The sequence below is a fragment of the Pinus tabuliformis genome, chromosome Q (genome assembly GCF_031772625.1).
Source record: "Pinus tabuliformis cultivar Carrire ecotype Pingquan chromosome Q, CPIR1, whole genome shotgun sequence".
Lineage (NCBI taxonomy): Eukaryota > Viridiplantae > Streptophyta > Pinopsida > Pinales > Pinaceae > Pinus > Pinus tabuliformis.
Window position 1 is genome coordinate 1,231,869,558 of NC_142296.1, and position 72,089 is coordinate 1,231,941,646.

The 72,089-nt window shown below is 37.0% G+C and overlaps 1 pseudogene; it reads left to right on the top strand.

Moving 5' to 3' along the window:
- Positions 1-26,715: 26,715 nt before the first annotated feature.
- On the top strand, positions 26,716-35,434 carry LOC149224265 (pectinesterase pseudogene; annotated as a pseudogene).
- The last annotated feature ends 36,655 nt before the right edge of the window (positions 35,435-72,089 follow it).

Genomic DNA, 72,089 nt, shown 5'->3' on the forward strand with positions numbered 1-72,089 from the left:
AAAATCAAGGGTTGAAATGAGCACTTGGCAGCCAAATTCGCGGAGAGGATTTGTAGGTAGGTGTCCCCTTCATTTATGGGCCCTTACCTTGAATTCTCCACCATCAACTCGGAGTTCAAGGGCCACCAAATCAATTAACACAAGGGCAGCCAAGCAAGTCAAGTAGGACTGTTGTTAACTGCAAGTTTTGGGCAGCCGAGTCCCTAAAGTTTAGGAGGACTGTTGGGGTCCTCAATTTGTATAAATAAGAGGGCTTATGGCCTCATTTCAGTTAGTCACTTTATAGTCATTTTGTATTCATTTTTTAGTCATGGTGTAGGCAGAAGTTAGCTAGTTTGTAGTTCGATTTTTAGGCAGTAGATTAGCTTTGCTCTCAGCACATTTTCAAGTTCTCCTTGTGGACAGTTTTTGGAATGTAACATTTCTTGCTCAATAAAGATGAATCCAGCTTTTCACTAGCTCTAAATCTCTCTTAGGAGGTTGTAGCTCTTGGGGTTGGGCCCATCTCAAGTGCCCAATACCTCCTTTGTTTACTTTCATGTGTCTTTGCTGCATTCTTAGAATAAAATCTACTATTTAGATTTAAATCTTGTTTTGTTATTTAGGTTGTTTCTGATGAGTAAAATAAATTTTCATGCTCAGATTTAGTTGATCGGTTGCTAACAGAAAAAGCTTCAAGAAAAGGGCCAAAAAACATCTTTGGTTTCACCTCTCCCTCAGTGGGATTAGGAGCTGTGACTAGGATGACTTTACTGCCCACAAAAACACTGATTTTGCTTTGCCATGCAATCACTAGTGTTTGATCTTCATGTGTAGAAGTTGGTTACAAGTTCAGACTTTCATTTTCTTAGTTGCATGAGTTAAAATACATGGTTTCATTGCAGGTCACACTTCTGTTCATTCTCTTTATTGACAGCTAGCAAATTAGGTCAACGTAACTAGGTCTTTGAATTTACAAGTCTTTGTTGGTTCAGATTGGAAAACGACTTGCAGAGCACCTATACCACTCCTTCATCTGCTTATTCTCCATCAGCACCATCCACTCCACCCTCTACTTAGAATCCTTACCTCACGTTTGCCACATTTGCTCACATAACCCTAGTTTTTGTACATCATTGTTTTAGCCTTCTTTGAGCCAACTTAGCTATCTACACCTTCTCACCACTCCATCCACCAAAACCTGGGCCACTTCAGACCCCTATCCTACCTCCATATCCATTCATGCATCTTCCCTCACTCACCCATCCTCCAAAATCCAATTTTTAAACATCCTGTAGAAATTTCTGAACATCCTGTAGAAATTCCTGAAACATCGTGTAGAACCCCTGCAGACTTCCTGTAGAAGCTCACGAATGAGGTTTCTTGATAGCCAAACTCTGTGAAACTCTCTGGAAGGGTGTTAGGAACCCCTTAGGCCCTCTCTAAACCTTCCTGACCTCTTCCAAGCATTTCCTCTCGCCAATCCACCTCTGCACAGTCAAAAACAATTAAATTGTATGCATGATAATTGTGACAACTTATTCAAAAATACAAAAAGACGTTTTCTTCAAATAGTGATAACTTAGACACATGCATTTTACCTTCCTATAAGTCAATGGCATCTCTTTCAATAGCTTGCATCCTCTTTTTTGCATCAATAGGGCTAGCTGGTAAAATTAGGGTTTCCTAGGGTTTGCATTTCCTTTCCGCTTTCCAGTTTCTTTCTGCAAGTAAATTAGCCCCTTTGAGTTAGCTTTCATTCATCAGTTAAAAAGCTTCTTCTAAGAGCTCATAGAAGTTGGCTTAAGCTCCTAGCGGACTTGTGCCAGCTGACCAAGTGACAGCTGCGGCAAGAGCTAGTACTTGTGCATACAGCACTGTCGCTTCCAAGTTTGTTACGAACTACCGGGTTGATAAAATTAAAGAAGGGAGTTCCAGGAGTTGCAGCATTATTGCTGCAATACTGGGGCCCAGCAAAAATTAGCAAAGGCAATGGCTAAGACTTTGGAAGGGAAAAATGACATTTTGGCACAATTATTTATTAAAATAATGGAAATTATGAGAAAAAGGAGGTGAAAGGTCACAGGTTTCATGTGAGAGGGAAAATGAATGAAAACAATGGAAACTGAAGAAAATAGATGCCTGATTCATAAAAAGGCTTCTAAGGATCAGTTGGTAACCTTTTTTCAGTTCAGTGTTGGAGCACTCTCATTATTCTCTCTCTCTCACACTCTTGGGAACTTAGAGTTTTCTTGGAGCACTTCGGCATTGGAGCAAGAAAGGAAAAGAAGGAAATGGATGACAAAGATCAAGCAGGGAAAGGCAGGATCAAGCGGATACAACATGATTCATTGCAGGTATCGACTTTCATGTGTATTTTCCTTGCTAGATTTGGCATGCATTGGATTTCATGTGTTTCTTTTCTACCATGGCATGGGTTTTTCTAGGTGTGACAATATTTTCAGCCTAGCCTTCCCATTTCATGGTTTCTCATATTTGGTTTATGTGCGATGGACGCATTAGATTTGAAGTTGAGTGGGGTGGATCTTTGAATTGACAAACACATGGTGTAGTTGTCCCTAAACCAGACTGAGGATCATGAAGCCACTGGCCTAGTAACCCCTGAACCAAACTATGGGTTGCGATAAATCCATATTGTGTGCCTTGGTGGGCCTATGAATCCTTGTCGTGAATGACGGGATATACTGTAAATCCAAGAGGTGGATTTTCTCTCTGTTGGGCGTAGTGGTTCCAGGATAGTCGTTTCGAGATGGAATGCATGGTAAATCCTAGGGAGTATGTCTCGGTGTAAGGCCTAGTGATCCCTGGAACATACTATGGATGCACAGTAAAGCTTGAGAGATTAGGAGGCACTCAAATTTTTCATGGTGTAGGCAGAGAACTCTGGTGGCATCCACATTGATTGGTGTTTTTTTATATGTTCTATGAGTCCCACATTCATGCTTGGAATATGGTAGGGGGGTGATTGGATGAAGAGAGACTTGGCTCAACCAATCTATGGTCAAGTGAAATGTGGTAATCCCATCTCCAGTTTTTTCATTGCATTTATTAATGTGAAATTCATTGTCTTGATTTTCATGTGCAAATGTATTGATGTGTATATGAATTTTGATGGTTGATATGTTTATGGTATTTCTTGTTCCTATTATGTTGGTTATATGTATGTGTTGTGGCAGTAGATATGTATGGCTCTCAACATGTTTTTACTTGTTTATGAATGGATAATGTATTTGTGTCCTAATAAATGACAAGGAAATGGATGACATGAGGAAATAATGGTTCATGACTATTCCCAGATAAGTATGACATCCCTACACTTAATTCTGTTGTTTACACCTATAACTTACATGTTGATGATATGTTTGATGAAATGCTTGGCATGGCTAGTAGGGGTCTAGATATGGTCTTGTTCAGTTCATTTCTTTGGCATCATTGTTTATCTGTACTCTTACTGGTTTTAAGTTATCATCCAATTCTGGACAGTGTTCTGGGTGTGGGCCTGAAAAGGTGGCTCAAATCCCAGAATTTTGACCAAACAGTGCATTCTCCTAGAGACTAATGCATTTATCTCAGGGCTGGAGAGCATTTTAACTCGCTTGGGCTGTGTCTGGGGAGCGTTACTCTGGCCTAGGTTGGTCAAAACTTCAGTAGGACCTAGGGGCAAGTTATTTAAAGTGTTTGTTGGGTTCTTGTGGGTCTTGAGACTGGTGTTGAATGTTTGTGTGTTATAATTCTATTGATTCCACTTCTTTAAGGTCAACTAGGAGGTCAAATCCCATCATAGTAGCATCTCGTTGCATGTTTACCTTGGTTGGCTAGTTACTTGGGTAGATGTGGGAGGAGGGTGTTACACTTTTGTAACTATATTTCCTATGAATAATGTAAGGATGCCCATATACATTGTTAATTATAGAAATGTATGATGTACACTGAAAGGATTTAGTTGTCATTATTTAATTTATAATGGTGAATATTAACAAATATTTTAATAAAAATAATATGTTAAATTTAAATTTAAGTGTTTATTTTAAATTTATATAATTATTACTTATTAGTAATAAATTTTTAGTTTAAATTAGGATTTCTAAATTTCTTTGTTTTTGTAGTTATATAAATTGAATAGTTAGTAAAATGTTGATAGGTATCAATCTACAATAAACATCAAAAGACTTATCTTATGATACATCTCACATTACCAAGACTAAAAATATAATAAAAATTAAGAAAATTATAAACTTATTTTGCATTATTATTATGGTTAGTAATTATAAAAATAATTAATGTATGTGTCGAAGATATGTACATTTAAAAACACATGTAACAAGATTCATAACCATGGAGATTCACTCTCACTTTACCATGGAAGTTCTTAGCCTAACTTTATTATAATATCATGGTTTATCTGTACCACATACCCAAAAAATTATAACTCATTTCATAGTGTATATATATAAAATAAAAAAGTACATAACTACCTTTGGGATAGATTTCAACCATCTATATGTCATTATTACTAAAAATATTTCATGGATATTCTCTAAGGTTAAATGTTTACCATCCACTTATTAATTATTAATATTTAATTAGGATTCTGGAAACCTATTCCAAAATAGACATGCGTATGGGAAAAAATATAGATTTTGCAATTAAATTTATTATTTTATTTTTATTTTTTCTTAATAATTTTATACTAATATAGTAATAAATATACATCAATAATAATAATATATTAATATATTAATAACTATACATCAATAATAATAATAATACCATTTCCTTGAAGTGATTTTATTGCGAAATTCCATTACAGTATACATGCTCTACTCCTTTTGGATTTGAACTATGACTCTAAGGATGAAACACGTGTTCTAAATGGTTAATCTCAATCATACATTAATCTATACTTTAACACATTAATAAAAAAATATTAATACATAACTATATATAAATATAATTATACATAGAAATAACTATACATAAAATAATTATACATAGACATAACCATACATTAATGTATAGATATTTATGAATTTATAGACCTTAGTTAATTTACCAACATTAGCTAGTTTATCAACATTAGTAGACATTTATACAATCATTAGTAAACAAAGAGTTGAAATTAGAATGTGAAAATTTTTTGTCATCATAGAGTGATGAACAAAAAATGGTGTCACATTATGATGTTGCAATGTGGTGAATAAAAAATGATTTCACAATGTGAAGAATAACAAACAATGTTGCAATGTGAGGAACAAAAAATAATGTCATGACAAGAAAAAACAACAAACAATGTCACAATAGCAATAAAAACAGTGTTGCATTGTCTATATCAACAACCATAGTCAACTTGGGAATCATGTTCAACCTTAGTAAACATGAGAATCAGAGTCAACCATGGCCAACATGGGTGCCATGGTCAACCATAGTCACCATGGGCATCATGGTCAACCATGGTTGACTAAAATCATCTATGGGTAAATGTCGACAAAACAATCAACACCACAATGTCACAAATGAAATTGATATCACGGTGTGATGATCAACATAAAATAATACATTAATATGTATAAATTAATAGACTAATCTACATATTAACAATTTGATAACAATATTATAATACATTAATATATACAGTTATACATTAATGTAATCATTTATAAACAAAAAATTGAATTTGTCATAATCTAACAAACAAAATTATCATCGTAGTGTGATGAAAAATAAATGATTTTTCATACTCAACATGGTCAACCATAGTCACAAGTGCGTCATGGTAAATCACGGTCGACTCCAATCATCTAGAGATAGATGTTGACCAAAAGATCAATGTTGTAAAGTGAAAATCAAAATTGACATCACAATGTGATGAACAACAAAAAATATTATATTGTGATCTCGCAATGTGATGAACAACAAAAAATATTATATTGTGATCTTGCAATGTGATGAACAACAAAAGATATTGCAATGTGAAAAACAATAAGTGATGTTGCAAGTGGAAAATAAATGTGACAAAAATGATGTCTCAATGTAATGAACAAGAAATGATTTTGAAATGTGGCAAACAACAAGTGATGTTGTAGTGTGAGTAATGGCAAACAACATCATAATGTGATGAATAGTAAAATATATTCAAATATGACAAACAACAAATGCCATTCCAAAGTGAAAAACAATAAACAAAGTTGCATGTGATGAAAAACAAAATAACATCAAGATGCGACAAACAATAAGCATCATGGAGTGTGAGGAATAACAAATGAAATCGCAATGTGACAAACAACAAACATCATCACAATTGGGAAAAAATGATCCCACGATGTGATAAACAAAACCATTGTCAACCATGGGCAATAATTATCGACTCTTAGTTGTACGTGGTCAAACATGATTAACTGAGGTCATCCATAGGTAAGAACTTTCAACCATAGACACCATCTTCAACCATCATCAAAATAGTCAAACTGGGTCAAACCATGTTCATAATTGTCTACATGGTTGAACATGGTTATTTATGGCTAACCATGATCAACAAGGTCAAGATAGCCAATCGTTATTAACATGCACATCGTGGTCAACCATAATCATTTACAGGTAAACAATGATAACCTTGTTCTACCATGTTCATCCATGGACAACCATATATTGACCATAGTTAACCTTTGTCGTATAAGCTTAACCTTGCTCAAACATTGTCACCAAATTGAACTATAGTCGAACTTTCTCAACCATGTTAAAAAAAGATCAACCATGGTCATCATGTTTATCCACGATCAACATGATCAAACCATGGAAAACCATGGCCAACATGTATACCCATAGCAAAACTTGATCAATCATAGTAACCCATGATCAACCATAGTAAATGATGTTCAACTATACTGAACATGGAATACCATGGTAAATATGTAGTACCATGGTCACATATAGTCAACCAAGGTCAAACAGAGATCTATTATGGTTTGCAACATTAAAAAATTTCAAGTATTTTCGACATGCCCAAAAATGCTCAACTACGCTCCTATAATCAATCATAGTCAACTATAGTTAAACAACCGCAACCATTATCAACAATAACTTACCATATTTATAACCATAATGAGCTAAATTTTGATCCTAGTCAACCATGGGTGAACAAGCTCAACCAAAATCAAAGATCATCAAGCAACCTCAACCATAGTTGAACATGGTCCCCAAGTTCAACCATGTTCAAAATTGTTCACCATTAGTCAAAAAATCTCAACCATGGTCTACCATGTTCATCCATTGCATACCATAGTCTACCATGGACAACATGGTCAACAATGGTTTACCTTAGAAAAATATGGTCAACATGGACTAGCACGGTCATATATGATCAACCAATATGAAATGTGTTCAAGCTAAGGCAAACAATGGTTTGCATGGTTAACCATGTTCAACTACTATCAACCATAATGAATCATAATTAACTATAGTTAACAATTACAACCATGGTTAATCATAACCTACCCATATTTAACAATAGCCAACAAAGGTGAACAATGGAATCAATGGTCTGTGGTTCCAATGGCTGACCATTGTATACCATGGTCAACCATTTTTATCGATGCTCAACATGGTGAAGCATGGTAAACTATAATTAACCATAAGTAATTTGATCAACCATGGTCAACCATAGTAAACTATAATCTATCATAGACAACTTTAGTTTAACATGGATAACTATGAACACCCATAGTTAACCATTTATTGATCACAATCCACCCATTTTAACCATAACTTTACCATATTTAAATATACTAAACCAAGGTCAGATATAGTCTACCATTAACAACATGGTCAACCATGTTCAACAATGATCAACATGGTCAAACCATGGACTACCATTGTCACTTATGGCAACGAAGGTCAACCCAAGGTGAACCATGCTTTTCTTGGTCAAACATGGTCAATTAAGAACCGCACTTTGCTCACTCTCAGAGAATTGTACACATTGAATAATTTTGTAATAAGGCCTATGATGTATGAGTTGGATCACTATAGTTTCCCCATTAGTTTGAGCTTTATTTGAGTCAAAATACATCTAGATGACAAATAACTAAAGGGCCTTGAAAGCTTGAAGTAACAATAGTGATTTGCAAAAAAACTTGAATGTAATTAACTTAAACAAGAAATGCTCATTTAAAGGATTCTTGGAAATAAAATGAGCCTTGCTCAAACAATTAATCAAACATCTCAAATGTTAAAATCATGTATTGAAACTTTGAAACCTATATGTCAATGACAACATAACCCATGGGGGCTTCACTGGGGAAGCAATACCATACCATGTGCATTCATATTGGAGGATATATATTGAGGAAAAAAAGACATAATATATTGAGCATATATTGGGGGTAATTGGTTTTTATATTGGAAAGTATAAAAAAATGGAGCTCAAAGTTAAAGAAAAAATATAAATGGGTATAACAAATGTTAATGAAAAAATGGATACCTACAGTATCTAGTGAAAGTAGAGGTCTTTTAAATTGGGAAGGTATATTGGATTCATATTGGTAGGGGGTTAAATAATGTTTTTTTTATAGATATTTTCCAATATGTAGTCAAATTAGGGGTATTGTTTAATATGCCACAAACACACATGATATGTCAAAGGTTCATTGACTAGTGAAGCCCCGTGACATAACCAAAGGCCAAATTACCCATAAGTTATTCTTACAACTACCATTCATTTATCATCATTGGAAGGTTTGGAGTCCAATCATCATCATTTCTGACAATAAATTAAAGAAGCATACTACTATTGTTACAAATATTAGTTTAACGATATAGAAATAATTTTAGATTAATATTTATTGTTTTTATTAGATTATAATTACATTATTATTTACATTATTTTATTTTAAAGACATTTAATTAATCATTTCCAATAAGCCTCAAATTTTTGGGTAAAAATCCCATAGTGGTAATTGGACCCATTTAATCAGTCAAAATCATTATCCCAAATAGAAAAGAGTCTAATTGGGATCATGACTTTGTGATTTCATAAATATTTCTTAGTCAATTTTGGGATCACCATATTTTTATAAAAAATCCTAGGTATATTTGAGATTTATAGAACTTGACACTCTTTTTTCCTTAGGACATTTCAAACCCTAGCATTTATAGTGTAGATAGTTGAAAAAATAGTTATGTTGGAATATTAAGAATTTGTGAGTTATGTCAATGCATTAATATTGACATAGAACTAATATCTCTAAACATTCCTTCCTACACAATTGTGGATACCTATCTCAAAATACCCTTTATGTGACATTGATTACGATGTTATAGCTCATAAGTTGATCTGAAATCACTCGTGAATGATCTCAGTTAATTAATGAAGGTATTACAGACTTATGTGCTAGGGGGTGTCTATGTTATTTTATGCAATGGATCGATAAGATTGCAAAATACATAGACACTAAAACAGTAAGAGAACACAGTAGCAAACACATAGAACACAACAAAATTAATAAGGAGTTCACCCAATCCTCTTGGGCTATATCTCCTGGTCCAGCCTTCAGTGGTGGCCTTTTTATTGTGTCTTAAAAAGCAGATTTTTACAACAGTGAACTCAAATTGAGTCTCACTTAACAGATAATGATCAGTAGGACTATACTTGGATCCCCCAAGTCTCTAGAGTACACAGACTCCCCTTACTGAAACTCGAACTCAACCGGTCTCAGTTGTATGAGTCCAATTTGGTACTCAATACCTGACAGATATACACAGAGGAGTTGCTTGAACCTCTCAATCCTTCTTTGGAGTTCACAGACCCTCAGATTCTCTTTGTCTCTGTCTACTCGATGCTTCCTTTGCTCTGCAGGTTAGCTCGGATTCTCTGCTCTCTACAATTTTTGCTTCTCTCTCTCTTTGCTCTCCTTTTCTGCTTCCCCTGCTTTCTCTGTCTGTTCGTGGCTTAAAGCCAATCTGCTCCCTGATTGTTCGTTTCTGTTTCCCGGCTCTCTGGATCTCCTACCTCTATCCGCTAGAATTCCCCTTCTCTACGTCATCATCACTATAACACTTCACAGAGAGGTGGCCACCTGTTTCCTCATGAACTGAGTGTCAGTTCTCTTTGAACGATCTTTATTTTCGTTGCTCCAAGATTTCCCGCGAAACTGATTCTTATACCAACTCATCGGTCATGCCGGATCTCAAATCTTATGTGACTCAGCCTATTTCCCTGTCGAATCCAGTCACCCATTGGATTGCTTCTCTGCCATTGATCTGGAGCCTCCAGATCCTATGGTCTCTGTCCATATTGCGTGGGTAAGTAGCATGACCTTTACTCGCATGATGTGAGCAATTTTCTCTCTCATCCACTGGACACGTGTCACCTAGTGTATGGCATCGAGCGGGACTCGGTCGAACCTGCTTACCGCTTGAGGTCCTTCCGATATCCTGCCGGTTTTAGCACAGGGCCCGCCTTATGATGGAATCGGTGATTTCCATACGATTCTATTCTTTTCCCCATGACCGAGCGCTCGAGGCTTTCCTTCACTGAGGGGGATGCCCTTTAGCACTAAACACGTATCATAAACTGCCTTTGTTTTTGGATTTGACCTCTCGTTTGCCAATTTGCGCCAGCGACAGTTACCATGGGCCAATGGTCTGTGCGCTTTGACTGAGGGTCCTTGTTGCTCCATGCTGACCACAAATTGCCATTGTTTAGAGGTTACTTCTGATAAGATCGATATCCATAGCACTTTGAAACTTCTGTTATGAGTTTTACAGAGTTCAGGAAACTGTAAGAGTGTTTGAGGATCTAATTCGGATCACGGCCTTCCCAATGAAAAAGATTTTGGACCACCAAAAGTTGGTTTCAAGCATCGACTAAGTGAGGGTATAACTGTCTCACTTGCCCAATCTCTATCAATTTTTCATTGCTTGGCTTTGAACCCTTGAGTCCAATCCTGAGGTACTCAACATCTCCCTGGCGTGTCGTCCTCACCTTCCTGTCCAGGACTGTGTCTTCCTGTAATTCATTCAGATATTAAGGTAACAAATCATCAATAGAAGGCAATTGACTCTGCTCTTCGGGATCTTCAATTAATGAAGGTTCAAATAGTCTCAAGTTTTCTGCATTAACGACTGAGTAGATGTGCATGTAAGCTGGTAAATCAAGGTGAAAAGCATTCTCACCAATTTTCTCAAGTATCTTGAAAGGTCCATACCTTATTGGCTTTAGCTTTTTACCTTCACCTTGCATTCTGTCTTTGCTGATATACAGCCAGACTTGATCACCAACTTGGAAACTATGCTCCATCTGATGCTTGTCATGCCTTGCCTTGTATTTGGCTTGGCTCTTTTCCAGCTGTTCCTGTACTGCCTGGTGAATCTCTTGGATTTGTTCAATGAACTTGGTTGCCTTGTCCACATCATTGTGTCCATCAACTGTTATGTCTTTACCAAAGACAAAATCCAAGGGAGACCTTGGTGTGAAACCAAAACAGGTCTCAAAAGGAGATCTCTGTGTAGAAGAATGTTTTGCTCAGTTGTAAGCATGCTGCACATAACACAAATGTTCATCCCAAAGTTTGGGATGCTTGCTGCAATAGCCTCTGAGCAACTGGATCACTGTCCTGTTGACCACTTCTGTCTGGCCATCTGTTTGTGGATGAAAGGCTGTGCTTTTCTTCAGTTTGGTGTCCATCAATTCCCACAGACTCGACCAAAACTTCCCAACAAATCGGGTGTCTCGATCAGATACAATGGAAGTGGGTAATCCAAAATGAACCCATACATGTTGAAAGAACAACTTTGCAGTTTGTTCAGCTGTAATCTGTTTATTACAAGGTATCAAAATACACATTTTGCTGAACCTATCCACAACAACATATAAATAGTCATGACCTTTCCTAGATTTAGGCAGTCCTCCAACAAAGTCCATGGAAATACTTTCCCAAGGATGAGAAGGAACTGGTAGTGGAGTGTACAAGCCTAGTTTTCTATTGCTGGGCTTGATTTTAGCACACATGGTACACCCTCTTGCATATCTAGAAATTGTCTCATTCATTTTTTGCCAATAACAAAATCTTTGCAATTGTGCAACCGTTTTACTTACCCCAAAGTGACTTGATATTAGAGAAGTGTGTGCTTCTCGAATTATCTTTACTCTTTCAATTTATGGAATGCATAGCTTCCTAGAATGAAACAAGAGTTGGTCTTTAATGTGATAATCCAATTCTTCTACTCGTTTGCCTTGACATAAAGTTGCATATACATCTCTAAAATCTATATCTTGAGCATATTGTTCAATGTAGCTCTCATGCAATACTGAGTTATGCTTAAGTATCGTAGATGCATTTATAATTGGTCTGGATAACATATCTGCAACTTTATTGTGTATGCCCTTTTTATATCTGATGACTAAATGAAACTGTTGTAGAAAACCCATCCATCTATAGTTTCTTGATTGCTACAACTTAGTTTGGGAGTGTAGATATTGAAGTGGTTGATGATCAGTATGTATAACTATCTCTTTGCCCATTAAGTAATGTTTCCACTTTTTCACACTCTGTACTAATGCATACAATTCTTTATCATATGTGGGATAGTTAACTACTGCAGAATTAAATGTCTTAGAATGATAACATATGGGTTTACCATGTTGTATCAACACTGCTCCCATGGCATAGTCACTGGCATCCGTTTGGATCTCAAATGGTCTTTGAAGATCAGGTAGTGCTAGTACTGGTGTTGTATTAATCTTTTCTTTCAAGGTGTCGAAGGCTTTCTGCTGTTTGCCTCCCCACTAAAACACCTTGTTCAATCCTGTTAAAGCATGGAAGGGAGCTGCAATTAAGGAAAAGTTAGAAATGAACTTTCTCCAACATTGTGCTGCTCCTAAGAAGCTTCTAACTTCTGTAGTAGATTTGGGTTTAGGCCAATTTACAATGATTTCCACCTTAGAGGGATCCATCTTCAATTCACCACCCCTACTATATGACCCAAATAATTCAAAGATGTTTTGCCAAATTCGCATTTTGAGAGTTTAACATAAAGTTTTTCTCTTTTCAAAACATCTAGTGTCTGCTTAACATGCTTTAAATGTTCTTCCCATGTTTCTCTAAATATAATAATGTCATCCAAATATACCATAACAAAATCATCAAGAAAAGGTCTGAGTACATCATTCATTATTATCATGAAAGTAGCAAGAGCATTAGTTAAGCCAAAAGGCATAACCAACCACTCATACAATCCCTGCTTTGTTTTGAAAGAAGTCTTCCATGCATCTTGTTCTGAAACTCTAACATGATGATATCCACTATGCAAGTATAACTTGGAAAAATAAACAGTTTCTTTCAATTGATGTAATAGATCATCTATGCTAGGAAGGGGATAACGATTTTTTATCGTTATCTTATTCAGTGCTCGGTAATCAATGCACATTCTCCACGAGCCATATTTCTTTCTCACCAAAACGATTGGAGACCCACATGGTGATGTGCTAGGTCTGATGAACCCCTTCTCGAGCAATTCCTGCACCTGCTTCTTGAATTTTTCATTTTCTAAAGCGAACAACCTGTACATTCCAATGTTAGGCAATGGAGCATCTTGCTGCAAATTAATATCATGCACTATTTCCTTTTTGGGTGGCAGACCTTTAGGTTCTTGAAACAAGATATCATATTCTGAAACAAATTTTCTAAATCAGCTTGCTATTTAGCATCACAACCCTCAAATACATTGGTTTTATCAAGTTTCTTTTCCTTTACAACCATCAGTAAAAATTGTTTGCATGAATTTACAATTCGTTTCATCTGCCCTGAGTTTATGAGAGTATAATTATTCTTGAGCTTATGAGCCCTTACAAAGTATTCAATTCCATCTTTAACGAGTAGATACTTGTTCTTAGCTCTATAGAAAATAGCTTTTCTATCATACAAGTAGGGACTTCCCAAAACAATTCCACATATATCCAAAGGAACTATATCTAACTCAACCTCATCTACAAATGCTGACCCAAAAGAAAACTTAAGTTTACATTGTCTAGTCACTTGTAGTTGTGCTTTATCACTTAACCAACCTAATGGGTATGGTTTCTTGTGAGGTGTAGTCAGTAATCCCAACTTCTTTACAATTGCTTCAGAAATTAAATTTACTTGTGAGCCACTATCAAACAAAGTATCAATCTTTTTATGCTTGGAAATAACTAGAATATGGAAAAGCTCATGTCTTTTTCTCTCATTTTCTTCATTATTAGTAGATTGTGCAGAATTACTATTAGATGCTTTAGAATTTTTACCTTTTATACCTATGGCTGCAATGGTTATTTCATCTCCTGAGTCCGACCCCAAATCTTTCTGAATAGCTACAACATTCTTTTTCTTCTTGCCCTCGAACTTCTTAGGTCTCAGCTCCAGATGCAGAATCCAACAGTGCTCATCATCATGCCCATCCTTCTTACAGTGAGTGCATGAAGAATTGCTTTTTTGTGCATTTTTGGCCTTCCTCTCTTTCCATTTCTGTTTTCTTTTCTCTTAATTCTTGCTTGCAATGGGCTTGGATGATCCTCCAACTTCTGGGTTCCCATTCTTTCCTCTAGCTTCTAGATGTGTAGCTTGAACAGATACCTCATCTATACTAGTGGGATTAAACATGAGGATAGTGTGCCTCATGTAGCTGTGTAGACCACCTATGTACTTCAATAGAGTCTCAGGTGAGTCTAATGAAATTCCTAGAATCAAAGATCTTTTCCTAAATTCTTGGGTGTAACCTTGTACACTTTTCCCTTTCAATTGGCGAAGAGTTTGCCAGCTCATCATGGCTTGCTACATGTAAGCTAGTGGATAGAACTGCGTTTTGATTGCAGAAACAAATTCACTCCAGACAAAAATAATCTTACCATGTTTCTTCTTGTCAGCTTGTGTCCTGCCTTCCCACCATACCAAGGCAGTGCCTCCAAGGGGTAGGTTGGCCAGCTGAATCTTACTCTTGTCTAAGTCGATACTCTGCACTCTGCAATAAACATCAATTTGTCTGATCCAATTATCCAGCTTCTTTGCATTCAACTCTCCATCATATATTGGTAAATCAAATTTAACATCTAATTTAATCAAAGATGTCTTCTTTTTATATTCAGGGCTATTAGGAGGCGTGAGAAAGTTTTCTTCTTTCCCTTTTCCTTTTGAGTGGTCATGGAGGAGAGATTCTTCTTCTCCTTTTTCTTTGGAGTGTGATGAATCTTCATCTTTACCTTTCTTAAACTCCCTATACATTTCCTCTACCATGGACCTCATGGCCAGGAAACTATCTATGAATTGGGGGTCTAGTCCCAAGGGACTTTCTTCTGACATTTTCTTCTTAGGACAGACTCTTCCAATTTCCAGGTTAGTTTTGAGCAACTCTCCTTCTCCTAATTTAAGCTTTGATTTAGGTAGCATTCAACAACAAAATCCAACACAAGCTTGTCTAACCTTAACAACCTAGTTGCTATGATACCACTTGATCTAAAATCACTCGTGAATGATCTCAGTTAATTAATGAAGGTATTATAGACTTATGTGCTAGGGGGTGTCTATGTTATTTTATGCAATGGATCGATAAGATTGCGAAATACACAAACACTGAAATAGTAAGAGAACACAGTAGCAAACACATAAAACACAACAAACTTAATAAGGAGTTCACCCAATCCTCCTGGGCTATGTCTCCTGGTCCAGCCTTCAGTGGTGGCCTTTCTATTGTGTCTTAAAAGGAACAGTTTTACAACAGTGAGCTCAAATTGAGTCTCACTTAACAGATAATGATCAGTAGGACTGTACTTGGATCCCCCAAGTCTCTAGAGTACACAGACTCCCCTTACTGAAACTCGACCTCAACCGGTCTCAGTGGTATGAGTCCAATCTGGTACTAAATACCTAACAGGTATACACAGAGGAGTTGCTTGAACCTCTCAAGCCTTCTCTGGAGTTCACAGACCCTCGGACTCCCTCTGTCTTTGTCTGCTCAATGCTGCCTCTTCTCTGCAGGTCAGCTCAGCTTCTCTGTTCTCTGCAATTTTTGCTTCTCTCTCTCTTTGCTCTCTTTTTCTGCTTCCCCTGCTTTCTTTGTCTGTTTTTGGCTTAAAGCCAATTTTCTCCCGGACTGTTCGTTTCTATTTCCTGGCTCTTTGTATCTCCTACCTCTGTTTGCTGGAATTCCCCTGCTCTGCATCATCATCACTGTAACGCTTCACAGAGAGGTGGCCACCTATTTCCTCACAAACTGAGTGTCAGTTCTCTTTGAACGGTCTTTATTTCCATTGCTCCAAGATGGCCCGCGAAACTGATTCCTCTGCCAACTCATCGGTCATGCCGGATCTCAAATTTGAAGTGACTCAGCCTATTTCCCTGTCGAATCTGGTCACCCATCGGATTGCTTCTCTGCCGTTGATCTAGGGCCTCCAAATCCTATGGTCTCCGTCCATATCGCGAGGGTAAGTAGCATGACCTTTACTCGCGCGATGTGAGTGGTTTTCTCTCTCATCCGCTGGACGCGTGTCACCTAGTGTATGGCATCAGGCGGGACTCGGTCGAACCCGCTTACCACTTGAGGTCCTTCTGATATCCTATCGGTTTTAGCGCAAGGCCCGCCTTCCAACGGAATCGGCGATTTCCATACAGTTCTATGCTTTTCCTCGTGACCGAGCACTCGGGTCTTTCCTTCACTAAGGGGGACAACCAAACTGCCTTTGTTTTTGGATTTGGCCTTCCATTTTCCAATTTGCGCCGATGCGCGATTACCATGGGCCAATGGTCTACGGGCTTTGACCGAGGGTCCTCATTGCTCTGTGCTGACCACAAATTGCCATTGTTTAGAGGTTAGTTCTGATAAGCTCGATATCCATAGCACTTTGAAACTTCTGTTATGAGTTTTACAGAGTTCAGGAAACTATAAGAGTGTTTGAGGATCCAATTCAGATCATAAATAATCCTTTTTCTTATGGATTTGACATACTAATATAGGTAATATATCTTAGCAATGCCCTTGAAATGCATTGATTACATTGATATATTTCTCAAATAACCCTTTTGTTGGATCTTGAGGATGATGCAATCCTATAGGAACTCTACCATGGATAGAAATACCAATAATATGGAAACCACCATAAGGACATTGCCCACAAATGTGCACAAACATGAGGACCTCAACACCAAGTTCATCTTTGTCAATTTTAGGCTTGATTTTCAGTGTGATGACCTCATAACTAAGTTTCACTAATCAAACCAGCTCACTATGATTCTTAAGTCCAACTATATTCAATTAGATCTATAGGTAAGGGGTATTCTTCTAATGGGGTAGGGTATTACATAGGGTTACTCCTTTAGGATAACCAAAAAAAGTGTAGCATAGATTCCCAAAGTGAAACTACAAACGATTTATTTTAGTTCTAATTCCTTGGGTTACTTAAAAGGAACAATGTTCTGTCCCCAAGGAATTGCTAATAGCCTAACAAAACCTAGAGGTGGTGTGTTATTCTTGGATCATGATCATTAGTAATGGTTTTCATGGCATACAAAGTCATATGGGAGTTACATTTCTTAGAATGTGTTTCTGAAAGCAACTTATGGATGGTTTGAAACATATACACATTATTTGGGAAGGTTGGGCTAGTTGCACCAAATAGGCACAATTGCGGAATTTATAGAAGTCTTTGAGAAATTGGAAATCCACATAAAAGGAACGACCTATTCATTTTTTAAATAATGCTTTATTAGTGATAAAAGAAGGTATTTGAACATGTATATTGATGTACAACCCCACTACTTGATTTGATGCCTTCCAAAATGATAGAGATGCACAAATAGTGGAAAATGCATAAAATTAAAGGCTCGTTTCTATTCCTCAACCGTGGTTCCCTATAGAATTGACCACCACCCTCTCCTCCCCTTAAATCTTACAAGTTCATATTTAACCTAGGAAGAAGAAAATAAATAGCAAAGCTTCAAAATTTGTTGTGATTGAGATGAAACATATTTCAAATGGCATAGATATAAGGCACCAAATTATTTCAAATTGATGTGTCCTGATTTCACACCCTGGGGAAATTTTCTAGGACCCCACCCAAAGATAGAATCAATAGATCACACACATCTCATCAAGAAGAATCCACCCTAGAACTTTCTCAAGAGGAAGCATGAATTTCCCTCCATTCTTTATTAAGAATTTTAGAACCCTGAACCTTGATATTGACTAGATATATTAAAAATTAAGAGTTGATTTTCATAATTGATAGTGTCAAACCCCTAATTTTCTTCATTGGTGAGTAGTATAATACCTCTACTTTTAATTTAATTTGGTGCAGAATTTTAAATTATGTTAGTTGATAGTCGTATGATGAGATGTGATGGAAAATGTGAGAATGCAAAACTCCAAATGAGGAACTATTAATTCAAATCCCAAATTTTAAATAATAAAATGGGTGATTGTGTTTTCATGTTTTAAGTTAATTGTTGCAAAGATTTGACATGGTTACTATGTATTTCAAGGAATTGTGCTTGATATTTTATAATAATGGCCATCAATATTCTCTCAACAGGCTCAAGTATAACTCTTGGAAATTATCAACCCTCAGTGTATGGATAATATATTGAGGAAATGCCACTTTGGAATTATTTCCCAATTCAACATCATCAAAGTTTTGGTCATATCTCCGTAGGAAATCCACTTATATTTATGGTTGATCCCTATTAAGCATTAATATATATTTGAAGAAACCTGTGATTTATACTCCTCATGAAGTGAACATAAACTCAATCTTGATATTCCAATATTTATATGTATTCAACCACTTGTTGTGTCTCCTTATAGGAACCCTTTTCCAAAAATTAATGATTTTGAAAGGATTATTGAAGATGTATTTTAAGCTGGTGTCAAATTCCCTATACTATCCCTTACTCCCCCCTCATATTCACGGCATTAAAAAGGAAGGAAATTGTTCCATGTTTCATAAATTCCTTGCTCTCATTAAGTTGACTATTAAAGACAAATTTCCCATATTGGTTATTGATGATTTATTAGAAGAGTTTCATGGTACCAAGTTTCTTCATTAAACTCAATTTTTGCCTAAGATGCCACCAAATGCAGATAATGGAGGTGGAAATTCCTAGCATGAACTTCCTCACACATGAAATACATTAGGAGTTTGCAGTGATTCCTTTTAGGCATTGTAATGCCCCATCTACCTTTAATAGCCTCATGAATAATATTATTAAGCCCTTCCTGCATAATTTCATGTTAATTTTTTTTATGATGTCTTGATTTATGTTAAAACATAGGAAGTACATGCTAAGTATGTTGATAACTCCTTCTTATTGCTCTAAGATAACTAGTTGTTCCTAAAACATTTCATATTTTGTTTTGGCACTTGCAAAGTGGAATGCTTAGGTCTAATAGTCAATAATGATGGGTTGTGCATCGATCCCAAGAATATTTATGCATAGTTGATTACAACATATGACTCTAAAAATCTTACGATATTTCATAGGGATCATGGATCACTATAGGAAGTTTGTGAAGAAGTATGAGTAAATTTCAACCCCACTAACTACCTTTATAAAAAAATGTGAGTCTATGTTTGGAATGATGCCATCTCAAAGAATATTTCATCTTTAAAGGAAACCATGGGTACTACACTTATTTTAGCAAAACATAATTTTAGTAAGACATTCCTATTGCAATTTGATTCCTTAAGTAAAGGTATTAGCACAATGTTGATTCAAAAGGGACAAAAAAAAGTTACCAACTTAAGGAGAATTGTACCGAGTTCTCAATTTTTATAGGTTGCAAAAAATTATTCGATTTTGGAAAGTGTTAATGTAGAATCAACCCTTTTTTTAAGCATATTTTTGACACTTTAAATTTTCTTATGTATTAAGTATGTACATTTTTTTAAATGTTAGTGATTTTCAGGCCAATTTTGAAAAGTATCGATGCAACATCAACCCTTTTTTTTTGTTTATTTTTGACACTTTAAATTGTTTAATATATTAAGTATGGATATTTTTTTTTAATGTTGTTCATTTTCATGCGGACTTTTGAAAGCATTTATATAGCATCAATTTTTTATTCCTTTTTTGGGGGTATGGTAGGGACGGGAGGACATAGTCATATTTTTGTCACTCTAAATTTTCTTATGTCTTAAGTATGTGCATAAAAATATTAGTTATTTAACCATTTTTCAAATTGTCTTCTTCTTCTACTCCATTTTCTTCCTTAGATGTCTGTTTCTTAAGTGTTTTTCAAGTTTGTGTTTTTTATTTCTCTTTGCAATATTTTTTTGTAATGAGATTTGTAATTTTTTTACAAAGATTAAAAAAAATGTAATAATATCAATATTTTGAAGTTAGGATTTTATATAGATTTGTGTATCATTAATTAATATTTCAATACACATAAAATAATTGTAACTAAAAAGAAAATATTTTGAATGGTTGACTCAAAATGCACTTTTTGAAGATACATGTAACTAAAAAAATACATATTATCATATTTTTTTCGCTAAAAATAGCATGTCAAATAAATGATTTTTATGGAAAATTTTGAAAAAATAACAAATTTTATAAAAAATTTCTGGATTTTACATCCAAAAATAATAATATTTGATGTTTTTTTTCAAAAATAATTATTCAAGTGAAATTTTAAGTAAAAATAACAATTTAAAAAAAAAAACCAACTTTAAACAAAAAGGCTAAACAACAGAATAAAAAAATAAAAAAAATAAATAAACCAATAAATAAATAAAATAATATAATTTAATGAAAATCAATATTTTAAAAATACAGAAACAGAAAATTAAAAAAACAAAAATATATTAAAAAGTAATATATATATATATATATATATATAATAAAAATAAAACATTGTTAGAAAATGATTAAAAAAATAGAAAAAAAATCATAATTGAATTGAATATATATATATATATATATATATATTAAAAAATTATTTGAATTTTATTAGAATAAGAATTATATATATATATATATAGTTTAATTTATAGACGAAATGACCTTTTTTCACAGGTTAATTTTAATCAAAATCCAACAAAGACTTTTAAAAACTTGAGTTTAAATTGTTTAATCTGAATAATTCAAGTGCTCCAAGGGTTTTCAAGGGTGATGAATCCATTTATGTGTCCAAAAATGTATTTTAAACAATAAAAAATCTTGAAATTGTACTGACAAATTTTAGTAAATTCCGGTGAAAAATGTTATTTTGTCTATAAGTTAAACTAACTATCTAACTATATATATATATATATATAAAATAATAAAAAAAAAATTAAATGTGGTCTCCACCCTAATATGCCTTCAAAATGCTTCCACCCTAGTGGTGGCCCTTTAGCCTGGTGCTAGGATGAGGAAACTAGTTTAATTTTTTTGATGTTTTTTCCTAAGAAAAATGATATATCTATACATATATATATATATAATTAATTTTTAAATTGTGTTATATATATGTTTTTTATTTTTATTTATTTATTTCAATTTTTTTTGGTTCTATTTTTAAACATACTTTGATAGTTTGGTATTGAAAAAGAGTGAAAAACTGGTTGCAAGGCCATGTCCCTTTACATTTAACCATGCTTCAACCCAAAATTACACTCCAGAAAGGCAAAATAGAGCGAATAGTTTCTAACAAAAGTCCCAAACATCCTAAGCAGAATTCTGTTGTGCAACTACTTCTAGCAACTCCGAAAACTACCGTATATGCATATAGATTTACATAACATCAACATTTAAAAAAAAATAAGAACCAACATTTCCATTAAGAACCAACATTTCCATGCCCTTTGCGAGGGTCGCTTCCACTATTCCTAGGGGTGGCTACATCACGAACTCCAGTCCCGACCACCGCGCTGCACATGAGGATGTCTTCCACCACTAGTTGTTCCAGCTTGGCTACATGCACGTCGAGGGCCTAATAAAGTGCCTGTATCTCCTCCCTTAAAAGACATCCACCAATCCTTGTATTAACTTGTGTATTATATTGACCAATAATTCAAAGGACCAACGTCCTTCTTCGACTGCAGTACTGCGCTACTGTAAGACCTCCAGTAAGCGCTCAATTGTCCCGGAGAGGGTTTTATCATGCTTCTTTGAATGTTTGGCTTGAATTTATGGGATTAATCACCCATCCTCCCACAAACATTAGTGAATTCATGGAATTGGAAAGTTAATTTTTTCACCATGATTTTCTATTAGCTCTTGTTGGGCCATAGTGGCTCCCAATTTTGCCATTGCGTCCACTTTTGAATTATATTCTCAAAGGATGTGATAGAATTAAATTTGTTCAAAGGATTGTATCAATCTAGCGATTTGATGTAAAATTGGGGAGGTTGTATTCGGGACCATCACTTGGAGGGTGTTGAGTTGTCTAATTACTATTGATGAATATCATCAATATAGTCTCCATACACTGTACATTTTCCTATGCCATGGGTCCTGGCCAAGTCTAACCCGTACCATAATGCCAAATATTCAGCATGGTTATTGGTTGTGATTTTCACCCAAACATAATTTGATTCCTCATATTCTTCAAGGCCCAATAAGACCTCTCTTTCTCCTGTTGCCCCCTTATTTTTTATGTTTGAATTCTCATCTTTATGGAATATATATGTGTCTGTGTTTTTTTGTTTCTTGACACTATTAATTTTTTTTTTTAATTTCCTTTTTCATTTTCATTTTTAATTTATATTTTTCAATGTTTTAATTTAATTTAATTTATTTATTCTTATTATGATTATTTTTTGTTGGTTTATGATTTAATTTAATTTTTAATTTTTAATTTTTTTTAAACTAATTAAATATTTTTTTGTTGTCGTAGGGGTTGTGTCTACATGTTTGAGTAGAAACCTGAGCCCAATATCTATTAATTTGATATTCCATTTTTTGAGTTTTTCTTACAATGAATTAAGTTTGCCTCCACTATGTGTTAATTTGATAGTTGATTTTTAAGTTTTCATTGCAATCTGTCAAGCATGCCCCCACTATGTTTCAATTTGATGGTTTATTTTCAAGTTTTCATTGCAATGTGCCAAGTTGTCTTAGATTAAGATGTTAAAATAACTATATTTTTAGCATTTGGTATAATGGCTCTTTGATTTAGGTATTTATTTTAAAGATTTTTTAGTCATGATATTTGATCTCAGAGTATGTTGGATATATAAGGTTTTTATAGTCATGATATTTGTTTTTAATTCCATTGTTGAAAAATGATGAAATTTTAAGGTTTTTCAAAATCGTAATATTTGATCTTTAATGCCATGGTTGAAAAAAAAAAAAAAAATAGGTTTTTTAGAGTCATGATATTTATGTTCAATGACATGGTTGAAAATTGCTGGAATTTTAAGATTTTTTGGAATCGTGATATTTTATTTTTAACATGTTATTGAAAACTATTGGAATTTTAATGATTTTTGGAGTCATGATACTTTACCTTTAATGGCATGTTGGAATTAAGCAAAAAAAACATTGTTTCAATGTCAACACTTTTTTATTTCAAGTTGTTTTTCCATGTTTGTTGCACAAAGATTTTAATTTTTAATACCATTATTAAAAAATTGAAATTTTAACTCAAAAAAAAGTGTTGATGCAGTGTCAAGTTGCATACATTTTTCAAGGTGATTTTTCATGTTGTTTGCACCAAAATAATTGGTTTTTACTGCCATTTAAAAAAAAAAATTGAAAATTTACCCGAAAAAAGAAAAAAAACATGTTCTAGCATCAACAATATTCATTTTCGGGCTATTGTTTCATGTTTTTTGGCTAGAGTTCTCGTTTTGAGGTTACAATTCTCATTAAGCGGTAACATTGTTACAATGACTAACATTTACAAGTAAACAATTGTATTAAAGAAATGTGAGAAATTTCACTTATGTAAAATTTATGATGTTCATGTTCATGTTTCATGATGTCAGAACTTGGCATTTGTATCTCATTAAGAGGTGCTTACATATGAACATGGACAATCATAAATTGAAAGATTTTTTGGAACACGATTTTTATCCCAAAAAGAAACACATATGGGCACTATGATTTTTAGATATGATGACAAGATCATATATGCAAATGGAAAAGAGAATGAGGTGGTTGATGCTTTAGGTTAAAAATATTAGGAGGAAGGATCTCTTTTTTCTTTGTCATTACTCATACCAAATTAGGTCATAAAATTCCAACAATAATTGTTAGTAAATGACATAGTGGTTCAATTCATATAAAAACATTTGAATGACCCTAGTTCCCCTAAGAATTATACTTATAACTAGGATATCTTCAATATAAAGGTCATATTTTTCTATTACATAATTTGTTTTCACACATTGAGTGTTATAGGAGGAAGGATCTCTCTTTTCTTTGTCCTTACTCATACCAAATTAGGTCATAAAATTCCAACAATAATTGTTAGTAAATGACATAGTGGTTCAATTCATACAAAAACTTTTGAATGACCCTAGTTCCCTTGAGAAATATACTTAGAACTAGGATATCTTCAATATAAAGGTCATATTTTTCTATTACATATTTTTTTTTCACATATTGAGTGTTATAGGAGTTACATTCATCTACTACAATAGTTTGCTTTAACTTTTAGAAAACCTATGAATGAGCTAAGTGCTCTTTCTTTTGGATAAGCATGAAAAATGACATTCTTGGTTTTATTATTGAATTTGACAATTGTCAATGGAAGAAGGGTGAATTGGTTAGACTCCCAATGCTTTGCAACCATATTTAATCATTTCTCGTAGATGGAATAACACTTTAATGTATTTTATTTTGGGCTTTCTGAAAGCCAATGAAAAATTGATCATCACGATGGTGATTGGAAACCTTTCCAAAGATGTTGACTTTGTGCCTTACAACATCCATTTATGCTCCCTGTCACGGACCAAGTCTTCATGGATTATATTTTTAAGTTACATGGCATTCCCTTATCCATTGTGTTAGATCATAACTCCGCCTATGCTAGAAAATTTTGGTAAGAATTTTTAATCTATGAAGCAACAACTTGAACATGTGGACAACTTATTACCCCAACGTCAATGGTCAAACTGAGGTGGTTAATAAATTCTTGGAAACCTACTTATGTTGTGTTACAATGGATTAAGAGAAGCAATGGGTTCAATGGCTACCACTTATTCAATGGTGGTGCAACACCACTTTTCAAATGTCACAAAAATGTCTTCTTATGAAGTTATTTATGGCCAAAAAACTACCCTTTTGGCACTTTTTATCCACCAAGAGCATCCAAGGTTTAGGAAGTGGATCACATGCTTAGCACGAAAACAAATATTCTCTATGCACTTAACAATGATCTAGTACTTTTCGCTCGAAATTTATTACAACAACATGCTAACCAACATTGCTATGAATGTTCTTTTGAAGAAGGGGATCATGTGTTCCTTCATATCAGACCCAATAAGTAGTCCTCTCTCAAGGGAAAAAACTCCTAGATTCTAGCACAAAATTGCTATAGATACCAATAGATATTTTCATACATTAAAGTAAATGCATAATAATTGGCACTTCCATCCACTCCAAGATTCAATCAATATTTACGTGTCCTATTTGAAGAAGGTTGTGGCACAAAATTGCCAAGTTCAACCTCACCTTATAGAACTTGATGAAAAAGGTTTTGTCTTGTTATAAATGGAGGCAATGTTGGCCGCAAGAGGTTGGTTGCATCATCCCACAATTCAATCGAAGGATACATAGCCAAAAAATACCATTTAGGAACTATCAATGACTTCAAAATCATTTGCAAACCTCCTGCCTTGAAGATAATGTTACACACGAAGGGAAAAACATGTTACAATCTTATCTTCGTATCCTTAATTTGAATTGCTCTCATGGGCTATAGTAACAAACCCATTTTCTTTGAATAATGCATATTATATAGTTATGTTGGTTACTCAATGCAATAATCATATTAACTAAATAAAGAATTCTTAGCGTTGATATTCATCAGTGATAGAACTATAAATAAATAGGAATTTACTAAAAAAATATTTATAAAAATAATAAGATATGAAATATTTATTGGAACTTTCCAAAAAAAATATTAACTCATGAACTTATCATCTCGCAAAAAGAATAGGAAGCGTCTAAATTGAATTATTCAATTTGCAACATCTCCAATTTTGGTCAAAGCGCTGGTTTGATCTCCTAAAAACTTAACGCCCAATACCGACGACTTCCTTCTGTCCGAATTGGTGAAGCAAATATTCGACTAAGTTCGTAGATACGGCTTCACTTACTACGGCCGTACAATTTCGTACTATACGGCTTCTCAAATTCTTTATTTCGTGAACTTATTGGGTCACAAAAAGATTAGGAAGCATCTTATTTGAATTTTCAATTTGCAACATCTCCATATTTTATTCTTAAGGCGGTGGTCTGATCTCGCTAAAATCAGTGATGATAAGAACTTCAGAGCCCAATACGAACAACATACCTCTGTCCTAACCGGTGAAACAATTATTTGACAAAGTTGGTGGATCCGGACAACGATAACCTCTGAGTTAACAAAACAAGAATTTCCTGCGGACTGCTTACCGAATTCAAACCTCCAGTACAATGTAAACATCCCGATTGATGGGTAGATGACGGAGTTCAAATTCTATAAGAGCATTTCGTGGCAAGCCAATTCATTCATCATGCTCTGTGAGAACCCAACACATGCATGAGTGTCTTTCGCGACATGAATTTGTCTGCTACGAATCGTATAAGAGCTCTCATAGCGTCGACCGCCGTGAATGTGTCGGAATTAGTGAGCAACTCGCTTTCCAGGTACTATCTTCATACCCGATCGAACAAACGACGCCTGTTGTCTACGGGCGATCAAGCCGCGTTCGGTTCCCACTACGGTCGCGTTGAAGGAGATGGATTCCCGGAATGGGTGTCGGTGGGGGACCGAAGGCTGTTACAGTCGACGGCCGCACAAGCGAACCTGGTGGTTGCCCAAGACGGTTCCGGAAATTATCGAACGATCGGGCAAGCAGTAAAAGGCTGCGCCTCAGCGAAGCAGTAAGAGATACGTCATCTACATCAAGGCGGGTGTTTACCAAGAGACTGTCAATATTCCCAAGTCGATGCCGAATTTGATGTTTATTGGAGACGGCAAGGATCGAAGCAAGAACGTCGTGGACGGTTCGACTACGTACAGCTCCGCAACTTTTGGTAAGAGTTGTGCAAATATTTAGTTGGTCCGAATAATTGACAGCGTTTGTCTAAAGAGATTAATCATTTCGTAAAATGTTTTTAATGATTGATGGCGAATTCACTGTGGATAATTTTTAAGCAAATATTATATATATATATATATATATATATATATATATATAATTTAATTTAATTAAATTAGCATAATTATATAATTTATATAGTTAGTTAACGATTGAAATAGTTAATTTCATAGAGATTAAAAAATTAAAAATATTAATTAAATTATAATTTTATTTTAAATTATTATTAATAATTAAAATATATCTTTGAATTATCTATATATTTAAAAAGGCGGGATTAAAATTACAAGTCATTATCATATGACAATTTTTTAACTAAATAATTTATAATGAAAAAAATGACATAATTATTTTAAAGATAAATATTAGTTTTATATTTATAATTAGTATTAAAAATATGTTTAAAAAATTTATGTCGTAAAATATATATATATTCATACGTTTAGCATTTTGTTTTATTTAATTTTTATTTGTAACATTGAATTTTTATTATTTAATATTGTTTTGTTATTATTTGAGATGTAGATAAAATATATTGATATTTATTTTGAATTGATATTTACTAATTATTTAATTTATATAAATGTAAAGAAAGAATTTTAATGATAAGTGAAATTATAGAGATAACTATTTTGATGTTTATTAACACATATATATAATTAATTATTTTTTAAATACCTAAAAATTATCAATAATCAAATAAAAATTTACAAATTCATGTTTTTGTAGAATAGAGTTTCAAGAATTTTAATTTAATTATTAGATAAATAGTTAAAATTGAAGTTTCATGAAATATTGTAAAATATTCATAGTAGCATTACCAAAATGAAAAGTTACAACACAATTATTTAATTTAAAAAAAAAAATGAAATAAAATGAATTAGGTCTTTTTAAACCTTTATTATTTGATATTTTATAGTATTAGTAAAATTAAGAATTTATGTTTAGCTATGATATTAGTTATGATATAATAAAAGCTTTTTTAAAACTCCAGAATCTTAATTTTATAATTTTGATAACAATGTTATATGTATTATAAAGTACTTCACATTTAATAACCAGGGGAGTAATCCTAGCAACAATATAGAAAAACCACGTGGATGATAGTTATGTTGATTCAATGGAGGGTTTAGTGTTTCCTGGTATAAATGGATTCAGTTTTTCTCACAACGATATCTAAAGGAATTCTACAATTTCTCATCTCATTCAATAAATTGTTTAATGGCTCTGCAGCCGTGTTTGGGAAAGGATTCATTGCAAGAGACATGATGACATTCGAGAACACAGTGGGGCCGCAGAAACTGTTGAAATAATAATTTCAACTGAAGCTTTATTTTTGCGATGCGATCTATCGCATATCGCAAATCGCAATCACATCCTGCCACCCTCCGTTATGTGTTGTGATTTCTGCGATCGCGATGGTGCGATGCGATCTGATCGCATATCGCAGATCGCAGTAATGTGTGTGTGCTCCACTTTAGTGTTCCGCTAAAAGACATTTTGCGATGCGATATAAATGAAGTCAATGGTCAAAGTACAAGCCAACAGTAAATAAATTTGACGTGAAGTAAAAGTCTCTTTACCGTCAGTAAATGTCAGTAAAACAGTAAATGCAATTTACTGTGGGTTGGTAAGTTTTGATGAAATTTTTAATTTTGTTTCATCGGGAGTATGGGCACACGTAAAGGCTGGTAAAGACATTTAATTTTTTTTACGGAAGCATGGCAAGTGAAAAACGTATGTAAGTCCTTTTGTTGTCATATATATGAGTAATGTTTTTTTTTTGGGTTGATGAGAGAGTGAAGAGGGGAAACGCAGCAGCGCCAATGTAATTGAATTAGAGAATGCACAGCAGTGCGAAGTAAAATAGAAGTGCAGCAGCGCAAGTGTATGTATGTAATACGCAGCAGCGTAGTATAACAAAGAAAAAGGAATGCACAGCAGTGCTAAAAAGGTTTCTGGTTGTTCTGTAACAATTTGAATGTTTTGTTCTTGGAACTGCATCTGAAGCAGTGTTTTGTAAATCCCTCTGTGACAGAGGAAGACCAATATTTTGTAACAGCAGCTTTTATTAATGAATAGAAATTTGTTTGTGTGTAAACTCTGTCAGCTGCAAGTAATTTTTTTTTAAAAGTTTCCGCTGTGTTAAAGATCTTGTGGAAGTAACAGAGAATTGTTCTCTGTTCTGTATTTTTGTTTTTGGGATTTTGACAGAAAAATCCCCAACAGTGGTATCAGAGCCGGTTTATGCTCTTTGAAGGTGTTCAAGAAGCTGAAGGGAGGAGCTTGTTGTAGCAGTAAAACTTCTCAAGCAGAGTGAAGGCTCAGTCAAGAAAATACTTAGGTATTTCAAAAAGTTTTTTTTATGTGTTGCTGAAGAAGCAGTGAGTTGTTTTAAACATACAGTCAAGGATTTAGAGGCATAGATCAGAATGCAAGGAATGGCTAGCACAAGCACTGGTATGGGTATGTTTAACACCCAGCTCCCACAATTTAATGGGAACAACTATGACTACTGGTCAATAACTATGACAGCCCTGTTTGCCTCTCAAGATTTATGGGAAATAGTTGAAGATGGTTTTGAAGAACCAGCAGATGAAACTGAGTTCAATGCATTAACTCAGGGAGAGAGAGATCTACTGAAGAGCAATAGGAAGAAGGATTCAAAAGCCCGTGTGTTGTTGTATCTAGCAGTAGTCCAGAGTGTGTTTCCAAGGTTAGCAGCAGCTAAGACAACCAATGAAGCATGGCAAACCCTCAAGACAGCCTATCAAGGCATGGAGAAAGTGAAGACAGCAAAACTACAATTGCTGAGGAAGGATTTTGAGAATCTGTGCATGAAGGAGTCAGACAACATTGACTCATTCTTCACACATGTAATTGGTTTGGTCACACAAATAAGGACTCATGGAGAAACCCTTGAAGATAGGAGGATTGTGGAGAAAATATTGAGGGTCTTACCCTCAAAGTTTGATGCGATTGTCACCACCATAGAAGAGACAAAGGATCTCTCAAACTTTTCAGTTGATGAACTTCATGCATCACTGATCACACATGAGCAGAGGTTGAGTAGAAATGAAAACTCATCTCTAGAGCAAGCCTTCAAGACCCAGATGTCCTTTGGAAGAGGAAGAGGTCAAGGCAGAGGAAACAAAAGAGGAAGAGGCAAAAGCCAGAACAGAGGTGGAAGGAACAACCCAGCAAGTGCACAAGGAAGAGGCAGCAATCCAAATCAGAACCAAGGCCAAGGCAGCAGCCAACAAAGAGGACAACAACATGCTCAAGGACAAAGGTATGAAAAATCCAATGTCCAATGCTATTATTGTAAAAAGTATGGGCATTATGCCAATGAATGTAGAAAGAAGCAGCATGATGTGAGTAATAGCTCTAGTGCAAATATTACTAGAGAAAATGTCAGTCAAGATAATGTTTTGTTAGCTTGTAACATGGCTGAAACAAATAGTGATGATATATGGTTTCTAGACTCTGGTTGCAGCAACCATATGACAGGAAACATAGCTTTGTTTTCTGCTTTAGATCAAAGTGTGAAGTCACAAGTCACACTTGGGACTGATAGCAAAATTTCTGTTATGGGTAAAGGAGAAGTTAAAATATTTACAAAGCAAGGTGAAAGGAAAACCATAGCAGATGTCTATTATGTTCCTGGAATGAGATGTAACCTCTTGAGTATTGGACAACTTGTTCAAAAGGGTTACAATGTTTTCTTTGAAAATGATGTATGCACCATCATGGATATTCCACCCAGCAAGCGATGCATTGCTGAAGTGAGGATGACGAGGAACAGAATGTTCCCTCTCAGAATAAGGGCAAATTTGAAAAACAAAGATGCAATGGCAGCAGTTACCCAAGAGGCTTTCCAAAGCCAACCAAAGGATGAAAATTGGTTGTGGCACTTGAGATTCGGACATCTCAACTTTGGAGGTCTTAACTTGTTGAGCAGAAAAGGAATGGTAAGAGGATTACCATTGATAGAGAAACCGGACAGCCTTTGTGAAGGCTGCATATTGGGAAAACAACATAGAGAAAGTTTTCCAAGCGGGAAAAGCATAAGAGCAAAAGCACCCTTAGAAATTGTCCACTCAAATTTATGTGGACCAATGCAAAATTCATCTTTAGCAGGCAGTCAATATTTTCTAACATTTATTGATGATTTTACAAGAAAGACTTGGGTTTATTTCTTGAAGAACAAATCAGAAGTGTTTGAAAAATTCCGAAATTTCAAAGCACTTGTGGAAAATCAAAGTGGGCTGCGCATCAAAGTTTTGAGAACTGACAGAGGAGGTGAGTATATCTCCAAAGAATTTTTATGTTTTTGCAGAGAAAATGGAATACATAAGCAGTTTACAGCAAGGTACACTCCACAGCAAAATGGAGTTGCTGAAAGGAAGAACAGGACCATTATGGATATGGCGAGGAGCATGTTGAAGGCAAAGCATTTGCCAAATGATTATTGGGCTGAAGCCGTAAACTGTGCAGTATATATCTTGAATAGGTGTCCTACAAAAGCTGTGATGAACAAAGTGCCGGAAGAAGCATGGAGTGGGAGAAAGCAAGGAGTCACCCACATGAAATTTTTTGGATGTGTGGCTTATGCACACATTCCAGATCAGCTAAGGAGGAAGTTGGACAGCAAAGGGGAGAAATGTATCTTCATCGGATACAGTGAGGAATCCAAGGCTTACAGGTTGTATATCCCATCCACCAAGAAGTTCTTTGTGAGCAGAGATGTTCAGTTCATTGAGGAGGAAGCTTGGGATGGAAGCATAGAGAAAACAGTTAATGTTAAAAACTGTTTGTCTCATGATGAAGATGATGAGGAAATGGTAGAAATACATCCCCAAACAGCAGCGCCAACACAAGGACAGCAAGGAACACCCTTGAGGAGAAATGAGAGTGCTTCTCCAAGCACACCACAAGGAGGAAATTCAAGTGCATCTTCAAGCACTTGCACACCAAGTGAAAGAGGTAAGAAATTTAGAAATTTAAGTGACATTTATAATGAAGGAATGAATTCTTTGTTTGCATTATATTGTCATGTTGATGATCCTATTCATTTCGAAGATGCTATTAAAGATAAGAAATGGATAGAAGCTATGGATGAGGAGATGAATGCCATAGAAAGAAACAAGACATGGGATTTGGTTGAGCTACCAAAAGGTAAAGAAGTCATTGGAGTCAAATGGGTCTATAAGACCAAGTGCAATGCTGAAGGCAAAATTGAAAGACACAAGGCAAGGCTGGTTGTCAAAGGGTACAAGCAGCAGTATGGGAGAGATTATGAGGAGACTTTCGCACCGGTTGCAAGAATGGAAACCATGAGAGCAGTGCTGTCCATAGCAGCTCAAAACAAATGGAAAGTCTACCAAATGGATGTGAAGTCAGCATTCCTAAATGGAGTGTTAAAAGAGGAGGTTTACATTGAACAACCTCTAGGCTATGAGAAGAAAGGTGAAGAGCACAAAGTGTGCAGATTGAAGAAAGCTCTTTATGGGCTGAAGCAAGCACCAAGAGCATGGTACAGCAGGATAGATTCATATCTATTGGATAATGAATTCGACAAGTGTGAAGGAGAACCCACCATCTACATCAAAGAAAAAGATGGTAAAATTTTAATTTTTTTCTTATATGTTGATGATGTTATTTTCACAGGTAATGATGATCAGCTCATTGAGAATTTTAAATCAGTCATGAAAGAGGAATTTGAAATGACTGACATGGGTTTCTTGAGATACTTCTTAGGCATAGAAGTAGATCAAAATGAAAATGGAATTTTTATCTCTCAAGCAAGATATGTAAATGAAGTGTTGAGCAGGTTTAATATGCAAGAATGCAAAGCAGCAAATACTCCCACGATAATGGGATTAAAACTCAGCAAAGAGGACAGCAGCAAGGATTTTGATCCTAGCTTGTATAAGAGCATAGTTGGCAGCCTTATGTATTTAACTGCAACCAGGCCTGACATAATGTTTGCTGTTAGTTTAATTTCCAGATTCATGGAGAAGCCAAAAGAGGCACACTGGCAGGCAGCAAAAAGAATTCTGAGGTATGTCAAAGGTACAAAAAGATTTGGCATTTTATATACTTTTTCAGAAAGTTTAGATTTAGTTGGCTACACCGATAACGATTGGGCTGGAAGTATAGATGACCGGAAAAGCACATGCAGTTACGTTTTTCACATGGGTTTAGGAGCCATTTCATGGGCTTCCAAGAAACAGCCAATTGTGGCATTGTCTACAGCAGAAGCAGAGTACGTGGCAGCTACAGCAGCATCGTGTCAAGCAGTGTGGATGAGAAGAATGTTGAGGAGCTTAGGCCAAGAGCAGGCAAAAGCAACAGTGATTTATTGTGACAATAGCTCAGCTATTGCCCTGTCCAAGAATTCTGTGTTTCACAAGCGAACGAAACACATTGATACAAGGTTTCACTACATCAGAGAATTGGTGAACAACGGAGAAATTGTTTTACAACATTGCAGCACTCAGGAACAGGTTGCGGATATTCTGACCAAGCCACTGGATCAAAAGAACTTTGAATCTTTAAGGAAACGTCTGGGTATGATTGATAACCCAGCAGTTGAAATTAAAGGGGAGTGTTGAAATAATAATTTCAACTGAAGCTTTATTTTTGCGATGCGATCTATCGCATATCGCAAATCGCAATCACATCCTGCCACCCTCCATTATGTGTTGTGATTTCTGCGATCGCGATGGTGCGATGCGATCTGATCGCATATCGCAGATCACAGTAATGTGTGTGTGCTCCACTTTAGTGTTTCGCTAAAAGAGATTTTGCGATGCGATATAAATGAAGTCAATGGTTAAAGTACAAGCCAACAGCAAATAAATTTGACGTGAAGTAAAAGTCTCTTTACCGTCAGTAAATGTCAGTAAAACAGTAAATGCAATTTACTGTGGGTTGGTAAGTTTTGATGAAATTTTTAATTTTGTTTCAGCGGGAGTATGGGCACACGTAAAGGCTGGTAAAAACATTTAATTTTTTTTACGGAAGCATGGTAAGTGAAAAACGTATGTAAGTCCTTTTGTTGTCATATATATGAGTAATGTTTTTTTTTTGGGTTGATGAGAGAGTGAAGAGGGGAAACGCAGCAGCGCCAATGTAGTTGAATTAGAGAATGCACAGTAGTGCGAAGTAAAATAGAAGTGCAGCAGCACAAGTGTATGTATGTAATACGCAGCAGTGTAGTATAGCAAAGAAAAAGGAATGCACAGCAGTGCTAAAAAGGTTTCTGGTTGTTCTGTAACAATTTAAATGTTTTGTTTTTGGAACTGCATCTGAAGCAGTGTTTTGTAAATCCCTCTGTGACAGAGGAAGACCAATATTTTGTAATAGCAGCTTTTATTAATGAATAGAAATTTGTTTGTGTGTAAACTCTGTCAGCTGCAAGTAATTTTTTTTTTAAAAGTTTCCGCTGTGTTAAAGATCCTGTGGAAGTAACAGAGCATTGTTCTCTGTTCTGTATTTTTGTTTTTGGGATTTTGACAGAAAAATCCCCAACAGAAACAACAAGCCGTCGCTCTGCTGGTGGGGGTAGACCAGTCAGCACTGTACCGTTGCAGCATGACAGGCGACCAGGACACTTTATACGTCTATTCCCTATGACAATTCCACCGCAAAGTCGACATCTACGGCACCGTCGACTTCATCTTTGGCAACGCGGTGGTAGTAGTAATCCAGAACAGCAACATGTTCATAAGAAGACCCGTGGTTGGGCAGATGAACACAATTACAGCTCGGGGAAGAGCAGACCCCAACCAAAACACCGGAATCTCAATTCACAACTGTGTTGTATCTGCAGCGCCCGACCTGCAACCCGTCGTGGGTTCTGTCCAAACATATCTGGGAAGGCCGTGGAGGGCATACTCTCGCACCGTCTTCATGCAGTCAAACCTCGGCGGCCTCATCAAGTTTGTCGGCTGGTTGCCATGGAGCGGAAACTTTGTACTGAGTACGCTCTATTATGGCGAGTACATAAACACAGGCGCTGGTACAGGAACATCACAGCACGTAAAATGGCCTGGTTATCATGTTATCACTAGTTCCTCTGCAGCAGCATAGTTCACAGTTGGGCAACTAATTTCTGGATCTTCCTAGATTTCAGCCACCTCAGTGCCATTCACCTCAGGAATTAACTGATAACAATAAATATCACAAAGTCGCAGCTATATCTCTTGTTTGTATTCTCAATGTGGAAAATAAGATTGCTGGGTAGTCTGAACTAAATGCCAAATGCCAGGCACTCACCAAACCCATAGTTATGCTGCCTTTTTTGACTTCCACTCATTGACTGCCAATGAGCTGTTTAAAGATGTTTTAGTTAGTAAACATAGATTTAATGTAGGTCGTTGTAGTGGATAATATGTTTTGCAATATATTTTGTTTAAATAAAATTGACTTTTACTCTTCTCCGATCATTGAACTTTATTTTTTGGTTGAACTTTATTTAATGTATATAGTTGCAGCTCATAATATATTTTATGATATGAAATTTTGTTTTAAATAATATGAGTTTGGTTAATAAAATTAGAATCGATGGAGCTTGGTTCATAAATTTAGAATTGATGGAGACAATTTTTTTTTTAAGGTAGTTTACAGATTCTGAGTGGCCACTATATCCATTGGAAATCTAGGTCACATTATGAGCTTGGTTCATAAAATTAGAATTGATGGAGAAAAAGTTTATTTTCAAGGTGGTTCACGGCTACAACCAATAGAAAATCCAGGTCGCACTATGAGCTTGGTTCATAAAATTAGAATTGATGTAGAAAATCTTTTTTTCAAGGTGGTTCACGGACACTAAGTACAACTTTTTTTTCAAGGTGGTTCAAGGACACTGAGTGGCCGCCACATCCACGGAAAAATCCATTACCACATCCACGGGAAAATCCACCACATCCACAGGAAAATCTAGGTAGATCAACCCAAAGGGATCTACCCACCAACCAAACTAGCACCACGGGAAAATCCACCGCCACATCCCTGGGAAAATCCACCACATCCACGGGAAAATCCAGGTAGATCAACCCAAAGGGATCTACCCACCGACTAAACTAGCAAGGCCTAACTTTTTTTTCAAGGCGGTTCTGACCGCCACATCCATGGGAAAATCCTCTTATATCAATCCAAAGGGATCTACCCACCGACCAAACTAGCAAGGTGTAACCCCAAGGTTGTTGAGGCGATTTGATCCCATGACCTCCCGATAGGGAAGGCACTTAGAAAAAAGAACTTGACCAACTACGCTATCCCTTTAGGCTTTGATGAAGACAAACTTAAGCATCAAAGAATCATTTAAAAACCCTTGAAATGTCCCTCCATATATTTGATATTATTGTGGCAACCATAATTACCAAGCTTGAATTTGAAGTCAATAAAAATTTAATTGAATAATTTTTTAATTGGAAAAAATGTAGACGGATATATCTAGTTTTCTTCCTTTAACAATGATTCATTTTACTATTTTTTTTCCTTATTCATTTTAAATATAGCCATCTTAAAGATAGAATTCAAAAAAAGAAAAAGAAAAAATAGCACTTCTCTTTTATTAAAAAAAACACTCCTTTTAAAAATTTAGTAGATCACTCATTATTCAAAAAAAAAATAGCACTTCTCTTTTATAAAATAAACATTCATTTTAAGAATTTAGTAAAGCACTCATTATTTTATGTTTAATAACAAAAATCTCTCTTCTTTTAAAATTTAGTAAATCACTCCTTATTTTATGTTTAGCAAAATGTGTCATTAGCATGCCATGCCCCAGAAATAACAAACTTGTAACATCTTTGAAATAACAAATAGTGGAAAAACTAAAAACCATGGATTTTTAAAAAACCCTATTCATATTTCCCCAAATAATATGTCATTTGAATCAAAACATTTAATTTTCTTATTTTTTTGCCTTGACCTTGGCTAATTTAGTAACTATCATTGCAACACAAAAAGACTTAAAAAAGTTAACTCAAATGTCTTTTGATATTAAATAAAATAGTCAAATAAGAATACATATCAAATGAGTTCAATAAAAAATTTAAATGAGAATACATATTAAAAAATTAATTAAAAAAACATGAAATAAAAAATGCAATTTACTACTATATATATTATAGGAAAATAGTGTTGTAGAAAAGAAAAATAAAACCAACATGGAGCATGTTAAAGGATATAGGAATGTTAAATAAAATCTAGTAAAATAATACATTTACAATTTATTTTTTGAAGTCCCATAAAAATGTTCATAATATCATTTAAAAATGCAAATGTTGAATAGCTGGGTGACATTTTTACATATACCCAAAGGAAAAAAAAACATAAAAGCTATGAGAATTGGAGAAAAATATATTTTTATCGAATACATTAAGGATTTCAAAACATATAAACTATGCAATCATGATTAAAAAAAGGTTAATAATCAATAAAGTTATGATATTTTCTATGGCGAATAAAATGATAGGTAAAGAGCAACCTTGGTGCAGCAATACCTTGTAGGAAATTATCAGATCACACAAGAGGTATTACCATAGTGACATCTCATAGCATTGGCATTCAATGCAGAGCACAAGTGTCACCCAATCAACTTTCCTGTTGTTTAGATAGTAGTTGCTCCGGCATTTATCATGGAAGCATTAAGTTACGGGATATAATTTTATACATTAACAGGATGTCTAGGAATTGTGAAAAGTAGACTCTTGAGATGCAGCATAGGGTTAAAAATTAAAACAGATTATGTGATTGCGTACATGGCAATCAATGGCCCAAGAAAACTCTTACACCTATCCTCGATAATTACATAAATATTGCTCTACTTCCGTACATAGGCTTTCACGCGATATTCCATGCCTTCATACAATAGCAATATAATTAATATGGCTCTACAAAGCGTTTATTTTGATATTGTAGTATTAATACAATATTGTCATACGATATACAACTTATTTGATTTGATATTGTCCTGTATTAATACCATATTGCCATACAATATACAACTTTATTATTTATTATTAATACAATTTTGTCATATAATATACAACTTTAATATTTATTATTAATATGAACCATTTAAGAGAGAACAATGGAACGCCAGAATCTACACTGGTTTGGTTGTCAAACGTATATGTCTTTTGTGTGTAAAGGTTGTGTATACAATCTTGTGTATTACGTATGGTTGTATGCTAAGTCATAGGACACATCCTTCAAGGTCCCGTGTCCTGTATTTTATGTGTCGGACACGAAAACGGCCCTAAAATGTATCGAAAACATTTTTCATCGTGTCCTGTAGAATGTAAAACATATTCGCTGGTTTTCGTCGTGTCCTGTATCTGGAAAACTCGTATTCCGTTGATAGAAAATGTTGCCTGCATAAGCTGCAATTTTTTTTGAAAGAAACAAATAATTTCTGAGTGGGGCAGCTTAATGATCAAGTCTAGGCCCTAGTATTGATATGCTATTCATGGTAATGTTAAATTCTTAAAGTAAAAGTGAAATTCTCCTTAATCTTCATTTTCATCCTTTTACTTAAATTTTTAACATTACCATGAAATGACTCAGGATGTTTGAGAGTGGTTCTGGCCTCATTGGATTTCATATGGAGAGAGTAGAATTTTAGATTTCATTCAAAATGCAGTAGAATTATCAGTTTTTCAGGATTGGGAGATTGTAATGTTACCAGGTGACACCACCTGCCCGTGCCACCAGTAGAGGACATGGTCTACCTCCTATAGCTCCTACTTCTAGTTCTTCAGCGTCTAGAGCATAGCAAACTCCACTACCAACTCCACCAGCACCAGCATCTACATCTAGAGGGAAAGGGAAAGTTGTGGCATTTTCTCACAAGAGGGGCAGAGGAAATCAATAGGATTAGACTTTAGTTATTTTCTTATGTGCTTGTAAGTTGTACATGAACAATGAACATTGAATATTCAAGAATCAAAACCAAGCATATCACATTCTAATTTCTAAATAGTAAATTTTGATTCTATTTATTTTTTTAAAGTGAACTATGAACTTTGAGAAGTAACTATATTTTAATTTGATTAGATAAGCTGCAACCTGCAATTTAATATGGATAAAAAACTATATTTCGGTATATATATATATATATATATCTATATCTATATATATATCTATATCTATATATATATATATATAACGTGTCCCTCGTGTCGTGTTTCCAGGTCGCTCCGTTTTGTATTGAATACTCGTATTTACATGTCCTTCATGTCTCATGTCCTCGTGTCATGTGACTTAGGTTGTATGTTTAATTTAACTAAAATCAACATAAATATATTTGTTTTCTAGGTTTTGAAAAAGTACGTGTTTTGCCTTTCTTTCGTTTTGTCAAATTTTGGTATATCTTGCTCTTAAGGTTATGGTGAGTTAGCTTACCTTTTTTTTACTAATTATTTTGGTCTTATGATAATATTCAACAAATATTATCATAGGAAATCGCTATTGAGGAACATACCGATGAAGAAGAAGTTGTAGAGTTACAAGGTATGTGGGATTTCATCCTCCCAGATGAAGAGGATCAAGAGGCATTCTCGGTTAGTACTCGCAATAGAAATCAACTTGATCCTCCTCAACCTACACCTAAGCCAATGAGCGCAAGCTCAATGACTAAGGATAAAGTCGTAGCCAAGAAAACTATACCTAAAGTGACTCAAACCAGCCTAGTCCAAACAGACTCATCAACTCCATCTAAAACATTGATCGTTTCGGATGAAATGGAGTATAATATCATAGAAGACATGAAAAATACTAGGGCCAATATCACTTTTTACGAATTGAGCAAGTTAAAACACCAACAGAAGGTACTTTTGAAAGAATTACATGTTGTACCAGTTGCACCTTTACCGGTCGATGTAATCTCTCAAGCTTCCCATGATATGGGAAGACCTCTAGCTAATGTGATTAATAAAGTTGATCCAAATGATATCGCCTTAATTGGAGGTAGATCGAGATCTCATACTCCCCCATTTCTTCTTATGAAATTTTCAATAAAAATTTTCATAATTGCTTAGTGGATTCTGGAGCTTCATCGAATATTTTACCAAAGTCAATATGTGAAAAATTGAATGTTCAACCACAGAAATCTGTTGTGTGCATAGTTCAGCTAGATCGATCGCAAGTGGAAGTGATCGGTGAATTAAATCAGGTTACCATAAGGCTGTCATCCAACCCAAAGGTATGTCAAGTTATCGACATTTTAGTTGCTGATATTCCGGAATTTTATGGCTTGATTCTTAGCATAGATTGGTCAGAAAAAATTCACGGATATTTTTCAACTAACTGGTCACACATGTGGCTCCCTTACAATGGTAAACCAAATCAAATAAAAGTTGAGCGGGAAAGACATCAAAAATACATAGTAACAGAACTGGAGGGAGAAAATGAACCAATAGCATATAGCAATAACATCATTGGCAACTACTCAATAGATTCTTTCCTAGGAAATTTTAAAGCTCATACCTCACCTTACTTAGAACATTCTGTTTTATCTCAATTGGAAAATTTTTCTCAAACAGATAGTTCTAGATGTATCAATTTTATAGATAGTCCTATAAATAAATCTTTATTTTGAAAACTATTTTTTGACGGTTCTAAGTCTAACGAAGTAGCGGGAGCAGGATGCGTGTTAATAAGTCCAGAGGGAGATAAGACTATGCTAACTTTCAGACTCCAATTTGATTGCACCAACAACAATGCAGAATACGAGGCTTTAGTCCAAGGATTATACAAAGCAATCGGGTTAGATGTCAAATATCTTCAAGTTTTCGGAGATTCTGAAATTGTAATCAGATAGGTACATAATACTATACATTGTTTATCAGGTCATTTAAAACATTACCAATCTTTAGTCCAAGATCTAACTGAACACTTTATAGCATTTAATATTTCATCAATTCCCAGACTCCAGAATGCTAGTGCAGACCTCTTAGCCAACGTAGCTTCCAAATTCATTCCTTCAAAAGATTTTAACCCTAATCGATTTTCAATTGAATTAATTTTTAGACCATCTATTCCTAATAACATTACCAACTGGAGGATTTTCAACAACGATCCTGATATCGTGAGTTTCCTCACATCTGAGGGATCCTATACCAATCAAATAATTGACAAAGACCAACATGACCAACAATTGCAACAGGATAGCATTAACAATGCCACACCTAAGTCAGTAGTCAAGTTAGAAGATCTTTATGATTTGAAAGATCGGTTTAAAAGATCTACCAATTCAAAACTCCAAATTTCAACGTTGAATTATGAATTAGTAAATCTAGGAACTGATACCAAACCATAGAATATCAATCTAGGCCTTGGTATAGCTTCTGAAGAAAAATTAGCGTATATTCGTCTCTTGAGACAATACAAAAGTGTCTTTGCTTGGAATTACGATGAACTCAAAATGTATGACACATCCATCATCCAACATACTATTCCAATGATAGACAATGAAAAACATGTCCAACAAAAATTGAGAAAGATCCATCCCAATCTAGAAAACCAAATCAAATCTAAACTCAATAAGTTATTGAAAGCCAAAATAATTTTTCCCGTTCGACATTCCAAATGGGTTTCCAATATGGTCCTTGTTAGAAAGAAAAACGGAGACATTAGAATCTGCATTGACTTTCGAAATCTTAACAAAGCCTGCCAAAAGGACAATTTTCCTTTGCCTCCCATGGAACAAATACTACAGGTGATCGCAGGCTCAGAATTGATGTCCTTCTTGGATGGATTCTCAGGATACAATCAAGTGTTGGTACATGCCGATGATCAATTAAAAACCACATTCAGAACTAAATGGGGCACATACGCATATCAAAAGATGCCATTTGGTCTGATTAATGCTGGTGCCACATTTCAGAGAGCTATGGACATCGCATTCAAAGGGTTAGTTAATAAATCAGTGGTAATCTATTTGGATGATATAACTGTATATTCCAAGAAATGAAACAATCATCTTAGAGATTTAAAACAAATCTTCCAATGTTGTCAAAGGTATGGTATTTCATGTAACCCAAAAAAATCCTTTTTCGCATTAAGTGAAGGAAAACTTCTCGGATTCATAGTGTCAAAATCTGGAATTCACATTGATCCTGACAGAATCAAGGAGATTTCCGCAGTTCCTCTACCTCACAACAAGAAAGCCATGTAATCTTTTCTTGGCCAGATTAACTTTGTAGAGAGATTTGTTCCAGATTTTTCAAGAATCGTGTCTCCTTTATAAGCAATGATTAAAAAGAACTCAAACTTTAAATGGGGCCAAGATGAACATGAGGAATTCAATCTGATCAAACAAGCAATCATTAATGCTCCATCTTTAGCAACTCCAAATTTTTCCAATCCTTTTATTTTATATACATTTGCCTCAGATAGGTCATATGCTGCGATAGTCACTCAAGTAAATCAAGAAAAGGTAGAAGCCCCAATTGATTTTTTCAGTTCTAATTTACAAAGGACTGAGTTGAATTATTCAGATGTGGAGAAACAAGCTTATGTTTTTTTCAAAGCAATTAAGTATTTTAGACCTTTTCTACTCAAAACACATACAAAAATCATAGTATCGTGACCCGGCCCGGATTTTCTGGCCCCATCTGTCGTTTTCAATATGACCTCGAATACTGTCGGTGATGTTATGGAAACGGAGGAGGAGGTTGACTATTCTGAGGATCCGCTCCCTTCACAGGTAATTTTTGGTCGCCCAAATTTCATCTCGTCTTCTGCAGGCCCTAGCCTTTTGCCGCATCCATCGCCGCATCTCTCTCCTGTGGTCACTCTCCCGGATCCCCACCCACCTCACCTGCCTGAAGGTTCTTCTCCTCACGCGCCCCCGGGCCTGGAACTCCCCCCTCTGTCTCCAGGGACCCTTCGCTTCCTGTCGACTGTCATCCCCCTGTCGCCTTCTTTTGATCCTCACCCTCCGTCCACCTCATTCCTGGCCACATCTTCTTCTGGACTACCCCCTTCGTCGACAGCCGGGCCCTCTGCCCCCATCCACTCACCCTCGGGTTGTTTTGAAACCCCTGCCGTTAGGGTCAGCTCATCGAAGGTGACTCCTCTGGAATGCTCCCCGGATCCATTGGCAGACCACCCTTCAGCTTCGCGTTCGGGAAAGAAAAGAACCTGGTGTGTTAAAGCTACCTCCAGGGACATTTCTATTCGGTTTGGAGAGACTCCGGCTATTGGGGAGGCTGCCAGAATGGCGAATACCATACTAGTAGGGCATGTTCGAGGGCATGCATATTCGGCGGCCCGGCTCACCCTCTGGGTGAAGGAGATCAGGGGAGGGGTTCTCAAGGAACTTCTTAAGGTGCAACTTCTACGCCGAGGCTAGTTCGCCCTGCATTTCGCCAAGGAAAATTACACTGATATGGTTATAGCCAGGTACTGGCACATAGAGATGGCGCCGGTGCTGTTAAAGAGATGGAGCCCCCTCTTCGACCCTAAACGAGAATAGATAGGGGCTGGGGCTTTATGGGTTCGTCTGCTTGGGCTCCCCCTACAGTACTGGAGCGAAGAAGTCTTCATTCGCATCGGGAACGCACTGGGATCATACCTCGATCATGACTGCACTTTTATGGAGTCTAGGAACAGAACGCTTGCTCGCATCCTCGTTCACCTAGACACCCGCGAAGGCTTGGAGGAAAAGATTACTCTTCACAGGGGCAGATTCACGCGGGTTCAGATTCTGTACTATGAAGGGGTGCCATTCAGATGTCGTCGATGTCACAGAGTGGGTCATATATTCAAGGATTTCCCTCTCAACAAAAAACAAGAAGATGCTCCCTTGACATCTACCATACCCTCGAGGACCATATCTCTGGCCGCAAAACACACTCCGACAGTGAGCACCCCCACCAGCATAGCTCAACAGGCACATGGTGCAGCTCAATGCACTGTATCAGCGCCGGTCACCAGATCACGGGCAGCCTCAGCAGCCACAACTGCTCCGGGTACATCTCATCTCTCTCCTTTGTCTTTTTTCTCAAATGTTCCCTCTTTGCACTCTCCCTCATTGTCTGCTGCATTTTGTACATTGCCCACCTCACCGGCCATTGCACCTTCTGCGCCCTCATCTCATAAGCTCCCCTCGCCATCATCCTCTCCCTCATCCTCCCGGGGATCAAAGCATAACTATAATCTTCGCCCTCGTACCCACACCCTAGGCTCACATCTGAAAATTGCTGGATTGGGCATCTCATCATCAGGGTCGACCCCTTTATCTGCTCGGGGGAGAAAATCTCATATTACTAAAGCTATCAGGAGAGCGGAAGCCGAAGTTGCCACTGGGCGACAATCCACTATCGTTGGGGTTCTTAGAGCGATGAATACCCCTGGCAATCTTCCTCCATGAAGTGCCTTTCCTTCAACTGCAGAGGCCTGGCTAGCGCCTCCAAGAAGCTAGCCCTGAACAGACTGTTTGGATCTTCTCCTGTTGATATAATCCTTCTCCAGGAAACCCTTGGCCTTGCCGACTCCATATCTGCTTCTCTCTCCTCCATCACCCCGGGATGGCAATACTCGGCGATGGACTCCATGGGGTGTTCGGGGGGTCTTGCGATTGGCTCCAATCCAGCTACTATCAGGGCACATGGTACATGGGGGGGACTTGGATTCATGGGACTCGACCTCTTCTCGGCCGATCTGGGTAAAAACCTCCGGGTTATTAACATTTATGGACCCTGCCATCAAAGAGAATCCTTCTGGAATCACCTCCTGAGTTTATCTATCTTCACAGCTGAGAATATCATCCTGGGGGGTGACCTAAACTTTTCACTGGGCTATAGCGAATCTTGGGGGTCTATGGCACAGATAGACTCGATAACCGAATATATGACCGACCTCCTGGATCGCCATGACCTGATTGATGTTCCCATGAATAAACCTCTCCCCACCTGGAGGAACAGAAGAATTGGAGAAGCTGCCCTGGCATGCAGGCTAGATAGATTCATGATGAAAGGTACTCTGTTTCAGCAGCTTCATCATTACAAACAATGGGTCGGTTCTGGAGGAATATCTGATCACCATCCTATCTACCTGGAGATTGCGGGACCTAACAAAAAACCAAAAGCCCCCTTCAAGTTCAACCATAGCTGGTTACAGGACCCCTCCTACATTAAGTTGGTTAAGGACTTCTGGATACAACATCTGATTGACAGAACAGACTCACTGGCAAAGGGCTTCTGCATGAATCTATCGCAGCTCAAACATCATACTATCGAATGGGCCAGAGAAAAAAACCTAAAGGAGAATTCTGCTCTTATGCTCATAGAATCCGAACTATCCACTCTCACAGATGAAAGAGGATTGGGCTTTACCTCAGCTGAAGACAAAGCCCACCTGGTGGAACTTGAAAACCAGAAGCTAAAAATCTTAAGGGAGCGAGAAGAATCTGCCAGACTTCGTAGCAGAGCAACTTGGCTAAAAGCCGGAGATGACAATACACGCTTTTTTCATAATTATGCAAAAGGTAGAAAGGTAAAGAACACCATATGGAGCCTCCCTATGCCAGATGGTGGTGTAGCAGACACTTTCCCCAAGCTCTCACAGCTGGGATCATCCCACTTCAGGCACCTTTACAAACAGCCACCAGGTGCAACTATTGCAGACATCATCAACATTGCTGGTCACTTCCCCAGATTTGTAAATGATGAAGAAGCGGAGAACCTCTTTGATCCAGTGACACCTGAGGAACTTGAAAGCACCATTAAGTGGTTCAAGAAGGATCGAAGCCCGGGGCCGGACGGATGGACCATCGAGTTTTACATCGCCTTCTATGAGCTAATTAGCAATGATTTACTGAGGGTGGTAGAGGAATGTAGAGTATCTGGATCGCTATACAATGCTATCAATTCAACTTTCATAGCTCTGATCCCCAAATCTGATTCCCCTTCCTCTTTTGATGATTATCGTCCCATCTCCCTCTGCAACGTGCTCTACAAGATCATCTCCAAAATCATAGCAAATCGCATCCGTCCCATCTTGTCTCGCCATATCGCTCCTCAACAATTTGCTTTCCTCGAACACCGTCAGATCCATGAAGCCATTGGAGTGGCTCAAGAAGCCCTTCATACTATCTGGACCAAGATGACTGGGTCAGTTGGCTCTACCTCAAGATGCTTCTCATCCATCTGGGGTTCCCTAATAACTTCATCACTTGGATCATGGCCTGTATCACCACTCCCACCTTCAATGTTCTAATAAATGGATCTACATCCCAGTTCTTCCACTCTGAATGTGGTCTTAGACAGGGTTGTCCTCTGTCTCCCCTTCTTTTCCTGATCGTCATGGATGGCTTGAGTCGCCTTATTGAATCAGCTAAGAGAAATGGGGATCTTTGTGGCCTCAAAATTACAGATGACTGCTTCCTCACTCACCTTCTTTTTGTAGACGATGTTATGATCTTCCTTGATGGTAGCATTCAAGATTCTCGCTCCTTCTCTAACATTATCTCCCTTTTCTCATCCGCCACAGGGATGCTTGCCAACCACACAAAATCCTCCATTATTCTCTCCAGAACTTCTATCCATGAATCACAACTGGCCCAACATCTATTTCCTTATAGCATCCAACCCTTAGACAATGGCCTCAAATATCTGGGTTTCAGGATCAAGCCTGTCAGCTCAAAGATCATGGACTGGGTTTGGCTAGTCACAAAATTGGAGAAGCGCCTCAATATCTGGAGCCATCGATATCTCTCCCGAGCTGGCAGACTTGTACTGGTTAAAGCTGTCTTGGAAGCGACCCCGGTCTTCTGGATGGCTCTAGCCTGGATCCCGCGAAGCATTCTGACCAGGTTACAGCAAACTTGCAATAGATATTTGTGGAATGGGAATGAGGATAAGCACATATATGCTTGGGTCGGATGGAAAAAGATCACAACACCAAAAAAATGGGGAGGATGGGGCCTAAAAGATCTTTCTACATTCGCTCAAGCACTCGCAGCAAAAATGGGATGGACCTTACTCACTGGTAACAATCTATGGACTGTCATTACATATCACAAATATATTTGGCCTCTTCATATCTTGGATTGGATTCGCCTCCCAACTTGGCCAAAATCCGGCATATCATCAATATGGAAAGCTCTTCTTAACTCTATTCCAATTATCAGGGATAATTTGGTATGGAAAATCAATGACAGAACTCTGGCTCGTATTGGTTTGGACCCATGGAATGGTAGTGGCGGTAGGTATATTCTTCCTGAAGCTCTCATCCGTCATCTTCACTCACAGAACATTAAAGTTTTGGCTGACATTGCAGATCCACAAAACTCTTCCATATTCGACCAGTGCTGGAAATCAGCGGTTCAGATCAATATCCCTCCCCTCTGGCACCAGGACTGGTTTGCATATATCAATGCATTATCAGATTCACATTTCAGGATCAAACAAGGGCAGGACGAGCTCATATGGTATCACTCGGAAAATAGAATCTACACTTCAAAGTCTAGCGACCTCACTTTGATATCACACAAGGTTCCAGACACTATCTCATTTTGGTGGAAATTAGTTTGGAAACTCACAACTCCACCCAGGAAAAAACTTTTCTTCTGGTGCATATTAAAAGGGGTTGTCCCCACTGGGGAATATCTCATGCGTCGTGCAGTCCACGGACCGACCTGGTGCACCCTATGCAAACTCACCTTAGAATCAAGTGCACATATGTTTATAAACTGCTCTTCATTAAAGACATTATGGCAAGCTCTATCAACCTCTATTCAACACTCTGGAAAATGGGAGGGAGATGATATAATTCAAACTTGGGAAACTTGGTATTACAACCACAAAAACTCCAAGCTTCAAAATTTGTCTGTCGTCATTTGCTGGTATCTATGGCTTGCCCGAAATCGATCAATTTTCGATGATAAACCTGTTAACTGGCAGCATCTTACTGCCCTCATCACATCGGCCTACAATGAGCTGCCTGAGCCGCCTCAGCCTAGAACTAGAATACCACACGACCCTTCGAGAATTGATCATAACACTCCATGGGCTTTCTTCGACGGTGCAGCCCAACAGCAGGGCTGTGGGGGAGGCTTCCTATTATACATCAATGAACAACACTTTTATAAAGTGAAATTGGGTTTGGGATCTCGCACTAATAATTTTGCTGAATTGATCACACTCCGACACCTCCTGCATTTTGCATTAGGACACAACTGTATGCATATACATATATTTGAAGATTCGAAGATAGTCATTGATTGGTTCATCAATACTACTGTATGCCACACACACACTCTCATCAACATATTGGATGATATAAACATTCTAAAGGCACAATTCACTGATATCTCTTGCCAACATATCTACAGGGAATACAACAGCAGTGCCGACCAACTATCCAAGGAGGCCATGGTACTACCCAGAGGATAGTGGATGATCCAGGAGCAGTGTGGATCAAATGCATACCAATACTACCATCATCCATATATAGATACACACTATCACAGGGCAGCCAGCCCATGAGATACAGATCTGAAAATGATACTTTTTTGAACTTATTGCACATAGCTGATAATATTACCTACTTGCAGCCCTGCGTGGAAATATGTATATATATAACAGATCAACAATGAACATTCTGCGTGATGATTTTTGCTTTTTGAACAGAATAGATATATAGCTATACCCATATGTGGCAGAAGAACTTACGGCATATGAAAAATGCATCTACAATATGAAATTTTTCAAAGATAATGAAAGATTACGGTTTTTCCAATGGAAAAAAAAAATCATAGTATCGTTTCCAGCGGTAAGAAATCTTCTAGTACAGAAGGATGTGGGTGAGAAAAGAGCCAATTGGGTTACTGCCTTACAGGAATATGACATAGAAATCAAACCAGCAAGTATTGTAAAAGGTCAAGGCTTTTGCAAAATGTTGGGCGGAGCATCGCTTATATCCAAAATTTCATCTGCAGAGATACAAATGTACGAGGTAAGCCTAAACGATGTTGAGTCATTATACGCTGATATCATTTATTATCTAAAGAATGGATACACTCCTTCAAACCTTGATCATACCAAGAAAAGAGCTCTAAGGTTGAAAGCCAAACAATATCAGCTCGTAAATGATGTTCTTTTTAGAATAAATTATGATTCTGTTCTCCTTAGATGTCTTGAGAAATTTGAAGCTGAAAAAGTCTTGTAGGAACTCCACGATGGGCCAGTAGGCGGACACTACGCTGGAGATGCTATTGCTCATAAAATCTTACGTGCAGGCTATTACTGGCCCACATTATTCAAAGACTCACATAACTACGTGAGGAAATGTCAAGTCTATCAAACTGCTGCTGGGAGACAAAAGAAACCATCCTTGCCACTACAACCAGTTAACATTGACCAGCCTTTCAATCAATGAGGATTGGACGTAATAGTTGAGATCGTTCCTCACTCTTCTAAACAACATAGATATATTCTTACAACAACAAATTACTTTACTAAATGGGTAGAAGCAGTTCCACTCAAGACGGCTAATGCTGAAAATATCATCGAGTTCATAGATCGGTTCATAATCACCAGGTTTGGGTTGCCCTCTGCTTTAATGTTTGATAATGCATCATATTTTTCTGGTAATGCGATGACTGAATTTGCACTAAAAAGGGGTTTCAAGGTTAAATACTCTACCAATTATTACCCACAGGGGAACGGATTGGCTGAATCTACAAATAAGAACTTAATCAGGATTATTAAGTGAACCGTTGACCAAAATCATAAAAATTGGCACAAGTATTTAATATATGCTTTATGGGCAGACCGGATAACTCACAAAGCCTCCCTCAGCACTTCCCCCTTCAGTTTAGTTTATGGGAAAGAAGTGGTTCTTCCAAATCATTTGGCAATTCCCTCTTTAGACTTAGTTCAATATATCTATGAAGCACCAACTTCTTCCTTACAATTAGGGTAGCTGGAAATAATTAAGTTAGAAGAACAATGAGAACAGACCAATATAACTCACGGTCATCATCAAGCCTTAGTAAAAGCCTCTTTTTATTCCAACATGATATCCAGAAACGATTTTCAGATAGGAGATCTAGTTTTAAAATGGGACAAGGCTCATGAGGAAAAAGGGAAACATACAAAATTTCAAAGAATGTGGCTTAGCCCTTTTCAAATCGTAGAAGTCATAGGTCCATCTACTTTTATGTTACAGAATTTAATAGGAAAAAGAGATTCTTTACCTATTAACAAACAAATCCTCAAAAAATATTTTCCATAGGAGATCATTCTTCTATTTTATAGAATAGTTGTTTTAGTTTTATAATAAAACCGATTGTAAATGGTTACATTAGGAATTCACGAAAAAGACACAAATTCTCTTTTAGATTTTGTTTTTTCACTTGTATAAATAGAATTCTTTTTATTAAATTGATCATTATTATTGAAAGATACAGTTAAAAGCTCTAGGCCTACAAATGATACTAGTTTCGACTTTGTAAATTTTGATAAAAAACGATTTTTAGTGGGAAATTGTTTTGCATCAGTCCAATGAAAGGTATCAATAATAAAGCAAAGATTCTCTGTAGAAAATCTCTTTCCAAAAACTCTATTATTGTCGTCCAGAGTTATCTTAAGGAAACAATGACTTCCTCCCCACCTAGGAAACTTCAACGTTCAGGGAATGATCCATTGATACACTTTAACTTAAAGAGTAAGAGGTCTCATCACGAGCCGGCTTATCATGATCATAGATATTATAGCTTGCTGACTTTGCCAATACTGCATACCACAATAGGGCAATGACTTAAGATTGTTTCAATCAAAAGACAAGGCGTCTCATCACGAGCCAGCTTGTTTAGCAAAGCTATAAATTAGTGAATGACTGTGTCATAAATTGGCTACCAAACCAAGACATTGTTCTTTAAGGGTAAAAAAAGAAAATGAAAGCAATAAGTGTGGATATGGATTTCTCTTTGAAAATTGTAAATTTCTCTAAGTAGGATACAGGATCATTGCTGGGTAACAGGTAACCCTGTCGAGGCTATAAACGCCTGCTGGCAGCAGAGGCTCTACCTACGACAAATGAGCATATTCCAAAATGGTTTACAGAGAAGGCTGTGTTTTTATCTTTATAAACCAAGTAATGATTGATGTAGATACAAGGACTGGCTTAAGAGAGTACATAATCAAAGTTGAAAAATAGAAGAAACAAAATATCATTGATAGGTAAAAGCATGATGTACTTTGTCTTTCTATAATAAAGTTTAATTTTCTGGAAAATTTTCTGTTTTGGAAGTTTAGAAAATTCAAAAGAAAAGCAGAGATAACTAGTTCTTCCAAGTGAATCGCCAATTGTTGTGGCCAACAACAACCCCCCTTCTTATTTGGTGTTATTACTAATACCAAATAAGTGGGGACCCTTAGTCAAAAATTTAAAAAAGTCAATTAGTGCCTGTATTTCCTTTTTAATAAAACTTACCATCATAAACTTAAGAAAATACCCTTGAAAAATCTAAAAAAGCTTAAGTTTTATGATAAAGTAGAATTATTCCTTAGGAAATATCGCATCGCAAAAGGATAATAGGATACCCCCTTGCAAGCCAAATTCTAAGACTGCGAGATTGCAATACGAGACTACGAACATATATCGCATCGCATGCATAAAAGACCGCTTACGTTGAAAAACTTTAAACTACCAATATGCGATGGCGCATATTGCAAATCGCATTTCACGGAAAATAGATTAACAAAAATTGTCATATGTCACGTTTCTCTGATATTGCGATATTGCGATATTGCGAATCTGCAATAGAGCGACAATGCGATAATGCGATAATGCTATATAGCAAGCTAAGCAACCATGCGATGTTGCGATTATGCGATGTTGCGATTCTGTGATGTTGCGATTTGCGATATTGCGAAGCAAATCGCAAAATCGCTTCATCGCAGATATTTCGGGCTCGTTGTTCAAAAAGTAGTTTCCATCAAGTGACACCTAGTTATGCGCTTTAATGCTAATTAATGAGTTAGTTGCCAGTTATTAATGGAATACAGTTTCGTGCTTGTCGAAAAGTCATTTCACGTAAGGTGGTATATTTTATATGTTTTCAGCATTTAAGACTTTCCCGTCACCTTTCCATATCATTATTCTCACTTCACTCAAAAATTGCAGGAACGAAGAATAGAGAACGATACAAAGCAGTACGCAGGATACCATGGGGAAGAAAGGCAAAGCCCCGAGCTCTGAAGAGAAGGAAATGGCGCCCTTGTATACAGACACCGCCTGTAACAGAGATGCTGGTATTGCTACCTGGGAAGGCATGTACAATCTACTTGAGGAAGAGAATCCTAGAGTAATGGAGGTTGAGGCTACTACAGGTTCACATAGTTCTTATGAGGCATCCATCACAGAACTGGCTTGTTCATTCTTACACAGGATAGCGGCGAGGCCCAAAATTCTTCCATACACGGAGGTACTAGACAACACTCACATCAAAAATAGACAATTTAAAACTCAGGGTCAAGAGCTTACGAAATCATTATTTTCACAAAAATTTGAGCTTTATATCCGCTAAAAGAAAACGCGCAAAGGGTGAAAAACGCACCAAGGAAGCCCAGATCAAGAAACGAAGGTAGTTTCCGATGCGCGATTAGCGCCTAGGAAAACTTCTTGAAAAGGAAAGCTTCTGAGTGCTCAGTCACCTATAAGCCCAGAAATTTGTTAAAAAGAACGCTAGAGGTAAAAGAAGTAAAACTTAAATCCGAAAACCAATGGAGTGCTCAGTCACCTGTAAGCCCAGAAATTTGTTAAAAAGAACGCTAGAGGTAAAAGAAGTAAAACTTAAATCTGAAAACCAGTGGATGACTCTCAAGTGTATCATCAATTCTGCCAAGAAGATGGCACCAGCTCTTGCCGATTCTGTTTTCGCAGCACAGCTAAAATTGGAAATCAGACAACCGACTCTTCTCAAACAGATGCTGAACGCGTGCGACTTCAAGGAGCAGATACAAAATAGTTAGTAATTTTAATTTTAGATTCAGTTTTAATTTTAATTTTGTTTTATGTTTGCCCAAAGTGAGGGAGTTCATTTAAACCGCATCCTACATTTTTGTAATAAGTTATTTTTAGATTTAGTTAATAGTATTTAAACCCTTCTCATGCATTTAGAGAAGGGTCCTTAAATTTGTCAAAAACTTATCCCCAGAACATGCACTTTTGTACCCTCTGTGGAGGTTTTGATGAATGAATGGAACAAGATTTATTGATATCTGTATTTAATATCTACTACTGATGTTGCACTTTTGTACTCTTAGTGGATGTTGGGTTACGAAGAGATAAATCATTATCACTTGAAGCTCATGAGTAGGACTAGTTATAAATGGTACTTCTATCTCTTAACTATTTCTGCCTTTGTGTTAAAAGTGATATTCAAGTTCAGTTGTTTATATATTGATGTGTGAATGCTTGAGTTATCATTTGGCACTTTTATACAGTGATAGCTATTTATTTATGTTTAATGTATGAATATCTTATTATGCGATATGCCTTTCACAACTGTTTTGTCTAACTTTTTATACGAAGTGGTTTATCTGTATTGAATTCTTTTCTCATAACAGTTGAATGATCTTTATTACTAATTGTTATCTGAAATCATTTTAGATCGCATAACAGAAGGATTACACCCCAGGTTAGTGTAGACTTAGATATTTCTACTTATTAGAATACCATTTACATGTTATTAGATTAGAGTTAGAATTATAGCATCTCACTTAGGAACTTTTAGAAGGGAAATATCAATTCTTCACACACACACACATAAATTGGGAAATTGGTCCCATATCCCCAGTTGGACCCACTATACCAAATGGAAAAGGAGCTGCTAACCAAGGTCCGGACCGGGTGGGTATCCCCCTTGTTGTAGACCCGATTTTCAGGGCTTCAACAGGTTGTCAAACGTCTGCCTTATGACGTCGCCAAGGGTTTCTATACTCGGGTTTTCCTGTCACTAAGGGTTTTGATGCCCTCATCAATCTCTATGCCAAGGGTTTCAATACCTTGTGTCCTCAATTCCTCAAGGCTTTTAACACCTTGTTCTTCCAGTTTCTCAGGGGATTCAACACCCTGTCTTCCCAAATCAGTAGGGGTTTCGGTTCCCCGTTCTTCTACAACTGTAGGGGCTTTAGTACCCTATCCTTCTAGCACTGTAGGGTCTTCAATAGCCTAACCTTCTAACATCGTAAGGTCTTCAATACCCTGACCTTCTAAAACTGTAGGGTCTTCAATACCCTGACCTTCTAAAATCACAGGGTCTTCAATACCCCGCTCCTCGAAATCATTGAGGGTCTCTATGTCTGGTTCACTGAAATTATCAAGGGCCTCTACATGTTGTTCCCCTTTGTCCTCTTGTGCTTGGACTTCACCAGTCTTCGGTGTTGTCCTTCTTCTCCTTAACATGTTGACAAATGTTGACAACAAAATGTCGTCTTCTGCATTCTCCTCATCTTCCACAGTGTGTGCCACTGCATTTGCAAGCACCGAGAGATTATGAACTATGGGGGGAAACTTGGGGTGATTCATCGATTATGATCGGATAACTCGACTGGTTCATCCCTTAGGCAATAGTCTTCCTCCTCACCGAAGTTCTGGTCTTCCTCTTCTTTGCCACGGGTGGAGTGTTTTCAATAACCCTCTTCTCTTCTTACATTGGTGAACTTTCACCTCGTTGCTTGGCAGGAGACAATATCTCTACCTTTCTCTTCTTACTTGTAATTATGATAGCAGACACCTCTGCACCCCTTGCTTGAAATTCTTTAAAAAATGCTCCCCATGTTACTCCCTTTTTTTCTAACTTCTTCTTTATCAAAATCGTTATAAGCCCATAATGGCAGACCTTGGTTGCAACTTGACCTGCACTTCCACTCTGCACATTTTTCACCATCTTCTCAAGACTTCTGAGCAAGAAGTGAGGAAAATTAATCAACTTTCCTGCCTCAAAATGCAGCAGCAATTGAAGGAGATATACAAATGCCAATGTATAACATCCTTCCCAAGTTACAAACTTCTACAGTATAAATAGTAGGTCTCACCACTTCTCGACCATGGCAATCTATGGAAGTCCCTTCCTCCAATCGACCTTAATTTTCTTTTCAATCACGAACTGGTGCCAACACTTCTTAGCGAGCTGCTCCTTTTTAAACCAACACTCCCTTATAAGTGGCAAGCTCGTGGCTTGTGCAATAAACTCCTCTGTAATTTTGAACTTTAAGGACCTGACCTTGATTTGACTTTCTTTGAACGTCCTTGCGAAGTCCAGTACCACCACCAGGTCGAACCCATCAAACTTTTGCAGGAATGGAAGGAACCCAGATTCTTGCAATAGTGCAAGACTGTTCCTGTACTCAGCAGTTTGTTCAATCTCCTTCAAAACAATGGTTCACTCCTCACAGGTGCCATTTCTAACTATACTTCACCCTCTCTGATCACACCCTCGAAGGAATTTTTGAGTGACCCCAACGTTTGTCGAGGGTTTTATGCCAGAGGTTCGTCGCCCTCCATATTTTTAGACCCACTCACTTGGATATGATGGAACAACCCCTCGCTGCAACCCCCCCCTCCATATTAGGTGTTGATTCGTGTCAGCCTGCTATGGGTGAATGATAATGATTGGATACAATGGCAGTATAGGCCGTGGTGGTGCAACGACTACAATGATCGGATTACGGGCAAGCTAATAATGGTCAAATAATGTGGAATTATTTCAAGGAGGGTGAATGAAGGTTATCGAACGATAGTACCATCCCACAGTCAGGACCATAATTTAATCATACATACATCAACACTTATTAAAAAGATTAGATTTCAAACCTTGTACATCTTGCACTTTAAAGATTTTTTTTTCCAGGCTAGTAAATAATGAAACAAAGTATAAATGAAAACATGGAATGTGATAAGAGATCTTGGGAAACCAGCTCACAAAAAGATAGAAAATATAGATCAATGCCTTGGAATTCAGCCTCTTCAAGGGGGAAACCTCCTTTACATTACACAAATGAACAATCCTTGGATGATACAAATGAATAAACCTCCCTTCTATATATAGGAGTCTAAGGGATCACAATATAATCAAGCTAACCTAATCGTAATAACATAAGGGAACAACAATAATAATAGTGGGTTTCTATGGGGCACACTAATAACAATATGGGGACAATAGGGGCACAATACAATAAGGGATACAATGACAATAGTAATGGGGGAATTACTAGTATTATATGGACCTAACATGCCCCTCTACTTCTGAAAAGCATTGTCCTCAACGCTTGATTAGTTCTAGATATTTCTGTATAAAATTCTCATCGTCCCATGTGGAATCTTCAACAAATAAGTTCTTCCACTTGATGAGATACTCCGAAATTGATCGATTTCGTCGCTATCAAGTTATTGCTTTTGTGACTTCTTCCAATTCAAATATGATTTTTCCTTCCTCGTCAAGTTCTGGAAATATTGTTTGAACTGGGAGCTTGTCACCTATAACCTTCTTTAAACATGAAACATGGAAAACTGGGTGCACTCAGGAAGCTGCAGGAAGCTCCAATTTGTATGCCATAGTACCAATATTTTGCAACACCTTATACGGATCATAATACTTTGGTGATAATTTATTATCCTTCTTAGCTTGCTTGAGGGACATTTGTTTATATGGTTGTAGTCAGAGGAATACCCAGTCACCTACATCAAAACTTCTTTCGCTACAATGTTGATCTACCTATTGTTTCATTCTATTCTGCGCCAACGTGAGGTTATCCTTTAAGAGTTGGAGAACTTGTTGTTGATGCTCGATGTGATGTTCCACTACTTTAACCTTAGAATTTTCTCTTAAATATGATGTGATGGATGGTGGATGATATCCATAAAGTGACATAAATGGGGTCATTTTTGCTGCACTATGAAGGAAGTGTTATACCACCATTCAGCTAGAGGCAACCATTTGACCCATTGTGTATGTTTACCAAATATAAAGAAACGAAGATATCCTTCCAAAAATTTGTTTACTATCTCAGTTTTCCCATCAAATTGAGGATGATAAGATGAGCTATGAGCTAACTGAGTACCGAGACAAGAAAATAATTCTTTCCAAAAATTTCTAGTGAAAATGGGATCTGTGTCACTTACAATAATCTTTGGGTTTCCATGTAGCTTTTGAATTGTTTCCATAAATACAGTAGAAATTGTACTAGCTTTAAATGGATGCGATAATGCACAGAAGTGTGCATACTTGGTAAGTCTATCAACTACCACCATGATGACACCCTTTCCTTCGAACTTGGTAAACCTGTGATAAAATCCATTGAAACCTCCTCCCAACATTGGCTTGGAATGGATAAAGGCTGTAATAGACCTGGGGTCTTAATTTTTTCAACTTTATTTTGTTGGCAAACAAAACATTCTACCACAAAATTTCAAATATCTGATTTAAGGCCATCCCAAAAAAAAATTCCTTCTTAACCTTGTGATAAGTTTATAAAAATCTTGAGCACCCTCCTAAGGGAGAAGTGTGCAATTACATAAGAATCTTTTGTTTGGGTTGGGAATTCTTACAGAAGTATAAACGATCTTTGTAGCATAACGAATCATTTTTTTAGCTAAATGTATTAGATGTACTGGGATCTTGTTGTAACTTTTGAATGAGTTCTCACACATATTCGTCATTATTCCATTCATGCCTTGCTTCATTTATCCAATATGGTTGGATAATATAAATGGCGCACAACAATGCTTCCACATCCTCATCCTTTCTTGAGAGTGCATCTGCCACAACATTTTGCTTCCCTTTTTTGTAGATGATTTCAAAGTCATAGCCCACCATCTTTGTGACCCATTTTTGTTGCTCTTAAGACGATAATCTTTGTTCTAAAAAGTATTTAAGACTATCATGATTTGTTTTTACCTTGAAGTGTCTTCCCATTAGGTAGGGTCGTCATTTCTTAAGTGCATGTAGTATTGCCAACATTTCCTTCTCATTAATAGCTTTGTGTAAATACTTTCCTTCGATTGAAAGACTTTAGAAAGCAATGGGTCTTTCATCTTGCATTAAAACAACACCAATTCCATTTCCTGAAGCATCACATTCCACAATAAAGGTTTTTCTGAAGTCCGGTGTAGCTAAGACCGATGCTTGGTACATTAATGCTTTAAGATGTTCGAAGGCCTTTGTTACTTCTGGAGTCCATGAAAATGCATCTTTCTTCAATAATGTTGTTAGAGGTGCTGCTATTCCCCCATAATTCTTAACAAACTTGTGATAATACCTTGTCAACCTGAGAAATCCTCGCAAATTCTTTATGGATGTGGGGATTTTCCATTCCTTAATGGCTTTAATTTTGCTAGGGTCTACCTTAACACCTTCATGAGATACAATATGACCCAGATATTCCACCTCTTGTACTCTAAAGAAACATTTGGATCTTTTTTCATATAATTGTTCTCCTTCAATAGTTTGAGCTCCCTGTCAACATGATCCTTCCAAGACATGTTGTAGATTAGTATATCATAAAAAATACTAACACAAATTTTTTGAGGAAGGATTTGAAAATGGAATTCATCAAACCTTGAGATGTAGAAGGTGCATTGGTAAGGGCAAAAGGCATGACCAAAAATTCATAATGACCCTCATGAGTTCTAAATGTTGTTTTCAGAATGTCTTCAGTCTTCATTCTAATTTGATGATATCCTGAATGAAGATCCAATTTGGTGAAGTGAATTGATCCATGCAATTTATCCAATAATTCATCAATGACAGGAATGGAAAATTTATCTTTAATAGTGAGCTTGTTGAGCTCCATATAATCTAGACACATGCACCATGATCCATCCTTCTTTTGCACCAATACTACTGGAGCAGAGAAAAAACTTTGACTAGGTTGAATTATACCAGCCTGTAGCATTTCTGCAACCATATGTTCAATTTCACTCTTTTGGGAATAGGGATATCTGTATGCCCTGATGTTTGGATGAACACTTCCTAGAATCAAATGAATAGCATGATCATGATCACAAATAGGTGGGAGGCCTTTGGGAGACTCAAATACCTTGGAATGATTATCCAAGACTTTTTGGAGATATGGAGAAATAGATGATTTTGATGTGGGAACCTCTAACAAACATACTTGTGCAATTACGCCTTGTTGTTCCTTATTTAGAAGCTTTGTCATACCGTTAGAGCTGTTTATCTCTCCTAGCTTCCCTACAATACGCCTTAATTCAACTTCCTTTCCTTCTGCACAAAATTTCATGAAAAGTTCTTGAAAATTAAAAGCTATTCTACCCAAGGATTTTAGCCATTGGACTCCTAGTACCCATTGGAATGGAAAGAATTGGGGTATTCAATACATATTCTCCCATGTATAGATTGATATTATGGCACTTTCTAGAGCAATTTATGGTTCCTCCACTTGAAACCATCACTTGACACTCTGGTGCTAGATATAGGAAGCAATTCAATCCCTTTGTTATCTTACAATGAATAAAATTATGGGTACTTCCCAAATCAATCAACACTATTACCTTTTTCTTCTTGATATGTCGTTCTATCTTGATAATTTGAGGAGTTTTAATTCCAGCCAATGCATTACAAGATATGGTCGGATTCATTTCTTCTTTATCTAGGGTTTGTTCCTGGATTATATCCTCTTCTTTTAACATTTCTTGTTCATTTTATTCCTCCTCTTCACAATCTATGTAAAATAATTTATTCTCATCACGTTTATGACCTTTAGTGTATTTGCTATCACAACTTTAACAAAGCCATTTTGCTCCTTTCTTCCAATTGTTGTGGCATCAACCTTGTAGGTTGTGGAATGCTAGTGGCAACAACACTTTCATCTTTATAGTTGTGAGTGGTAGGCTTCCTGGTTGCCATAATTTTGCTTTCCATTTTTCTTGCTAGCCTAAATGCCTTCTCCAATGAATCAAGTTCCCAAAGGCGACCTCATGTTGGATATTATCCTTTAAATTCCCTATGAACACATCAATCCTATGCTCCTATCAAATATCTTTTACCCTTATGTTCAATTTTTGGAAGTCCTCAATGTGCTCCATCATTGAAACCTTTTGTTTGAGATTTATCAGTTGGCTAAAAAAGGTGTTGCTTTTTGTATCCTCATAATGTGCTATTATTTATTCCATAAAAATTGCCCAAGTGACAATTTTTTTATGAGAGAAAAGCCATCGATACCATACAAACTGATTTGGTTCCAAATATAAAGTTGCAATACATAACTTTTGTGTGTTTTGCACATTATGGAGATCGAAAAATTGCTCCATCTGTAGTATCCATGTTCCGGGAGCCTTGCCATCAAACTTCCTCATATCGATTTTTGGAACATGGTGGGTCTTCAATCAAACATTAAAGTCTATGAAATCATGATTAACATTTCTTTTGTTCTCATCATGAGTTTCCTTTCCTACCCTTTCACCATTAGTAACCATTTCTTGTAGCAACTTATTCAAATTTATCTTCAATTCTTCCATCTTAGCGTCCATGCCATGCATATTAACTTGCATCCCATTCATATTAGCTTCCACACCATTCATCTTGCCTTCAGTTACCTTTTGTGAGAGAGAAATTTGTTGTACTTGGTCTTGTAATTTTGATATATAATGTTGCATTTCTTCCTCTTCTTCATGAGTCATGCTAGAGATTTTAGGTTTCTTACTAGGTGTTTCCATTTTCTTTCTTTGGGGCATAAATTAATGCTAATAATTCTTCATTATTCCCTTTGAATTACATCAAACTAATTTTTCAAACCAATCTTATGAAAAATCTAAAAAAAACTACACAACTTTTTTTCACTTTGTAAGAGCTCAATATTGAATCTTTTGTATCTCTGTAACTTTAGATCTAGAATATCTGAAATTACGTCCTACAGTAGTCCTTTGAGTCCTCTTTCTAACACCACAAGTCTGATCAAAATTGGATTCTCAAAGGAATAGTTATGCCAAAACTCCAACGATGACCTCATTATAGACCAGTTCAGTACAGCGAACTTGCACGAAGTGCCATGTGTCATTGTTTTGACCTTAGTAACTGAAACTAAGATACAGAAAACTACATGCCATCCTCTTTCTAAAACTTCTTACGAAATTTCAATCTGATGCTTAGAACAAAAGTTATGATAATTTTTATCAAGTCACTTGTTTGGAATGTAATTCAGGAGTCTACAAAAACCCTAACTTCCTCACATCATATCTCTGAAAATATAGTGGGACAAGCTCTGAAACTTGAACCCAAAGTTCAGATCGATTTTAGCTCAAATGGTTTTTTTTTAGCTTCTGAAATTTCACTGAAAAAAAGTTATAGCGAAAATTCCACGATGACTTGTTTGAAGTGGTGATACCCTAAAACCCAAAGCTCTAATACCAAATGTTAAGAAGCCATCTCACAAAAAGATAGAAAAAATAGATCAACGCCTTAGAATTCAGCCTCTTTGAGGGGGCAACCTCCTTTACATTACACAAATGAATAATTCTTGGATGATACAAATGACTAAACCTCCCTTCTACATATAGGAGTCTAAGGGGTCACAATATAATCAAGCTGACCTAACAGTAATAACATAAGGGCACAACAATAACAATAATGGGTTTCTATGGGGCACACTAATAATAATATGGGGACAATAGGGGCACAATAATAACAATAAGGGATACAATGACAATAGTAATGGGGGAATCACTAGTATTATAGGGACCTAACAACATATCGACACATATACACGAAAGTACAGGCCCATAAATATCCTCGATAAACCACTCCAAGACTATGTAGATTACTTTCACAGTCAGTTGTGTTTCCGCACTAAACCTGCTTGTACTGCTATTCTTGCACTATGTTGTGCTTGCACCAAAGACTTTTACCAAACAAAGAATCTGATAGGACATATTTATTCTCCATCCTTTGGTGTTTCTCAAACATGCCTTCTGGATTGACTACATCAAATTATCCAATCAATTTATGAGGGAATAAAGAAGTGGGAAAGGGGTAAAAATTTTAGAATGGGAAGGAATATTACAACAGGGATTTCAGAAACAATATCATCAATAGGGATAAACAAAATGAGATGTGGGAAAAGATTCAAGGGAAAAGAGGAATTTTACGAAATCGGGCAATGGTAGTTTCTTGGAAGAAAGAGGAAGGTAATTCATTGGGGAATTTAGAAAAGAAACTAGTGGGAAATTTCACAATGGGAAATAGAAGAAAGAAAACATTTTTACCTTGAAATATGGCTGCACTGGTGCAAGAAAAAAATAACTGCAATGGGAAGTAAGCGTTTACTTGGATAAAAATGTCCATGCTAGTTACCCCAAACTTGGGTAAGTGCTTGGTTTCATGAACCGGCTTCTTCCTGGTGGCAACCAACATATCTAGAAGTAAACTAACATTCCCTTTCTATTAAAATTTTGATCTTCTTTCCAGCATGTTGGTTTTTAGGTTGATCCTTCTGCAATCATATCAGTCAACTGATTTTCATAATTACAAGAATTTTTTTCTTTTTATACTTTTTATTTTTGTCATTTTTTCTCTTTTTATTTTTTTATTTATTTATTTAATAAGGAAAAGAAGGAATAAATTCTTCAACAGGTTGGTGTTACCACCTACCAACACCTTTTCAAATGGCCATTGGACTTGTTGCATAAAATCTCCTTTAGTAAGGGGCTGAAAATATATCTTCAATCTATGCCCGTTTACGAGGAACATAGAATTCCGTCCATCAATAGTTTTGATTTCTACCGCACCATTTTCGAACACTTTGACCACCTCATAGGGTCCCATCTAGTGTGTATCGAATTTTCCTTTAAAATGTTTGAATCTCGAATCATAAAGGAGTACCCAATCACCTGGTTGGAACTGCTTCTTCTGAATGGACTTGTCATGCGACTTCTTGCGCTGTTGTTGAAACAAGATGTTCTGCTGAATAGCATCCCTTCGAATTTCATCTAACTCATTTAATTGTAGAAGGTGTTGTTGTTGTGCTTCCAAGAGATCTAGTACCAATTGGACTGTAGTCCTAAAAGTCTTGATCTGGAATTCTATCAGCAAGAGGACTTGCTTCCAATACACGAGCTCATATGGTGTGTGTTCTATGATTTTTCTCTAGGTGGTTCGATAGGCCCATAATGCTTTTGGTAATTTGTCAACCCAATCCTTTCTATGCATGTTTACCGTCTTTATGAGGATGGACTCAATCACCTTATTCGTGGACTCCACCTGACCATTTTCTTGTGGGTGATAGGGTGTAGATTTCCTATGCCATATTTTATACTGCTCCATCATACCCTGTACCAAATTAGAAATAAACAGTGATACATTATCAGAAACAATTTCTCTAGGCACACCAAATCTAGTAAGAATTTCAATGAAAATAAAATCAACAACAACTCTTTCAGTATCAAAATAAACAGCTTTAGCTTCTACCCATTTTGTAACAAGATCTATACAAACCAAAATATGTTCTTTATTTGATGATGCAGGATTTATTGGTCCTACGAAATCAATGGCCCATTTTTCAAAAGGCTCAATCATAACCTGAGGAAATAAAGGCATTTCATTGGTTTGATTAGGCTCATCAATTTTCTCACAGCTATCACACTGCTTGACATATTTTTTGGCATCCTTGAACAAGGAAGGCCAAAAATAGCCATCTTGTAACACTTTGTATGCAGTCCACTTATCAGCGAAGTGACCCCCACGAGGTTCATTATGGGTAGATTTTAAGATATCAAACACCTCTTCCTCTCTTACACATCTATGGATAATGAGATCTGCTCTAGTGTAAAATAGGTCTCCTTGGATCCAGGAATATGCAACACTTTTCTGAATGATATTCTGCTTTTCACGAGCGGATAAGTGAGGTGGTAATTTTCGAGTGACTAAATAGTTAGCTATGTCAGTAAACCACAGATATTTTGTTGACATAACAAAAAGATGCTTGTCAGGAAAACCATCATCAATGGGAATTGCTTCACCAGGATTATTTAATCTTGAAAGATAATATGCTACTACATTTGACTTTCCTGGACTATCAACAATAGTAATATTAAATTCCTAAATAATAGCAACCACCTAGTCACTCTACCACTAGTTAGTGGTTTATTCATAAAATATATTATATCAGAATGGTTCGTATGTACAAAAACTTCATATCCTATAATATAACGTTTGAATTTATTAACAAAAAAAATTATAGCTAAAAGCTCTTTCTCAGTAACCGTATAATTGAGTTCAGCAGGTGACAAGTTTTTACTAATGAAATAAATAGCATAAGATTGTTTGTCTTCATCTTGTCCTAAAGGTGTGCCTGTATCAGTATCTGAGGCATCAAAGGAAATATGAAATGGCACGTACCAGTTTGGTCCTCTCAACACTGGTGCCTGAACTAATTTTTCCTTCAATGTCTCAAAGGACTGTTAACAAGCTATGGACCAAGAAAACTCACTATCTTTAGCCAAAATTCGGAAAAGGGGGGTAGCTATCCTTGATAAATTCTCAATGAATCTCCTATAGTAGCCCGCATGTCCTAGAAAACCTCTCACTTCCCTTTGAGTTTTGGGTGTAGGAAGACTCAAAATGACTTCTATTTTTGCAAGGTCAACTTGGATACCTTTGCCGGAAATAAGATGGCCAAGAACCACTCCCGCCTTGCACATTAATCTATATTTCTTGTCACTCAATGTGATATGAGCTTCTTGGCAGCAAAGAAGAACTTTTTCTAGATTCTTGAGGGCTTCATGAAATGAATCACCAAACACAGAGAAATCATCCATATAAATTTCTACACATTCAAGGTCAACAAAAGTAGCCTAGACTGCCCTTTGAAAGGTAGTTGGGGCATTACATAGCCCAGAGGAAATCACTCGATAAGAAAATTTACCCAATGGAAATCTAAAAGTGGTTTTTTCTTGATCCTCGGGTGTTATATGTATCTAGTTATATCCACTAAAGCCGTCTAGAAAATAAAATTACTTCTTACCAGCAAGGGTATCGAGTACCTGATCGATGAAAGGAAGGGGGAAGTAATCTTTGAGAGTGGCTTTATTCAATTCTCTATATTAATTACAAATTATCTATCTCCCATATTTCTTTGGGACTAATACTAATGGAGAGACCCACTGGCTGTCAAATATGGGATAGATAAAATCAGCATCTAAGAGTTTTTGCAATTCTTCTTTTACAACGTCTCTTAGCGTTGGGTTCATTCACCTTTGGGGTTGTCAGACAGGTCAGGCTCCATCCTGAATAGAGATATGGTGTGTACAAGTTTCAGGAGGGATGTCTTTCATATCTTCATAACCCCATGCAAAGGCATCAAGATGGTTTTGCAACAAATTCACAAGATTCTCTTGCTAAGAAGGATCCAAGTTTGAACTGATATACAAGGATCTACCTGGACTAATCTCAACAAGAGTAGTATCAGGCTCAGGAGAAGGGTGTCACTAGGGGTGGTGATGATGGAGGTAGAGATTCACATCCTTCCTGAAAAACTAAACTAAAAATCTGACTTAATGACTCGAAACTAAGCATGGTGTCTAGATTGTTTAGGAAGTCTTGAATCTCACCCTCCTATGAGGACTCTGCATTTTGATGTATCAAGGAAACAGACTGAGTATCCTCATCACTACTGTAGTCTAACCATAAAGTGTCTAAGAGCTCCTTAATGGATCTAGCAAGTGGATATAAGGTGACTTTCTTTATGGAATCTCCATGGGAAATATACATATCACCATAATGACATACGATATAAGCATCAGCCGTAGCAAGCCATGGTCGTCCCAAGATCAAGGGATGCCCTCCCACGGGGTTCTTTGGTTGAAGCACAATGAAATTTGTGGGATATTCCCAAGAATCTAGGGAAATGACCACATCATCCAACACCCCTTCCAGCTTGATTTTAGATCGATCTGCAGTTCAAGCATAGTGGGAGTACGATGAACATGGACCAATCCATGTTGATCCATGGTTTGCTTCGTCATAACATTAATGGCTACCCCTAGGTCTATAAGTACATTGGAGACAAGCACATCACCTAACTGAATAGAGACAACAGAGTTTCCAGGGTCAGTATACTTTTCCATGTGCATACACCCCGTCATTAACTCTTCTGCTCTACCAAGAAATTAAATGGTTTGGGGTTCCATTCTTCTCCTTCCTGGCTTCTTAAGACAGAGTTCCCTAATGATTTTTCTATAGATGGTGATCTCTTTGATAGATTGGAGCAAAGGTACCCTTATGAAAAGGTTCCTTAGCTCAGAAACTAGGCTAGACTCAGGAATGGGGTCTTTCTTCTCCACAACTAACCTCTCTAGATAGGGAGGTTGGTTGGAAGAAGATGACAAGGGCTCAAAATGTACAGGGATAGGCTGAATGGTGTCATCTTTTCCAGAATGGTTAGGAGTTTCCTCCTCTCCTTTCTCATTGATAATCACCATGGGCTGCTTTTGATTTTCTAAGGTTACTACCTTCCCTGATCTCAATTGGAGATCATTGACTCCAACTGGCATAGTCTGAAATTTGGATGAAGAAAGCGGGGTCATAGAAATGATCATTTGTACCGCTTTATTATTGGGGTTGGGTAAAGGTTTAGTAGACAATTGAGAAGATCAAAACTGTGTAGGTAAAGTTAATGGTGGCATAGGTTGACTCAACTGAGGTAATAATGGTTGAGGCATTGGGTAAGGTGCATATGTAGGAGGGTATGATTGCATAGGTGCAGGATAGGAATGATGTGAGTGGTGTGAATGGTTTGTCCCTCTCCATCCTTGTTGCCAAGATTGGGAGGGTTGTCCTTATTGATATTGATTCCCATGCTGCCAATGCTAAGAATGACCAGTGTTAGGATAGGAATATGAGTGTGCATTACAACCAAAAAAATGTGGTGGAGGTTTAGGAACCATACCTGCACTTACCTGAGGCTAATTTCTTCATGCTCCTACAGCATGCAATGATTCAGCTTCAGGTTGTCCCCCTTCATGTTGAAAATGCAACAAGATGATGGAGCTTAGTGGAAAGGAGTCGCCTTCACTAAGTGGGCCCGCAGGCTATTTTTGGCGCAAAGTCTATTTTTAGACTATGTCTATTTTTTAGACATATGGATCATGGTCTATGAGTTGTAGGATGCTATTTGTGGATGATTGGTCATGTCGGTAAAAATAGATAGACTTCTATTTTTAGACATGTGGGCGGAGTCTATTTTTAGACTGCCAGTCTAAAAATAGAACAGTCGAATATTATTAGCTCTTAATAATATTTGGACTATAAACATTATCTTATCCTCTTGGAGCACTTCAGTTCGAGCTACGGATGTGGCACATGCAACTGTCAGAAGGAAATACACTTTTATTATGGGTTAGTTGAGCTATTGCATGATGGACTTCAGTTAGAACTCAAGTGATTGAGTTTGGTGGAGTTGATTGAGGAGTTGATGGAGTTGTGTTCAGTTTGACTTAGTTGAACTAGTTGTATTTAGTCTAACTACCAAATATACTAGTGATGAGTGATGTGAATTAATTATTAATTAATTCACTAATTATTAACTCATAAATCAACTAAAGAATACATCAGTTAACTCAGTGCATGGACAGTTCGGTGGAGACAGGTGTTAGAGGTGGAGACTACTATCAGTTGTGACTATAGCTGTGCATGAGATTTGCACAATCAATGATTGAGATTGCCAATGAGGATTGAATAGTACAAACCAAGGAAAATGAGCTTGGATCATTCCTCTTCTCACATTAGATTGCATAGTAGAGGCAGACAAATAGCGGAGGAGATTTGAACCTATGACTTGATTCAGATCTGAGCTAGTTTGTGTGTAGCAGGTGGAGATAGTACTGAGTACTTGTGAGGAGTATTGTACTATGTATTGTTACATGTTCTCTTTCATTATAATATACAAATAGTTCAGGGTTTTCAGTTGTATGCTTTCCCCATTACATACTGTGTTAATGTGCGCATGTGATTGATGTTTCATTGTTTTTAATTCCGCAAAATTGATGATCAACATAGAGGAGGTTATGTATTATGCATGCATTCCGCAAATAGTGTATAATCAGGATAATCTCTGTGAATAGGTGTTATATTATTCAAAATTTCTACATGGTATCGAAGCGAAGTTGATCATCAGATCTATTATTCAGAAAGTGATTACATTTTATTTCTTCAGGCAGAGTCTGTAATCAGGCCAAGTAGCCTCTGGATTCATCCTTCTTTTGGAAGGTGAGATATCTGGTGAATGTCCATACATTCAATCTCTATACGAGAAATACCTTGTTCTCACGAATTTTAAATCAGAAGCGGTTGAGTTTTGAGTTGGTGGAATTCAAATTTGCAACAGTGTTTTCTTGGTGTCAAAGTTGAAATGTCTTTCAACGGATTGCGATTGGAGTATGCCCTTGAAGGCAACTCGAATTATATTGCATGGAAGGACAGGATGGAGGCAGTGTTAGATGAAAATGGGTTGAAGGAGTTCATAGAGGCTGAGGTCCCAAAGCCTACTAATGCTGCTCACGTTGAGGCTTGGCAAAAGAAGACAACAAAGTGTCGAAGGATTCTGTTGGAGGGTGTGAAGGATCACATTGTATCCATCCTGCATGGAAAGGCTTCTCCATACTTGATGTGGAAAGCGTTGTCAGATTTATTCCAAAGCAAGAGCGACCAGAGGAAGTTGGCGCTCAAGGATAAACTCAGAAACATTAAGTGTGAGAATGGAGACAGTATTCCTAAGTATCTCACGAAGTTCACCCAATGCCGGGATGAGCTGGGAAGTGTGGGGGTGACTGTCGATGATGAGGACTTAGTGAGCTTGGCTCTCCTTGGTCTTTCGAAGAGTTGGCATTCCTATCACGACTCTGTCAATGGTGGAGAGAAATTTCTAGGATGGGAGAGGCTTTTGTCGAATCTTGTGCAAGAGGAGATCAGGCAGAATACCAGGGACGAATCTTCATCAAAGGCATATGATGAAGAAAATGTTGGAAATAATACTGAGAAGGGGGGTGAATCAGTATTATCTAGCAATTTAACAAATCTTCCTTATTTGATCTTTTGAATTATTCTTGCATATCAGTACCATAAAATAATGAGCATGAACAAAGAAAATAGACAGTCACACCAAAGAACACAAGATGTAAGGTGGAAACCCAATGTGGGAGAAAACCACCTACTGCAATATGTCTCTATCTTCTTTCAATTTAGAAACTTCTTTTACAATGATTTTGTACTGGTGCAGTCCTTTACCAGTACGCAGGCTGCAACCTGCAGAGAGCTACAACTCTCTCTCTTTCTCGTTTTCCAGTCTACTCCTGGAAGGGAGCTACAACCCCCTACTTCTTTTCATAAAGCATCAGATGATCAACAAGTACATAACAGATATATACCACTACAGATATCAGATCAACAATAACAGAACTAACCCAGAACACCTTATCAACAGAGAAATTCAATCAACAAAACATCTTAAAACAGAGACGCAGTTTTTCCTTCTGTGGCCTGCGACCAGACGCAGTAAACCTTCTGCTACTCTGCGTCCACACGCAGATATCCTTCTGCTGCGCTGCATGCCCACGCACTGTTCCTTTAACTGCTCTGCGTTCTGTTGCTTCAGGGACGCACCCAAAGATACTATCGCGCTGCGTCTTTCGCTACAGAGACGCACCTGAACACACTATCGCGCCGCGTCTTTTGCATCAGAGACGCACCTAAACCTTGATCGCTCTGTGTCCCCACGCAGATCTACAGTTACTGCGCTGCGTCCCAGACGCACCTGAACTTCGTCTGCCCTGCGTCCCCACGTAGATCTCCAAACTCTGCACTGCGTCCCGGCACGCTTTCCTTTCACTGAACCTGCGTCCCTTCAGATATAAATGATATGAAGACTTCAGGACTAACCCAAACAGTCAGATCTACAGATCTGATCATGCGCCATAGAGATCACAGTCCATTAGAAGATTCGCCCTCTTAGATCTGGACTAGATCTCACCAAATAAGATATTCAACCAAAGACAATGCTCAAACCAAATGAACTCCTTTGCTTTATATAGGCAAGCTCCTCCCCAAAACATGGAACAATACCACGAGCCGACACCATAGAAACACAAAACCGTCGGCTAGATACCACACAAGAAACCCCCACATGCTTTTTCTCTGCCTTGAAATGTGTGCACTGGGTGGACGCACCCCCTGAACGGCTGGCCAGCGTCGCGGGACGCGGACCCTGCATGGTGTACCTGCGGGTACGCACCTCCTGAACTAGTTTCCTGCGTCCTTCTTAATTTTCAACAAACTGAGAGCCTTGCCACTGGAGTTGCCATCAAGTACAACATCTGTAACATACAGTCATACCAGAAAACATAATGCCAACAATCTCCCCCTTTGGACTTGATGGCAACCTTACAAACTTCAGCTTCATTCTCCCCCTTTGACATCAAGGGCAAAGGGTATGCTCCCCCTAAGCTCATGCTCCTCCAGATCTGCAACAAATAACCAGAGATCCACCATGAAAGAGATAGAGACATATTGCAGCTATTTCCAAGATCTCCTTCTCCATAATGCCAACAATGCATTATGTGCTCCCCCTGAGCCTGGACCACCAATAAGAAGATGTTCAACAATAAGATGATGCATCAACAACCCCCATCTTTTGCCTGAGGTATTCAAACGTGTCCCTGGGCAATGGTTTGGTGAGAATATCAGCAACTTGTTCCTTGGAAGGAACATACTCCAACTTGACTTTCTGTTCAAGCACTTGTTCCCGGAGAAAATGGTACTTGATTGGTATGTGCTTGGTTTTTGAATGCATAACAGGGTTCTTTGAGATGCTGATTGCACTTGTATTATCACATAAGATGGGGATTGGTGGTGTACAAGTGATTTGAAAATCCTGCAAAGTCTGCATCATCCAAAGAAGTTGGGTGCAACAAGATGCAGCAACAACATATTCCGCTTCAGCTGTAGACAAGGCAATCGAACTCTGTTTCTTGCTGAACCAAGATACCAGTCTGGAACCCATAAAGAACGCACCACCACTTGTGCTTTTCCTGTCATCCACGCTTCCGGCCCAATCTGCATCTGTATAAGCATGAAGAGTAAGATCTGTATCTCTAGGATACCATAAGCCATAATTTTGAGTCCCTTGAAGATATTTGAAGATTCTCTTTACTGCCTGAAGATGAGTCTCCTTCGGATTTGCCTGAAATCTTCCAACTATTCCAACTGCATGCATGATGTCCGGTCGGGTACCTGTCAAATATAGTAAACTTCCAATCATAGATCTGTAGGTTGGTTGATGTACTGCTGCAGATTCATCATTTGCACTGAGACTACATCCTGTGACCATGGGTGTACATACTGGTTTTGCATCTTCCATGCCATATTTCTTCAAAATCTGTTTGAGATACTTGGTTTGAGATAAAAAGATTCCTCCTTCCTTTTGTTGGATTTGCAAACCAAGGAAATATGTCAGTTCTCCTAGCAAGGACATTTCAAATTCTTTCTGCATGACCGAGGCAAAGCTTTGACTCATAGCTTCTTCATTGCTGCCAAAAATAATGTCATCTACATACACAACAAGTATTAGCAATTTGTCATTTTCAACTTTTATATACAGATTGCTATCTGCTGAACCTTTTGAAAAACCTTGTTGATGAAGATATTTGTCCAACCGGTAGTACCAAGCCCTTGGAGCTTGTTTGAGACCATAGAGAGCCTTTTTCAATCGGCATACAAGATTTGGATCATTTCCAAGAATGAACCCATCTGGCTGTTCAATGTACACTTCTTCTTCCAAGTCTCCATTCAGAA